This window comes from Cyanistes caeruleus, chromosome 5, assembly GCF_971803275.1.
Source record: "Cyanistes caeruleus chromosome 5, bCyaCae1.hap1.1, whole genome shotgun sequence".
Taxonomy (NCBI): Eukaryota; Metazoa; Chordata; class Aves; order Passeriformes; family Paridae; genus Cyanistes; species Cyanistes caeruleus.
Window position 1 is genome coordinate 14,827,810 of NC_141705.1, and position 72,089 is coordinate 14,899,898.

At 39.8% G+C, this 72,089-nt stretch overlaps 1 long non-coding RNA gene across 8 annotated transcripts; it reads right to left on the reverse strand.

The window, feature by feature from the left end:
• Positions 1 to 7,245: 7,245 nt before the first annotated feature.
• LOC111928401 (uncharacterized) lies at positions 7,246 to 57,330 on the reverse strand. Of its 8 annotated transcripts, XR_015287096.1 has the most exons (8): positions 57,119 to 57,313; positions 56,814 to 56,954; positions 56,110 to 56,151; positions 44,481 to 44,601; positions 38,016 to 38,885; positions 37,224 to 37,323; positions 32,886 to 33,140; positions 7,246 to 10,236 (listed from the first exon to the last, which is right to left on the reverse strand). It is a non-coding gene; the product is annotated as an uncharacterized LOC111928401 (long non-coding RNA). The 8 variants fall into 8 exon arrangements; XR_015287095.1 differs by lacking the exon at positions 38,016 to 38,885 and having other exon boundaries at positions 57,119 to 57,311; XR_015287093.1 differs by lacking the exon at positions 57,119 to 57,313 and having other exon boundaries at positions 56,814 to 57,094.
• Between the last annotated feature and the right edge of the window lie 14,759 nt (positions 57,331 to 72,089).

Below are 72,089 nucleotides of genomic sequence, written 5' to 3' on the forward strand. Positions count from 1 at the left end.
ATCACACCTGAGGAGCACAGCTCTATGGAAAAGGCCAACATGTGACAGCAGCAGCCACCGAGGCTACACTGAGGTAAGTGCAATGTCTTCATGTGCTGCAGACACAAGAGGCAGAGGAAACAAAGCACTTGGCACAGGAGGAAATTCAGCAGCAAAAGCAGAAACGTCTCGCAGACATGATCCCATCAGCAGACCATGCTGTTAACTCAGTGTATTTTTTTTTTCCTAAGAGTCTCAGGAAGCTTAGAAAAAGTGGCAAAAACTGTCTGAGGCCACCCAGAATTGAAGCCATACAACTCCTCTCTAAGAAATTTTCATGCCAGGCAACTGCTGTGATGGGTATTATTAAGTCACCTTTCAACTTCAGCGCATGTTGGTAAGCTGCCCTCAGCCAAGAAAGTTGTTTGGAGATTACACAGACACTCCACAACAGCAGCAGCAAAGCCACAAGCAGGAGAGACCCTGGATTTCGGCCGGGGCGTGACTGAGGCTGCGGTAAGGCTGAGTCAATTCCCAGGTCCCCTTAAGCAAACAAAGCAAAACAAAATTTTCATAGAGCTGCTACCTCTAGCTCTTTCACTGTTCCTAGGATCCCTTTTTTGTTGTTGTTGATTTTCTTTTAATTGGGAAAGAGCTGGTATTTTTCCTAGTCTCATAAATTTTTAAGTAACCCCTAAGCTTAATAAAGTCTTTTCTTCTGCTCCATGTTCATAACACCTGCATTTAATCAAGCCAAACAGTCCCTTTTTCCAGTTCTTGCATGTTGCTTCTATATGTGTTCAAAAGAACTTGGGGTACCCTACCTTTGACCAATCCCTTTATAACTCCTCTTTGTAGATTCCACCTGTTCAATGATTGTCACCCAAGATAAAAACGTTTCTGGATTTGAATTCTAAAACACAAACTATTAAAGACATACCCATGCCAAGAAGCAGGATGGAACACAGAAGATAAAATACAAAATGTCCTGCAATAATTAAACTTTTACTTTGTTGCAGAAAAGATATGGAATTAAAAAGAAGATAAATATGGCTTCCTTTTAAATCCAAATAGCTAGCTATATTTTTGAAGAGGTTTGAGGTTCTGCTACATTCTGAAAAGTCATTCTTTATATTTCTTATAAACCTTGCTGGTGGATCTACAGAGTTAAGTCAAAACTGTGTGCTCATTTTTGCAGGGTACTTTGTTGTGGGACAACACACACATTTCATCCCAGTGGGGACATATCACACACAAAAACATTCACATGGAAGTTGAGAGAAGAGAGTTCTCAGAGAAAAAACGAGATTTGGTCTTCTCATAAATCACATTAAAAAAGCATTTTATCAAATGATTTTGCAAGCTGAAGCAGATACTGAAGTAGACATGCATAAGATTTAGGGGATAATTGGCCAGGAAGGGAACTCATTCCCTCTTTCTGGTACAATTCTGGTACAATTTTTTTAACAGGAAGGTTAAACACAGCACAGTAAGGCTACAGGTAGGTATCAAATAAAAGATGAGGGACATGATACCTTTCTAGAGAAGGAAGATTAAAAAGAATCAAATAGCAAAAATATAAAACACTGTAAGAATATTTTTTTTATTGCTTTTTAAAATGTTAATAGAATGGGAAAACATGAATTAAAAGTAAATAGTGGCCAGCTTTTCTCTGCTACAACCACTGAATCAAATGGCCTAGATATAACTGGAGTAAAGATTCCAATCCAGGCTGAGAAAGTAAATCACCTGAAGGGTACAGAAGCATTTCAGAAAATTAAGCTGGAAGCAGTTGTGTATCTGTCTGCAGTCTGAATTGGTCTCTGTTCTCCAAACAAGATGTTTCTCAAGCTGTTGTGAGCTGTGGGCAAGCAGCACTATTTCCTTTTGAAAGATTCAGACCATTCTCCACATACATCCAGGCAAGCTATCAAGCTGCCACAAAAACTGCAAATATTTCAGGAGGCACAAAATGAATAAGAGTCAAAACATGAAATTTAGGAGATACATTATGAAAAAATTGGCTACAGCGATCCCTCGGTCCTGCTTCATGCAGTCCAGATCTGACAACTGAGCTAAATTCAGATTTGCCTTGTTTAAAATCAATAGGTCAAATAAGTTAATAAAGTGCACCTCATCATTACTCAGTGTCTCTGGATTTGACTTCTATGCTTTATTTCTGGCACCTAACAAACTCTGCCTGTAGGAACAAGACATTTCTCCCAATCACAATTGAAGCATTTTAGAATTTTTTTTTCTTAGCTGAATGAATTATTGCACAAAACAAAGGATGCATTTCTATGCACTCTCACATATTTCTTAATCACCCATTTCAACACTGGCATCCTTCAATTTAAGCCTAATAATGTCATAAATCATAAAAGAAAGGATTCTTCTAATTGGCAAGACAGTTTTCTCAGATTGTCTATTCTTTTCTTTAATTATTATTTTTTATACACACATAAAACCCATCCAAAATCTTCATTGTAAAGAAAACTATAACACATGAACAAAAGACTTCAATCCTATCCCATTTGTTCCCACATATATTTTCTGATCTGAATTTCATATTGGCTTGAGGAGTATGGTTCCCATTGAATCATGATACACTCTGGTGTGAAATCAAAGCAGGCTTTTAATAGGTAGCATAGCCAGAGGGGACAGAGAAACTTAAAAAACTTAACATCCATTGTTCATTTCAGCTCATCACTTGCATTATTAGCAGCAGCTGTCCTACTACAAACCACATTTTCCTGCCCTTTCGGTATGCAGTGCTGCCTCAAAATAGCTGCAAAATGTTGATGTAGCCTGCTGAGAACTGACTGCTATCTAAGGTTGCTGAGGAATCTTGGCAAGGTCCATTTCATCTTCTGTCTTGCAAAGGAGGTTACAAATTTATCCACCTATTTATTGACAAGGGACTTGAAAATATTATTTTCAAACACCAATAGATCTGCTGTCTCACATCACAGCTCTAAAGTCCCCTTCATTCATATCCCATATAGCTTGATGGCCCCAAAAATGTATTTTCAGAACATGTCTATTCTATTCTATAAACCTCAGCAAGTTTTACTGATCTACCCCTGAAACAATATGATGTGTTTTTCAATCATTGTACAATTTTCACTACAGAAAGTGACATGCAGAAAGAACAAGAGAAGCAAGAAAGGGAACTGAGACCAGTTCTTCTAAGAGACTCCTGAAAAGCTTTCAGCCAAGGAAAAGGAGAAATGCAATTGAGTTAATTTGTGTATGAACATTTGGTAGTCTGATAGTAGAGATTATATTTAAATAATTTTGCTTTATCCATTTTTAACCTAAGTATTTTCATGTCATAAAATAAAAATTTTCATTGTTTCCTTAAGACACTTCTATTTTCATTTCTAAACAAAGAAATATTATGATGTAAGCCACAGATGAATTTTAACTAAGGAAGGGAGTTTTGAAACTACATGAACCCCAAAAATCTTGGCTAATAATAAGCCTATGATAATTGCACACCCAGAGTAGCAAAACCACTGCTGTTGTACTTCCCATCTCTGCCATTACGAAAACTAACTTTTTCTCCCAAATTTCTTTCCCTTTCTTGGCAGAAAAACCTGCTATGCTAACCCTCAAATTAGAAGTAACATTGCAGTGGAAGGAAACTCCCAGATCACCAAGTAAAAATTCCTGCTGTCATAGATAACTCTGATAATCTCATCCATAAAGTGTTCCAGCTCCATTTTATTCCCACTTGAAGGCCTTTCCACAGCCTCAAAGCCCTCATGGTCAGAAACTTTCCTTCATTATCCAGACTGACCTTTTATTTCTAAGTGGTGCCTTTCCACCTAGATGTATTTGCAGACAGTGTTCATATATCAGCTTCCATTGTGTCAGATTAAATAATCCTTGCTCTACCTGTGAAAAATAATATTTTTTGATCAAACCAGGAGGATCATTTTAGAAAAAAGTTCCTTGACCTAAGTTTCTTACAGCTAAGCAAACATTTTTTCTCTATTCATTTTAATATCCTTTCCCAGTTCTAACTTAGTTGAACTTCCAGTACTATTCTTTTTACACCAGTAATGACTACCTTGCAAAAGCCATGTTTATTTGCTCATTAGTTTTTCTCTTCAATATAGGTTCCCCATTTACTTCTAATATTTTTTTTCCTGCTCTGCAAGGACTTATTCTAGCTTAGAAAGAGCTTTCTGACAGTTTGCATTCTTCTGATAGAAAGAATTCCCAGAGCTGTTTGCACTTAGCTCCCAAGTTCCTCAGTCTGGGCTGACTATATTCTTTAGTATGCTGGGTTCCCTCTTGAAATTGTGAATCTTGGATTCAGAGTTACCTTTGCACCACCTTCTTTGTAAATGTCTAATGTCCAATCTAATATAGCAATGACAAAATATCCCAAGATCTTGTGCTGTCTAATTGCATTATCTTCTCACAACTTCACCCCCTTCAAGGGCTAAAAATCACCTGAGCCATCACTTGCTTGATGCCAAGGTTACCTGGTAATATCCCAATGTGAAGGTGAGTCACAAATTTTCCCCACTCTCTTGTATAGCTCTTCTGAGCTGCAGTCTACAGCTATGGATCTCAGGGAGTTGTTAACCTCAAAAAAAACTTCATTTTATTGAACACTGAGCAAGTGTCCCACCACTTAACTTCCCTCATATTGATTCTCCCTGCTCTCTTCACCCTCTGTTCATGCTCTCTGCTTTTAATACACTGTCATCTTGTTCTTTCCTGGAGTTTTTATCCTTAATTATTTCCATTTTCTTTTCCTCTCTTCTTGTGAAACCAGCCTCTATTCTTGTTTTCTTTCCTGCCATGTTATCTTCTCTTCCTGGTTGCTCATCTCTCTTCAGTACAGAAAACTTTTTGTCTGCTCCTTTGGTAGAAGACTCTTCAGTTATCCAAGTTCTGCTTCTGCCTTGGCCTTAAGTGTATGTATTTCTATGTAACACCCCTTCAATGAGCATTTGGCTGTCCAGTACACGACGTACTAGAAGTTCTGACCTGCTTGCAGTTTCTTCTCCATTTTTCTCCTAGCTGTTTTCAAACTCTTTTGAATTACATTTTTATGAATAGTCTTGAATTTTTTTCATCCAGGAACTGTAGTGAATCTTCTCATCCAAGAACATGATGCTGCATCCAGTTGAAATCTAGTCACCAGTGATGTCCCCCAGGGTTCAGTATTGGGCCCAGCCCTATTCAGTATTTCTATTGATGATCTGGATGAGGGGATTGTGTCTATCCTCAGTAAAATCATGAGCAACACCTAGTTGGGTGCAAGTGTCAATCTGCTGGAGGGTAGAAGGGCTCTGCAGAGGAGATCCTGAACAGGCTGAATAAATGGGCCTAGGACAGCAATATGAGGTCTAACAAGACCAATGCAACCCCAGGCAGTGCTACAGCACTTGGCTGGAAATCTGCCCAGGGCAGAAGGACCTGCAGGTGCTGGTTGACAGTGACTGAACATGAGCCAGCTGTGCCCAGGTGGCCAAGAAGGCCAAGAACATCCTAGATTGTATCAATAGTGTGGCCAGAAGGACCAGGGCAGTGATTGTTCCCCTGTACTCGGCACTGGTGAGGCCATATCTCAAATCCTGTGTTCAGTTTTGGGCCCCTCAAGGCAAAAAAAGCACTGAGGTGCTGAAGAGTCTTCAGAAAGGGGAAACAAAGTTGGGAAAGGTCTGGAGCACAAGTCCTGTGAGGAGTGGCTGAGGGAGCTGGGGTTGGGTTCAGGGATGATCATATTGCTCACTATGACTGCCTGCAAGGAGACTGTAGCCAAGTGGGGCTTGTCTCTTCTCCCAGGTAACCAGGGATAGGACCAGAGGATGTGGTCTCGAGCTCTACCAAGCGACACCTAGGATGAACATTAGGAGGAATTTCTTTACTCTAAAGGTGATTAACATTGGATTGGACTGCCCAGGGAGGGGTGGAGTCACGGTTCCTGGAGGTGGCACTTTGTGCCATGGTCTGGCTGGCATGCTGAGTCATGGGTTAGACTTGCTGATTTCAGAGGTCTTTTCCAATCTGACCAATTCTGCAATTCTGGAATTATTTCAGGCATCATTTAATGAAAAACAGTGTTTTCCTTGTGTAACCCCTCATGGACATCGCATGGCAAATGTTTATTCACATAGTCAATATATATAACACAAAGCACATGAATCACTGGATAAGTCCTGCTGCTTGCTGCTCTTTGGGCTCTCTCAGTCACTAGTCACTTCAATTTCCACTACTTTTCTCTCCATTTCAACAGCTGACTATTCATTAGCAACAATGAAAGAGAGGAAACCCAACTCCCTTTGCTAAAAGGCCTTTGACCTTTAACCCCACTCAAATACAAAACTACCTTAAAGCCAGAAATGATAACTAGAATATCTCATTAAGAACAGTGATCAAACCAGTGAACCTACAAATGATGAAGTGCAACCTAATAAAGTGTTTAGTGGTTACTTAGCAATAAAAAATGTCAGTTAACTTACCCCAAAATATAAGAACTTCTTTATCCTCCACCATGGCCAAGCCCCAACCAGAAATCTCTATTTACTGTGCTTCCAGCAGAGGGGTTTTTTATGGTATGGAAAACTGAAGGGCAGTACACAATGTCCAAAACTGTTGGGGTTTTTTATACATTTCTTTACTAAATGAGTAAATACCCACTTGTGTCCAAATTTTGAACTACATCTCAACAGCAAACACAAGAGAAGCTGCAGATTCAGAAATGCAATCATGTGATAAAAACTATTAGGAAGATAATGATGACTGACTTTTATAACAACCATAGTTTGAATAAGGACTCTGTTACCATTACAGAGAGAAAACAGGCGACTTTGGTGACATCTTTGTGCATACAAATGAGAAAAAAAAATAGCTTAAGACCCATTTTGTTTATTTATTATTGCCATCTAAGCCATTATGAGATGCTGTGAGTTTCCACACAGCAGAGTCACACAGTGCAAATGTCATGAATTCCTTTTCCTTCCTAATTCAAAATTAGTAACATTAAAATGCATTAAATTCAAGACATTATAATTTAAATACTTTCATAAAGTCTCTTTGGTAGTCAAGGCCATATTATTATTTCCATCCTATTTTTTAAGTGCTTATAAAACAGCCATAAATACTGCTCATTTTGGAACCCACTATCCAAGTTTTCAAGCCATAACTCATTATATCTTTCCCTGAAAATGTGAATCAGATCAATCTTTAATTTGGGCGAGGTGAGTTTTTGGATTTCAGTGATCAGAAGCAATACACCAGAAAGAGAAAGAAAATGTATTTTAATGAAATTTTAATGTAAAACAGAACTCTAATAAAATAATGCTCTTTGCAGCCTGCAAGAAAACAAAACCAGAAACCAAACCAATTGCTAGTTTCTCAACATATAATATACATTTGTAGGTTTTGCAAACAAATTAAGAGCCAAGCCAGTAAATCAGTGAGCACATCTTTAGCTTGAATAACTGCTAGTGCACTTCCTAGCTTCTCCATCTCCTACAACAACCGGGGAGCTCTGTATCCTCCAAAGCTAGAAGCAGGCAGGCTATGCATGTTCAGAGCAACATTGTTCTGCATTTTGTTGTCCTGAATTCAAAAAAGAAGTCACCAATGCTGCTTTCCAGCAGCTGAGGCTGATCACTTCTTAACTAGGCTTCTCCACATTTTGAACCACTCTGCTGGGTGAAGAAAGAGTGGCATGAAGACTTGTATTTACAAGTTTTTTTAATGTTTGGGGTTTTCCCCCAAAGTTTTTTGGTTGTTGTTGTTTTTTTTTAATTTTCACCAGGCTGTTACGGCAGATCTAGGACTAAAGCTGTGTTGAATAAATTCAAAACCATCTAATAAAGGTTAGGAGAGGAGGATAGGATTGTGGCCAGCTGCAGCACCTTCATCTGCTCATCTCCTTTATTGTGCTGCTCGCAGATCTGCTCAGTCATATGGGAAAAACTATCTTATTGGTACAAGGAAAGAAAAAGTCACTGGACAGATATATCTGCAGCTGGGAAGAGGACATTTATACCATCCAACCCAACTTAGAATCACATTTTGCAGGAAGACAGACTAATTCTTAGAAAATCCTGTTCAGTTCTTACAGAGGACCTCAGGTCAAAAATCAAAGAACTAGTAAAAGATAGAAATTAAAAAAAAAAAAAAAATTAGTCTCACTAAACTTTTGTGTTTATTAATATTCTATCTATAATTTTTATGTATTGCTTTTGGCATTAAGAGGTCTCCAAATGAGTTTTGTCTCCACTGTACTCAGTGCTGTCTGAATGTAATGAAAATAAGGGCCATGGCCAAAGAGCTTGCATTTCAAATCCAGTGATCAAAGTGTACACCAGCAACAATACTGAAATTTTCAAGGCTTATTAACATCAGAAAGAAAAAATTAAAAAACCTTTTAGAGCTGAGCAAGATGATCTTTTGACTCTGAATCTGGATTAGTTTTCAGTTTGGAAGAAGAAATGTATTTTAATAAAGTCAAGAACACTTTCTGCTCTCTACGGAGGCATGCATTGAAGTGATTAAAGAATAGCTCTGTGGGATAGTGAGCTTTCAACTGAATAGGTGAAGAATCTTATTCTGAGATCTTTTGAAATGGAACAGAAGCTTGGATAAACTGATATCTCTCACAAAAATATACCACAGTAAATTAACAGATTCTGACACCAAAAAAAATTCCACAAAACATGACAAATAATAGTTTTACAACAGCTTTCAGGTTTTTTTTATAATCATCATTTGTAAATATGTTCATTTTATAAATATGTCAATATTGAAAGAATATGAAAGAAATATTGAACTGTAGGGCCAGTCAAATTGTTATTGAGGAGATTCTTGTTTATTGCCCTTTTTTCCTGTTTGTGGTTTATTCTTGATAAGTTTTTTTAGATAGTATGTAACTATGTACATTCCATAAACTATTTACTTTGGCTTCAGATTACTTGATGTATTTAATTGTTTACAATTGTTGTTTATATTTCTTGCCCAGATGCATATTTGTTTGTTTTAAACTGAGCTCTGAAGAGTTTTGCTATCACCTTGCAGCTATGATATGTGTTTGCAAGGTTAGAGAAGTGATTATACTGAGAAAACTAATCAGCTTTCAGTAGATTTTTCTTTTTAGAAGAAAGAAACTAAATTCACATGTCTCAAAAAGGTGGAAGAGCTGCTCAGAACACAGAATCCTCTTTCTATAGGGAGATTCCTTCAAATTCCTTCAAATTCCATCTGACTCAAGGACACACGTATGCATAATTTGTTTAGATATTCTCTGCCCCACTCCTCCTTCACTGGGAATAAGTTGCTCTTCTTTACCCATGAAGCCCTTCTACCTCTTTTGCTGGCTTTCCTGCTTGTCAGGCTGGACCATTCTCGAGCTTGGAGGAGGTGATCTTGAAAATCAGCCAGCCCTTAGGGACGGCTCATCTATTCGGGGCCATGTCCCATGGGATTCTTCCAAATAGAATTTGAACAGGACAAATCTGTTCTGAAGTTCAGAGTTGTGATACTGATCTTGGCACTTCTCCCACCTCTCAGGACCCTGAATTCCACAACTCATGGTCACTGAAGCCAAGCCTGCCCACAACCTTCATGTTGGTGTGTATCAGAACTCTCAGTGTGTCCCTTTGTTTGCTCTTTTACCACCCACATCAGGAAATCACCATCCCTGTGCTTCAGAAACCTCTCAGATCACTTGTGTCCTGCTGTGTTGTGTCCAGCAGGTATCAGGGTGGTTGGAGTCCCCCTTGAGGACCAAGGGCCTGCAAATATGAGACTTCTTCCAGCTGCCTGCAGAAGGGTTCATCTGTTCTTCCCGGCCAGGCTGGCAGTAGCAGGCACCCTGCTCTAAAACACACACATTATTACTCCCACTGATCCTAGCTTGCCAGTTCTGAGCTGTCCCACTGTCCATGGAGCCAGGGCAGAGCTCTGTGCATCCCTGCTGCCTTCAGACAGAACTCCTTCCATCCCCGTGGATGGTCCTTCCTGAAGAGCCCCTGTCCATCCACAACAGCACTCCAATGGATGCTCTGGCTCAGCCCAGATCCTATGCTTGTGTGAACACAAACATGCTGTTAAACAACTGAGTCATTCCCAGGGTTAAGGCACCATAAATTTTTGTCTAAGCTTTATGTCCCTTCATGAATTAGGGCAATTCAGACAGCAGGCAGCATTCTTGTTAACAGCTCATTTTCTCTTCTCTCTCAATCTCCTGTCAGGAAACAGCTTACAGGTCTTCCTGATGATCCTCTAGAAGAAATCAAAGGTACACAGAGAATTTTTCAAACAATAAATTCTAAGGGAATGAAAAAAAAAAAAAGACTGAAATGTTGTTGGAGAACACCAAGACAACAAATAGGAAATTTTATTGCTGTACATGCACCCTCATTCATTGTCTTTCCTGATTCTGAGACAGCAGTGGTGGAGTGAAATAAGTGCTTTTTACACACATTTTCAACCATGGCTCAGGTCAGTTCTCTGTGTTTTGGAGGGTAAGTGCTCTTTGGAAACTGTTTAATTCAGTGCTAGCTGAGTCATGGCCATTCACCTGTATGACTCTGTCTGAACATAGCACACTCAAGAAATGTCTCCTGGCTACTTCCTACATCCACATGTGGAATGCAGACTCTGGTGACTTCATATTTCAAATTCTGTACTCAAAAATCTTGAGATATTTGCAAGTGAATGGCCTTTGTTGGGGGGATTAAGTGCACATTTTTGCACAGTTAAGCTGTTAAATACTGCCCCAAGAAAATATGGGAGTAAAGATTCAGCCTATTCAGTATCATACAACAAAGCAAGCCATAAAAATTGACCTGTAAAACACCTATAAGTTCATTTAAAAAGCTGGGTAAATGCAAATAGGCAGCTAACAAAAAAGCACAGGTTTGTGGTTAGTGTTCCCAGTTGCCCCTTTACCACAAGACACAAGTGAACCTCTCTCCACCTGGATGAGAGTAACCTCTTGCCTCATGAAGGGATGGGCTGCACAGCCCCCACTCACTCACCCACAGCAAGGGAACATCTCACTGCTAAGAGCAATGACAGCCACATCCAGCCCAGCAGTCACTACACCTGCTCATGTGTATTTTAGCCAGGATTATAATTGTCTTCATTACTGTACAGAAAACACACTTTCCTGTACCTTTTTCTAATGAAATATATCAAATTCACCCGTGATCATATACCTGGAAGTCAGCAAGGAGTGTTGCAATTATCACAGTGAAGTAGAACATGATTTCTTTGATCCCAGCATCCAGCCATCTGCTACCAGCCAGGACATGGTGCTTCAGAGAGGAGAGAGACACTGCTCTTCCTTTGTCCCCCACTGCCTATTAACTTGCACCCTAAGCCCCAAGCCTGGCAATCCTTCTCTTCACAACAAAGGTTACTGCAGAAATCTTGAACTTTCCTAACTTAGCCTCAGAGCAGTGGCATACATTATTAACTTCAGAATATACGCCAAAATTGCATTCCAACATTGCTCTGGACTCTGAATCTCTGTACCTCTCAGACTGGCAGAACAGGAAACAGAAGAGCAGGATTAATAGGTGAGCAACAGGTAATTCATACACAATGGTGGAATAAAGTCTATTTAGTAACATAAATTGCTTACAGAATGATCCTCTGAAGACAAGTAAAAGCACACAAAATAAATGTTTTATATTGTCTTGTTAATGTCTACAGCTTTGTCCTGACTGACTACAAAGAGGTGCCATTTAAAGTGGATATACCCAATGAGCTCAACTTTGCAGCTCTGCTGGTTCCTTGTACAGTGTGAAATGATCCTGAACTTCAATTTTTTCTTGTTTGATCTTCAAGTTTTAAGCAAGAAAAAGGATCACGAAAGCATTTTCAAGCATTTTTTTGGTCTTTTAATTCAGTCACACTTTCTGCTCCCTATGGTTTAAATTATTCATTACAAATTGCACAGATTCAGATGTCAGCAAGTCATTGGCTAAATCACAAATTCAAAAAGGGCTCTGCAGCCATTCTCATAACAAATCAGAAATATCCTATGCCCAGGCAGGACTGATCATTCCTTTTCAAGTAACATCTGAAGCTGGACTCATCCCAGTCTTTAATGACTTTAAAGCTACTTGATGTGCTAAATGAACAGGTAGTAGATGGTCATGTTTAAAAAAATTGGTTAGATCTGACTAAAGTTGCTCCCATCTGAAATCGGTTAACAAGAATGCGTGGGCCTCTACCCCAGCAGTGCACTGTGACAGAAGGACCCCTTACAAGGGGTGAGGAAGAGTTTGAGTATTGTCTTTGTCGTAAGCACAAGCTCAGCACGTACTACCACAACCTCTGCACACCCTCTGAGGACCAAGCTCCTTAGGACAGCTCCAGCACCAGCAGCTGTCTGCAGGCTGGTACACGGCACCTCTGGAGACAGGTGGTGGTGGGTTGGCATGTGAATTCATGGCCCCTGGACCCTGGGCTCGCTGAGAATTATGGCATGCACTCAAGCACTTCCCCAGCACACGAGAGTACACCGGGCTCACAGGAGAAAACACATTCAGGAAAATTCCTTCTACCCGGAGGAGTTTATCATCTGAAAGACTGGATGGTCATTTCAGAGTGTTTTATTTCCTGGGACAGGTTAGAGGGAGATTGGAGAATGTGAAACAAATAAAGGGTGAAAAATAATTTTCCCATTAGTCAGTTTAAGGGCATTCAATGACATCCATATATTATGGATGCCTAATTCTTGTCCCTAAACATAGTATTTGTATGGGAACATGGCCAGTTAGGCATCTGTATGTTCACCAGTGGTTGAGAGCCACTGACTCATGTGAGCACACTGTGCATTTACACACATGAAAAAAATGTTTACTCAGACAGTACATGCCTGGGTTTAAAAGCCCAGGTCCCAGTTTGCTGCGAACTGGGGGAGGCCTCTGAACAAACAATTGATAAACAAAAACCCTTTTGCTGTCAGATGGGCTGGGGATGCCCAGTGTAACAGTGGGAGGTGCCTCACAGGCAGCTCAGAGAGAACTTCATCCCAGGTAGCCCAGAACTGGTTCCAGAAGGGGCTGCATAAGGCACACAAAGAGAAGCAGAGCACCAAGCTCGCTTTATATATCACCTTTTTCTGTATCCCATAGGTCCATGTTTTCCTCACAGCCTTGTCTAGTTTTGAATAAAACACAAAATGATCTCCAAAATTAGACCAATCGATGCACAGAAAGCACTTGGAGCGCACTGTTTGAGCCTGACCTGTGACTGAACGCTCACCATATATTTAGCTCAACCATTTGCAAGTCTGTGATGTTGAACAAATGCTCTACTTTCCACTAGTTTTGCAAAGTGCTCCTAAATTTAACTCTGAGTCAACACTGTACGACTGCACATTTAAGTTAACCTGCATAGTCAGCTTATAAATTTTTAAGAAGCTTTTCCTTCTCTAACAGTGAATGTAAATGCAAGTTGTTTGAACAAAGACACTAATTTATCAGTTATAACAATGGATGCACCTCTTTGTCTACTTCTGACTGCGTGAAATATGCATTTGTCATTGACATAAATGGAGATTGATGACAAAAATTATGTGTAAAATGAAGAATAAAAATCAGGCCAGGATAGTCTGGTATGGGTTGCCAGATCTCCAGCAATATCAGTGGTGTTAAGTCCATTTTTTTATAGCTGAAGATCTGGCTGTTAGATTCCAACAAGCTACAAAATACTTTTGTGATGTGTGATGCTTATAAACTTTTCACCTAGTACTGACCTTCTTTTGATTTGGGACAATGATAACATATTGTTTATGCTTTCACTCTGTCTGCAAATATGTCTCCTGTGCAGCTAACAAATTTTACTTGTGCTTATTGGTATTGAAGTTATTTATGTGTCTTCACAAGTATGTGCTTGTGTTAGAAAAAAGGGAAGCACCATTGTTGCTTCTAGTCTTGACCTACAATTCAGAGAAAAAGAGCTTCATTTAAGAAACATTTAGGAAAAATAATGCAGACTGAAATAAATTAAATAATAGGTATTCCACAAAGGACCTTCATGCAAGAAAAGGGAAAAACATGGGAAATAAAGAGATAAAGAAGGAGTTTAGAATAGTGATGACACATTTTCACAAAATAATAGTTTACTCAAAGTGAGCTTGCATGTGCTTTGCAGAAGGTCACATTCAGAATCACAGGAAAATGAGCAAATACTGCATTTGTGAGAGCCTTCCCTCAAGTAGCACTGTGTTCTGAGCACCTTTCTGGGATCTCTGATATCAGCCAAGGCCCCTTTGAACCAAATGCTCTATTAACAAAGACCTCTCATGAGCAGTTTTTCAGTGAAAGAATCAGAATGGACACTACTCTCAATACATGACCCATGACTGATGAATGCAAAACCCACCACAACCAGTGTTCTCAACTCCTATGCTTCCTGCGCTTCTTCCAGCACTGATGGCTGCAACAGCTGCAAAAAGTAGACTCTGCCCTCGCTTTCAATCTTGTTTTAGATAAATATTCCTGTCAAATAAATGGAGAATTTCTTCAATCACAATTTTAATCATCAGCTGTCTCAGCCACACATATTCCTACTTAATGTGTAGGATCCTTCAATGAACTCCACTAGTCTATTTTAAATTTATACTCACTGACAGAATTTAATTAAATCCTTTTTTATTATTAATTTTATTATTATTTTAATTTAATTAATTATGTGCACAGTCTAAGATGAGAGACTCATGGACTTCAACACAGATCAAGCACTCTGACATACAAAAAAGCAGAGAGAGAAAGTGTAGATGCATGAATTATTCTCCTTTTCACGTCCAGATTTATGGCTAAGGAAATGAAAAGGGCCCCAGCCATCCTGAAGAGATAGAAAGGACAAGAAGATTCACCTGTTCTAGTTTGGAGATGATCCACTGAAGTCAGTTGGATATCCCATTGAGACAGTTTATTTATTTGTTTATTTATTTTTATTTTATTTTATATTTATTTATTTGTTTATTTATTGTTTATTTATGGGAATAAACACAGATTACACTTTGTCAGCTGCACACACTGAGAAAAAACAACACGTGTCCTTTTCTAAATGAGCACGGGAATAGAAGATTTACTTGTAGAAAAACCACAAAACTATTTTCATCTGCTTTTTAATCCAGAACACAGGGGAAGCCATGAGAATCTAATCTCACAGCTGAAGCAGTACTACCCTGGGTATATCAGCAAGGAGCAAAGGCACCTTCATCATCACTGATGGTCAAGTAATTGAAACGCATTTTTAAATCTCCCAGCCATTTCCCCGTTACTCACTGTGATTTTCACAGGACACCTGTCCCAGAGAACAAGAACCAACCTCCTTCAGATGAAAACAAACCCAAAGATGTGCTCCAGGCACTAACAAGCATTGAGCCTACAGGACCAGGCTGTAACTAGCATGAAGTCCCCAAAACCACACATATCACAGAGGTCAGTGCAGGTTATTTCACTCAGCAGATCCACTCCTAATGGAGCACACTACTTGCTAATGTAGAAAGAGTCATGTTCAACCACTGCACAAAGGGACAATGACAAGTGGGGACAAGGCTGATTATAGTCAGCCAAAATCAACTGTCAAGCCCTAACAAGCTTGTGATGAAGTACAGCTAATGTAATTATCACCTTAGGGTCCACAGAGAAGGGCACTGATAGAGTAGAAGACAAATGGGCTGGTAAGCAAGAGTCAGAGTAAAAAGCAAGGATTCTTAAACTGCAGGCTGAGGTCAAGTCAGCTGTGTAGTGACAGCAAAAAAACTGCAGTTAGTCAAAATGTAAGGTAATGCAGCTCACAGAGTGTAAGAGAGCAGTTACTTGAGCAAGGAACACAAAGCCCATTGTTTATGCTAAATAGCATAAATAGAAACCGGTAGTTCCTTAATTCCTTTGACATAAATAACCATTATGAGACCCATCCTTAAATTCTCTTTTTGGTTTTGCCCCTGATCTCGAATTTCATTTTCATCATGAAGGCTACAAGATTTTTTTCTACAATTCCCAAGACAGGGACGAAGGGTTTTACTGCTGACATTACCAGTGAACCACGCATGAATTCATAACAGCTCCCACATCCAAAGCAGACCACATAAGAAATTACCCTCACACAAACACCTTTTTTTTCCTTAATATCTGATAAAACTTCCTTCATGGATCAGAGATCTTTGGGGAAAAAACAAAATGGACAAGAACTTCTAAGGAAAGAAAGAAGTACAGCTTCTACTGGAGAACTTTTTAGAGGTTTTTGTTGCATTATAAAGAAGGCAAGAAAAGTAACCATAAAGCATTGTAGTTGTAGGTCACCTTTAAAGAGTAAACAACAATTATATACTTCATCATACTGAGTTCTGCATATCACGTTCATGTTCCTCAGTTCATCTGTCTTTCCTACTGAGGGGACTCATCCATCATCTAGTCATACACAAGCCTGTCATACGGGGGTGATAGAAGTTATCTTCAAGGTAGCTCACTGACACTTCTTAATTAAATGTCTTGAAATATTGCATATTATTTTCCTGTACCACCACTGGAGACAATGGTAATTACATGGTGATTCCCAGAAACATTTTATGAATTCTCAATTATTGTGCAACTAGCTGGATTTGACATTAATGCTGCTAGTCTACAATGAATTATATGTAATAAAGTATTGGAAATATTCAGGCACCTTTTCTGAGTTGTCCAAGACTGTCCATTCTCCAAAGTTACATAGGCTGGTTTTGCAAAATATCCAATGACTAGGTATTTGAAAAAATTCTGATGATTTTGACTGGGTGATTTCCAAGGTAACAGCAAGTTGCAAGACATCCTTAAAACATGGCCATCCTAAATTAATAAATATTTGGTCTTATAAACATTCCTAAGATGCATGGACTCAAGGACACAAATTCCTCAAATTTCCATTGTCTTCCTCACCAGGAGGCATATAGCTGTTGCAAATGTTGCTTTATTAGGCAAATGTAGGGCCTGTTTTTCAGCATCCAGAGCCTGCCAAAGGATTCACCCATTTTAGATTTCCAAGTATGACACTGGTTCACATTTCTGCTTGTCCAACCCCTTCATGAATTTTCAGTGAAAACTATAACCTTCTTCCAGGGTTCTGACAGCCAAAAAGCATTTTTTAAAAATATAAATACTCTTGTCCCATTGCATATCTGATCATTTGATGAGCATAGTTAAATATGCTTATTCCAGTTGCCACATCCTGTTTATGTTGGTGCTATTTCCGACCATGCAATTTATTGATATTTACTATGTTTGTTACAAATGGACCTTGAAATTTCTCTGGAATTTTCTTCCTGCTGTGTCTTTCATTGACAAGTGCAGTTCATCCCAGGGTGTGTCACAGACAAGGTGCTTTCTGGAAAGACAAGCAATGAATGAGGGAGTTCAGAAAGAAATTAGCAGACAAAGACAACATAAAACTTACTTTAAAACTTGGAAATAGTTCTGTGCTCCTAAAAATTCTAAATCTCATTTTATCCCCTCATTTTCGCTAATTATAATTGCAGGACATAAATCCACACTAGTGTCCCCCAGGGTCTCCTCCAGATATTTTGCTTCCATGTGCTGTGAGGCTATTTTCTCCTTTCAGTTTCCATCTCTCTTATTCTCTCTAACTTCTGCTATTTGCTTTACCACTTCTCTGCTAAGCTCCAGGTCCCAGCAGACTTTCCCCCTCCAGTTCTTTATTTGCTTTAATATGCTTCTTGCCTGAAAAAAAATGTTATCTGGTTTTCTCCACTTCCACTAATTTTCTTCTTCTCTTCATCCTAAACATCACTATTTCCTGAAGCACATTAAGCCAGTTGAATATTCTGCTGCCACAATACAATCTCAGCTATGCACTTCATTTTTCTTCTGATTCTCTTTTGACCCTGGCAGCTGAGGATATTGAAACACTTCTGCACTGCCCGTGGATGCTCTGCTCTGGTCACTCAGCCATCAGTCGTGAAGTCCACCCACTCCACCAGACCCTGCACACAGCTTTGGGGGCTCCCTCTGATTTTTATCAATATTGCCCATCCCCGGAATTCCTTAAAAGACAACAACCATTTCTTGAGAGTCATCTCCTACAGGTTCCCTCTGCTAAACCAGGCACACTCTGTGTTGCTAATCCCAGTACCTTTGCCACGGTGGCTGTTTTTGCTTTACAGACTGCACCGTGGTTTACTTCACAGAGTAGAGCTAGGGAATACTTATCACCTGCAGAAGTGTTATGATCATTTCCTTCTGACATTTTATGCTATTAAGTGGCATAAACGATGATGAAATGTCATCATTCAAATACAGCAACAAAATGAAACCAACTCCAAACATGATCTGACTACAGAGTGTGTGGAAAACACCCCCACTTTATCAGCAAACAGTAGAAAAGTATTTGATAATTTATGTCACAGCGTTCAAAGATTCTGAAGTCATACATTATTCATGGAAAAAGTAATCTACTTGTGTCTTTAAAAAAGACACATTAAAAAGTACAATGTTAAAAATAGATGGCATTTTATTGGAGATCATAATTATTTAAAAAGTTGGCAACGGGGCTTTTTAGTTCCTAAAATGACCTTTCAAGATGAAATGAGGAAAAGAAAAGCTTCTCTGAGGAAGAAGCTGTGAAAAACTAGTGCATAAAGAAGGCATTTACCTTTAATCTGAATTTTAGTATATTCTCCAACAAGAACAGAGATCAGTAAAATCACATTCAGAAGTACTGCTAAATAGCAGTGTAGGTCTGCTGAATGACAGAATTCATAACCTTGTTGCGACCAAAATTGTCATGATACATCTTTAATCTGGAAACGCAAACTTTGCCTGGGCAGTAAATGAGAAATGCACAAATATATTGGAGATCATAAACATGAGCAGAGAGCAATCCCAGAGTGCCATTTACCTGTCTCAGTGTTGCCACATATATTATCAGTAAACAGATTTACTTTCATTTCCCTTAATCAGTGTTCACTCTTCTGCTTACTTTCCCCCTAAGCAAAGATCATGTGAAAATATTGGTAGCATTACAATTTAAATCAACAGTAAAAGCATAATTAGAAGTGGACAAATGGCCAAAATCACGCAAGAAAGCAGTTAGCAACTCTGCACTACCTTTTGAGTGACCCTTCCCTGCATTTACTTCTTCTTTTTAGAGGTATGTTGTGTGTGGTCAGTCTCTGTGCCTGTGTTGGGACCCCAAGCGTGACCTCCCACCTCATTTACTGGGCAAGACCCAAGGGTGGATGAATGAAACCACCGGCCATGGGATGACCAGGATGGCATGCAGAGGTATGTATGATGACAATGGATTACTTAACCCTTTGCCTTTATCCTTTTCCTGCCTAAGGCAGAGTCAGCTCCTCAGAGGTGCTGCAGAAGAGGTAGAACTCGAAGAGCATTAGAATGCACAGAAAAAGGAAGCAGTGAGTTGCCTTGTTAAGGCCGGCTCCAGGAAAGTATCCTTGTTCAGAGAGGATGTTAAGTGCCTTGTTAAATCCTTTTGAGGCTGGTGGGACTGGAAAAAAATGCTTAAAGTTAAGCATAATGTTAAATGTTTTCTAGACTTAAATTATTACTGCTTCTCTGACTAGTGCCGTGCTCTTGGAGGCCATTTCATCCCTTGGAGGCCGTGCAGAAAGAAGCACAAGGCTCTTGTCTCTGCAAGGAAGGGATAACTCTTTACCCCAGTACACTTCTCTGCTGCATTAAGCGAGTTCCAGAGAAGAAACCAAGTGTTTCACCTTTATTTAAATTTATTCTCCTGTTTATAGTAAACAAATCTGAATCAATGCATTAATGATTATAACTGCTTTCCACTGGAGCAGTTGCCTCCTATTTACGGCTGACTAAATGGGAGCTGGGAACTTTTTAACAGAGCAACTTCAAAAATGAATGAGAAGAGCAGAAGTGCAACAAGCAACCCACTGGCTCCAAAGAGAGCTAGAGCTGAGTTGCAGAAAGATAAATCTGGGGCACAATCAGCATGTTCACAAAATTCAGTCTCCTGCTGGATAACTAAAAGGAACGATATTGTCTATTGAATGTCTAATATCCCTATTAAACACAGTCATCAGGGTAGCAAACTGCAGGCAGTAGAGACAATATGCAGGCGGTAGGCACAGCATGTATGGCTACAAACAGATATTACAACAGCTGAATAATAACTTAACCTCTGCCTTCAAAATATACCACAAATTCTATAGGTCATTATTCACAGGAAACATTCTGCATGAAAAAGTATAAACATGGCTTTAATGCAACAATATTGCACTGTCAGCTCTTGGTAATAGGTTTAATTTTAACTCAGGAAAGCCACAAAAACAAATCAAGCTTTTTGTGTCCCTTTGCATTCTTATGGTTACCAATGAGATTTCCAGCAGCTTAAATTCCAGTGTATGGTGGCTGCACATTGAATCATTAATTACCTACCTTCTGGTAGAAAAAAACCCAATGTATTGAAACCCTAAGCTGTGGTTTCTATCTTTTTAAAGAAATCCCATCTGTTAGTTTCTACTCCAGAACATTTAGAAAGGCTTCCCTGAGGGGAAAAAACCCTAAAACTAAAAATGTCATTGCAGTAGTAGGAGATGGGGTTACCTCCCACTGTTTTAAATTCAGCATTGCACTTCTGGCCCTCAAACCCGTCTTGTGCAGTGGCAGGTCTGAGCTGCAGTACTGAACTTACACAGGTTTGGGGAGCCAGAACTTTATGTTCCTTAGCATAGGTCAATGCAGAGCTAAAAAATGCCTGTAGGGAGTGGTCAGGAAAAAACGGCAGGTGAAACCAAAAGGGCACCCAGGTTCTGTCCAAAAACACGAGGCTTTGAAAATATAAAGTAAACATTATCATTTTAGAACAAAGAAAACTTCTCCTTCTATTTATGTTAGTTGTCTGTGCCAGGAGAGTGCTGAACACTCAAGGGTCTCTGTGCTAAGCACGCGGTAAGCACACAAGTAATTAGTCCCATCTTTGGAAAGTTTGCAGTCTTGGCCCTTTCCTTCTCTGCCTTTTGCACATATTAAGTTATGCCTCCTCATTTAATGGCAAAGAAATGCTGTCAAACTAGATAAAGCAAAATGCCTGCTGTGCTTACCATCCCCTTCAGAACATATTTTCTAATCCACAACAATAAAGTATAATTTATGCATTTTTATCAAACTCTGCATTATTTCAATAGCATCTGCAGAGATCGGATTGCAATATGTTCTGGGAGATATTGTTTTGCCCTGAGTTCATAAAATGTTATATTTTCCAGTTAAATCTCCTGCCACAATTTTATCTGCAGTTATGAGTAATTTTTTATCTGTTTTGCCAGGTCTTGTTTTGAGTAGTAAGAGTTCTCAAAGCCAGATGATTTGCAAAACTTTCTTCAGTGGTCTGTGAATATTGGCTTAAAGCAGGACAGAATCAATGACCATAGCTCATTTATTGGATGTCTTTCTTAAAAGGACATATGTAAAAGAGGCATCAAAAAAAATGGTCTTTTCATAAGCTTTTAATTTATTTAAGTAAACCCTGCTGTGATGGAGGACTGTGCTCAAATGAAAGCTTTTCCAAATTTTCTATAGAGTGTGTTAAAAGGGATTCCTCATTGAAAAATAGACTATCCACTGTTCTCAAGAGGATTTTTTTTCTCTCAAGAGGGAAAAGCAGGCACCTGGAGTAACCACTTGGATCAGTTCAACAGTGAATAGGTGCCTCCTTCATCCCTGTACAAACTGATGCTGTATCTCAGCACTTTCTCACACTTTCAGGCACAGAACAGACTTCCAGGGACCATCCCCAGTTTCTCAGTTCTGCTGCCCCAGGGTTCTCCATGGATGTGGACAAAATGATCCTGTTCCAAGCTCCTGAAGCAGACTCTGTAAAGTGACTGAAGTAAATGGTTGCTGGCAAAGTGGCCAAGTAATTTCAATGAAAGAAAGATGCTGGTAGTCTCTAGTTCTGCTCAGATGAAACCATCTGGGACTGAAAGAATGCTTGCTCTCGGATCAATAATTGAGGGGGTTTTCAGCAAAACCTGTGTAAAAGCCAAAATTGCTTTTGCAATGAAAACCTGCCCAGGGCAAATAACCCACCTCTCATTTCCTATGCAAAATCCATTGTCCTCCAACTGATTTTCCAGGCAATCATCAGAACTGAACAGACTCATCCTTTATTTGGGGCTATTTAGCCTGAGCTGCACAGTGAATCTATAAGGATTTTCCTTCTGATAAGGCAGTCAGGACTCTACCAGAAAACTAACGTAAGAGGCCTGTGGCATGCTAGAGTAACAATAATGTATTAAACTTATCAGTTCACTCCTGTCTCACTTCCCCACTCCCCATCAGTAATCTGACCCTGTAGCAACCATAAACCCTACTTGAGAGGCAAGGTATTGTCACCAGTACAGTGTGCCTAGACTGAATTTGCATTAAGGATTCATCAGGAAGGATTATCTGATAGTTTGCACAAACCACTGAGACAAATTCAGAGAAAAAAGTTGCTTACTAAAGAAGTGGTTAAGATAGCTGTTTTGCTTTATGACTCATACACAAACAAGTATAGGACTTTTTATTGTACTAGAAATTGTAAGAATTATACAGCTAATGTTATTGCCAAGGAAACTATATCAGGAATTTTTGAACAACTAGACTGGAAATTCAAAACCAAAACCCTTTCTTGCCCTTTAAGATATGTTCTACACACTTCTTTCTTTCTTTCTTTCAAATAATAAAAATCCACACATAAATATGTTTATAAGGAGGTAATTCCACCCCTGGGTTCTGAGACCTATAAACCAAGGCAACTTTGCTTTCCTTGGTACAAACATCTTAAGATCAGGTCATATAGCTAGACATAGTTAAACATATATTTGTGGTCAAGTCCATTTAAAATTATTTGAGGATAGCAAAATATATTTGGAATGCGCTATTGGTATCCAAAAATGTAAAATTATAATATCCCAGTGGTATAAACAAAGAGGGAGTAGGAATTTATATTGGGCAGTATACTGCAACGAGGTCTCACAGGCAGAGAGCAGGAATAGGTTAAAAGTGGAATAGGGCGAGGGGTAGAAGATGAGTTTATGAGGTGACAGCCCTATTTTGCCTAAGCTTCTCTGGAGGTGAATAGAGAAAAGAGCTCACTTTCTAAAGGGGCTTCAATATTTCAAAATGTATTTGTGCTCCTAACCAGGTTCTACCTTTCCATAGGCAAGGAGACCAGGCTGGCTCCAGGGTGACATACCAGGAACACCAGCTGCTTCAGTGAGAAGATCCTGCAGAAACACCTTCCAGAACACTGAAATTCAAGGGAGGGGGGAAAAGTGAACAGACACAGGTATAAATGCTCATACACATACTGCCAACTGTAAATGGCCTCCATTGTTCCTGATCCCACTCCTTTATTCCCTCCATAAAAAAATTATGAGACCCAACTATTCATATAGCATTTCCAGAAATTTAATAGACCGTATAGATTAAACTCTGAGGGCCAAGAACTGGTGTCAGATACACCCAATGAAACCCCATCTGAGAACAGAATTTGGCTCAGATTCAGCAGGCAAATGAAAGGGATTTTTCCACTTTCAGAAGAAACCCAAGTATGTAAAGTTTATAGGCGCTAGTAGGAGAATAAATCAATTTAAGTCCATGTCACACCATTCTTTACAGTTTTGTAACAAGGTGTACTTTGTTAGATTTTAATCTGCATACATTTGAGACAGCAAAGCTCTTCAAAATCATCTTTTAATGGCATCGCAATTTATAGACAGTAACTAATTTCAAACTTCATAGCACTTGGCTTTTATGATTATTTCAAATCATTTAAATGCAAATGAATTTCCAGAGAGAGAAAACATCAAATGCCCTTGAGTGGCAACATGTAATAGAACTGCAAGCAGAAATCACAGTAGGAATTTGAAGCAGTCTGATAGGGTTTGACGGGAGGTCTGTATAAAAGTGTTTGCCTAAATCCAATTTACATTTCATTTCACATTATATTCTATTTACCCATTTTGTCATTTTAATATGACTTATTTACTTAATCCTGCTCTGAAATACAATCTACTATCAAGAGCAAATGTGGAATTCTGGTCAGGATAAGACTTACAGCAATTTTGCATTTTAGGACAATAATACTGTTTCTAAAAAAGAGCTAGCTAGCTATTCCCCCACAGTTAATAATGTTATGGCACCACGCAGCCAAAAACATTTGTGCATGCCTTAAATAATTACACTTCTTTCAAGCTAAGCAACTGTTTGCCTACTGACAGAGTAATATTTCCTGGGAAGCATTGCTAAGCTACAGTACATACAAAATATTTGGACACAGAGTGCTGCGAAAGAACTATTCTTAATATGATTGCACTCAGAAAGATAAGAACTGTCCTGGAACTTCCCATTCAGCAGCAGTAACAACAAAGTACAACGGGTGGATTTTTCAACAGCCAGATGGATTTGCAGGAGGCAGCAAGAGCTGGTCTACCTCTAGTTCTTCCTGTGCTTCTGGATAAGCAGTGCAGGAAAGGACCCAGCCACAGCTCCTATCTTGGTATCATCCATCCTCTGCCAGCATCAGCCTTTGGGTTACACAATGCACATGTCCTTTTTATTTTACCTGAGATAAAAAAAAGTCACTCTCCACGACTGCCAAGTGCCCAAATGCATTCTGCCCTGCCCTATCCCAGTGAAAATTCTGCAATACATAGGCTACAGCATGGCATTCAGCACTTGTAGGTGGGCAGAGATGACGAGGCAGTTGCAGGGGGATTTGAACATGGTGTGGGCCAGACTTACACACAGGATCATGTGTCTGTTCTGAGGAAAGGAGAACTCCAGTGAACAGACAGTCCCTAATGTCTCCAAATACCTGTTTTCCAGCCCAGTATTTGAAAAAAAAGGCAAAAATACATCTCAGACTCACTAACTCAAGCAAAGGCTATACCAAAAGACGTCCTAGTCTGCAGGAGAGAATGGGGGAACACAAGTTTGTGATGCTGCTGGTATCTGAATATTTTCTCATTTCCTAGAGATGAACTGTGCTACTAAAGACTACTGTAACAAAGTAAAAAATTTAGATCTCACGTGTTTTGAAAATGTCTTTTTAAAGATAACAGAAGACACAAATGCCTTCAGATAGTCAGGGCTATTCATCATTCCGTGCCACACTTCCAGCACATAGTTTGCAGAAATCCATGAATATTTTCATTTCTTATCAGATATAAATTACTGATACAGTCAGTACAATGTTTGTTGGTGAAAACTCCTATAGCCAAGTAAACTGAGTGATGGATTTGAAGGAAAATAAGAATAAAATATTGTGCTTGGGATAGAGAGATTACAAAAATTGTGCTATTCCAACAGTAGCCAATTTTGCAATCAAGATGTCTTTTCTATTGCAAAGGCAATTTTTATATGTCTCCTGCACATAAATGTCACTCTTTTGTTTATTATGTGTTGCTTTTTCATTTATTTCATTAATTTTGTGTATATTTTCTGCAAAAAGACCTCTATGGAACTACATTTGTCCTCTGTTTTGAGCAATTTGTCTTTTGGAAGGACGATAAAACTGTGTAAAAGCAATAATACAAAGCCTTTTATCAAAAACTTATCAGCACTGTTCAAACAATGAGGCAGTTCATTAGATTTGAATAAGCTAACTCCTGAGTTAGCTTTGGACCTACAGTTTGTCAGGTTAGCTGCTGGTTATTTTAATTTTTCATTTTTTAAACTTCATGGAAAGGGTTACTCAGATAAAGACTGGTACATTGACTAGCAGTGATCAAACAGTAGCAAACCTTTAATAAAGATCTTGAGTCTTTATTACTACTAGGTACAGCTTTACCTTCCACTCTTCCAGCTCCCCACTGGCTCCCAGGTCTTGGTGACTGATCCCCCCTGTTTCATCAGTGTGAGGGCTGCTCAGAAGCTCTGCCTGGGAAATTTCCCTTTGGAAAAAATCAAGATGAGGTCCAGGGAAACAGTCCCTTCCAGAGGCCACCCGCATAAAGATGGATTGCCAGGCAGCAGAAAGTTTTATTCCCAGCTCTCTGGTCTTTCCCCAGTGTTCTCTGCCCACACTTCTTCCTTTCCATGCCTTCCAGCTGCACCCCTGGACATGCAGATTGGAGTAGCACCAAACCAGGGCAGTCAATACCACTTCACCTGGCAGCAGGATCCAGCACATGGAGGGGGAGAACCAAGCACTGCAGACACAGCCATTATTTGCTGAGATCATCAAATCACAGCTTGCTGAGATTTGCAAAGTACAGTTTTCTGTAAGGAGATGTCAGTCCCTTCACTGCGAGGTTATGCTGCACAGAGGCCATAAAGGGCACATCCTCAAAGACACCTCTGGATCCTGACCTCAGTCTCTCTGGCTGTAAATACTTTTAGGTTTCGCTCAGTTCTGCAGTGAGTGGTGAGTGGCTTGTACAGTGGTACCACTCAGCAACTTCAGTGCAGCTGCCCCAGGTGTTTGCTGTGTGCATACAGCCAGGTGAAGTATCTCAGGGAAGACCTAAAATCCACTGCCAGAAGCTTTTATAACAGTGGAAAACAATAAATGAAATATATGAAACTTATGTCAAAACCAAAATCTGTCAGGAAGCAATACAGCTCACCTTGCCTTATTTATACCCAGTACTAAGTTGCCTTTTTAATTTCTTCCCTTTTCTACTACATTTTTTTTTTCATGTGGCAGTAGGATGCTTCTGGTAATACTTGAAAACACCTATTTTAACCGTTATTTCCTTTATTGTGACAGAATTAAGATTTTTCTCCCTGGAAGTGTTGATAATATTTTCTGAATTTAGATATGGCTGTCACATGATAAAAGAAATAATAGAAACTTTCGCTCTGAAATAGAAAGTGCAAAAAATGCCTAGACTTTAGGCAATACACTTCATGCACTTATAGTACACTTCAAAGCTAGGAAGCACTAGTGTTAACATAAGAACAGTTGCTTTGCAGACATGTGATACCATTCTCCAAACCTGCTGAGTGCACTGCTTTCTTCCTATGTTTGTTAAACACCCCTTTCCCCAGATGGCTTGGTATCAGTAGGTCATTTTACCCACAGCATAACCACTTTGAACAAGTCCTATATTTTTAAAACAAATACTTTGGTGGGTTTTATAGTGCAGGAAAGAAGGAAGAAAACAAAACAACAATGCAATTGAACTACAGTCTTAAAAAGCAGCATGGCTGAGAGACAGATCTCTAGTTTTACAACTGGAAAAACAGAAGGAGTGGGGGATATGTGGCTGTTCTGTTTCTATCCACAGATTAAATATGATGTGGTAAGAACAAAGATTGAAGGAAGATATATCATATCAGGGCCAGAACTGAGCAAGTGTCCTACCTCACCACAGTGTGAAAATAAGGGACAGACTTCCATACAGGACATATACACATCCCATATGTACACTACATTATTTGCAAAATATTCATTAGCATTTCAAGCCGACATGAAAAATTATTAGGTTGCAAAAAATATCAGTTAGCTGCTCCTCATTGTAAAGATTTCTGCAAAAAGACTACTGAGATTATGGGAAAGTCACAAAACAGTTATTTATCTAGGAAAAAGGATATTTTAAAAATAAAAAATACATACAAAATCAAGCTCCATGTATATGCATGAGTTACTACACACACACAAAACTAGGTATTCAGGATAAAAATTAATATTCAGTGTCTGGCAAAATATTCAACATTTTCCTCCAGCATAATCATCTTTTTAAACATGGTAGGACCTTTTTGCAGGTCAATAACAGTTTTCAGGCAAGCTGTAATTTAAATCAGCTCCATTCTGCATCTAATGTGGATGTTTCACTGAAAAATAATTAAAACTAACCCCACTACTTGTGTCTCTTTGTCTGACAGGTACAGACCACTATTGTGCGTGCACATTGCCAATCTCAGGAAAGGAAACCTGGCAGAAAGGACAAGGAGGTGACAAAGTAATTGCACTCAGGGGGTGATTTGAAGAGTTGTAATAAGGAGGTGCTCCCTGCTCACGCTACCTTCATCTCACCTGAACTCCTATTTGGTGACTCACTTTCATAGCCTACATCACCCTTTAGGCAAATAATGGAAATAGATCGCTCTCCTGGCAAGCACAGACAGTATATCAGAGCTATCGACTATATCTCTGCCTTTTCAGCACCAAGATGGTTCAGTTTGTTCATCAAAAGGGTCTCAGCTTGTTTAATCTCCTTTATCAGCCCTGCTTCCACCTCAAAGCTTACAAAGGCTCCTGCTCCTTAAATTGCTGCCTTCATCTGAGCCGATGCAGTGCATATTTCCCTTTTCTACAGAATGTTTCAATGCCAAAAAGAAGGAATATGAGAGAGAGAGAAATAATCTTGGCACTCATTCAGGTTGCTGTGAGGAAAAAGAAGGGAAAAAACCCCAGGCTGCCAATGGGGATTTCCTCTGTAATAAGCCAGATGGCATCATAGGATGCTTGGGGAGACTGTTTCTGTCTAATTCTCTTCAGTAGCAGAAACTGCCAACGCCTGGCCTTTGTGGTAAAACCAGTGACTAGCTATTTTATATTCTTTCTCTTTGCTGTGCATGCTGTCCCCACCTGTCACTAATGCCTTTGTAATGCAGTCGGTGCCTGATTCAAGCTCCTTCCCTTCCTTTCTCTCCCTCACTTCTGCACTACAAATAATATTTCTTTTCCACCTATGCCAGCAACATGGATGCAACATTTGCTTTATATCCCAGTGACACCAAGATAATTTCTTTCTTCAAGTACAAAATGTTTCACATAAGATGGGGAAAACCAGCTGTGAAATTTCTAAAGGTTGCCATCCTGGCAAAAGACCAAAGCAGGGGCTGACGCAGGGAAATGGGGATCTGGTGTTCTGTAAAACACAGGCGTTTAGAAGCTCAAATGTCAAGAGGGACAAACTACTTGAAATGCTGGCTGGGGTTACAAGTATTTTTTAAATATTATATTTGTAAATTATAATCTTATAATCTTTCTATTTATAAATTTTATTTATATACATACATATCTATTGATCTGTTTCTGGGTTTTTGTCATATCTGCAAAGCTTTGGTGTTTCAGTTGTATTCTGAACTGTGGGTTCAATCTCTCTACATAGCAGATGGATAGTAGAGACTGTGTATTCCAAAAAGATGGAACACCTCATAGAATGGGTTTGCTAGGGTATTTTTGGTTCCTCAGAGTCAGATCCATAAGCTGTCTGCCTGCCTTAAGGGCTTGTATATCCACTGCAAGGACTAAATTGTTTTTCCTCTCCAGAAGCAGTCCTATCATGTATTCAGCATGGAGCAGTTAGGTATTTTAAACTCACTCTTTGCTGAGAGCAAAGTAGCATTTTCCCACAACTTTCTGAAGCTACTTCTTTTCTTTTGACATGATTCTTTGTCCCCAAGTAGTCACCATGTGCAGATATCACTGCAGCAAAGAAATACATCCCCAAGTATCATTTCATATAGATAATATAGAGCATAATAAAGCTGCTAATGGCTGCTGTCGCAAAGGCACTTGCAAAACTTTGCATGCTGTGCTGGTAAGGAAGGCTCAGAGCTAACGCAGATGTCGGCTGAGATACAGACAGTGCTGGTTGGCAAAAACAGGACTGCAAGAGTCATAAAAATAGCAACATTTATAATCTGATAACAACATGTTCATTGATATACTGTCAACTGGGATAATCTAAAAACAATCAGAAGTTATTTTCTTTATCTAGGTATAAAATAGCAGCAAACAGGCTTGCAGGATTTTTCCAAGATGAAGTATTTAATTTCTTCTTGGAAGTAAAGCCATGCAGATAGCTGTCTCATTGAGCAGCCGATGAATGTTTCAAGATATAAACATTGGTGTTTTTCTCCAATTAAACAAAGATGTACAATTTTCACATTTTTGGATTAACTTTTTGGATGAATAACAATAGTCTATATCACAGTGGGTTTACTCCTTAAATGTATGGAGAAAAATCTGAGGACTGTCAACTGAAAAATGATAAACAACCTCTCATTCCTCTCCCCAGCAGTTCTTCCCATGACCCTGACAGCAGAACAGAAACCAAACCCTGAAATCAAACCCTGAACCATGGCAGGCCTGGTCCCAGCACATCCTAGGAAGATTGGAGAAAAGGTCTGGCAGAAAAGGTCCCCTGGCAGCACCCAGGGAAGGAAGGCTTGGCCGTGGGGTGGCTCGAGGGTACCCTGTGCAGTGAAGCAGAATGATGGGCTACCCACCAACCAGCAGGTTTTCCCCTGATGGGAAGAGCTGGAACACCCCCACCAGTTCCCTGTGTGGCCCCCCTGCCAGCACTGCTTTTCCCTGCTCCAATCCTGCTGCATTACTTGCTGGTGGAGGCGCAGCTGCGCACACCCCGCCAATGCCTGGGCTGGCCCTCCGCCCACAGTATAGCAGATTACAGTTCCCAGAACTGCTCTCCAGGGCCAGGATGAGCAGGAAATCAGGATTTCTTGACTCTGGTCTAATGTTGGAAGAGAAACCAACCAGGCAGAACCGATGGGGCCTAAAGATAGCATAACATCAGCTCTAGCCTAGTGCCTTCCGCTGCTACAAACTGAAGCCAAGGCATAACCCAAAATCCAAGCCAGTAAGTTTGAATTGGGCAATAACAACAAAGCCAATTTTTCACCTCCCAGCTGTGTGTCGAGCGCTGTTTTATGTTTATGACCCCAGCACAATTCAGTACAGATTGCCCATGCCCGTGGTCAGCATTCCCCGTGTGTCCCAAGGACCAGGCTGGTGCTGCCAGCAGCCTGTGCCTGCCTCTGCTGGGGCTTTCTTGAGCCCCAGGTGATCCCATGCGTGTCTTGGGAGCACACCCAAAGGCAAGGAAAAGAAATCCTTCCACCCAACAATTCTTAAAACCAGTATAGAAGACACCAGACTGACCTTAACTCTGAGTGACTTTATTTCCAGTCTGATGAGCTTTATCCTAAAAAACAACCCTGAATTTGCCTTAACTCAGGTTTACTTGGGTTAGGAGTTACAGATGACAGCTGGGCAGACTTCAGCAAAATGATGTGTTTGTTCATTCTCACAGAGTTTTGGTTAATTAGGCAATGAAAGATGTAGTTTAGAATCAGGATAATAGGAATAGCTGTACCACAGTAAATTAGTGGGGTACTTCTGGGACATTAATGGAATCAGATGCCAATATCTGTGTTGGTTTAGGAAGGCTCTATGTTTTGTCTCCAAAAAGATCCTTTGCCAATAGCATTAAAGTTCATGCTGTCCGTTCCATAAGAGAGCATCTATTTTATATATATATATATATATATATATATATATATATTACTACTAATATCTCTATACTATTGAACAGCTGTGAATTCTTACATACTCCAGACATTTGTGCGTCCTCCTCTATAAAAATAAATGTTGATTTGGGAGGCAGTGACCATTAAATGAAGAAGCAAACTCTCTGATGTGAGAAATTTCTGTTTTGATTATATGATTATAAAAGTAAGCTTTAGGGAAATTTGGAAGCATATTGTCCCTGAGGAAAGAGAAAAATGTTGTGAAACACAAGATTTTTGAAAATTACATATAAATGTATAAATGGCAAAGTCCACCCCTTGACTGTACTTTTGAACTGGCCTTGGCAGTGGAGACCTTCCATGGAAGAATATTCAGTAGAGCTCTGATCTTGATAGCGACTGTCAAATACCTGGGAAATGCAAAGTGCCTCTTGGAATTCCTAGTGCAGTGGGAGGAAGGAGCTCAGGCTGAAGCCACATCATCACAATTTTTAAACTGCAGTCTTGCTGCTCTGACAATGCACATAATTTTAATGTGTGAACACAGTACCATGAGACCTCTTATCAATATGTTCACTATGCAAGTGGAAGCTTAGAAAACTTCAAAGCAAGTTGTAAATTTCCATAAAAGAGTTGCCAGCCCATAGTCAGATGGCCAGGAATTCCCAGTTGCACCAAAAAAAAAAGATGATATTAATTTGTCCTTGTTTGAACCAAGTACTCCTACAGAAATCAGCAGTACCCACATGTACAAATATCAGTCCTTTGCCTGAAAAAGCTACTTTTCTGCCAGTCTACAGATTTTAGGAATTTCTTTATTTCTCTTTCAAAGAGTGAAAATGAAAAGAGAACATAAAACACAAACTAAAAGGACTCCATTCCATTTATATTGAAGTTGTTTTTATTTGGCAAGCCAAAACCTGCCTTTGGCCTTTATTTGGCTTTTTCAAAGTCATGGTCTACTTCTTCCTTTCCTAAAATTCAAAGCCAATACCTATTGGTGAGATAACATACTCTTACTCAGTTGCTTCTAACACAGCTCTGCAAAATATACTCTGTAATTTTTCCAAATCTGGAAACTGAACATTTGTTTAATGACTTCTTCCCACCAGGAAGAGTCCAAATCAAAACCTTCCTCCCACCTCAATTTTGTGTTTTTCCTATTCCATGACTGCCTTACAAGTGCAGGCAGCTGCAAGCCTGAGAACATAGACATTTAGTGTAACTGTATTTTTTAAACTGGAAAGGCTTACACCATAGGAGAGCTAATTAAAGTTACTTTGTAGTGAAAAAGAATGTCACAGAAACATCCAATTTAACTGAGAAGATAGAGAAACACAAAGACAAAGCCTAAGTCTTTTTCTAAACTTCCTTTAAAGAGAAACTTACCAATAGGTTTCAGAAGTTTTCTGCAGTTTTGTCTAGTTCCCTTTTGACCCCCACCCCCTGCCCTGAATTATCAAAAGAAAGGCCAGACAGCCTTGCTTTTCCAGCTTTGCTCATCTTAGTTGATTTATGTAGTTGCCATCTGGGTTTTTTTGGGGGTTTGGGGTTTTTTTTATTTTGTTTGGTTTGTTTTGTTTTTTGGGTTTTTTTTTTGTTTTTGTTTTTTGTTTTTTTTCTGGATGGAAATGTATTTCAGAAAGCTTTTACCTTGACAGGAGGACAGCTAGGAATGAAGGATCCACCTCCATTCCCAGCAGGCTGCTGCTGATCATGCCCTGGTGGAAGTGTCTGTCCTTCTCACAGCTGCCCACCCTGGTGGGCTGAGCAGGAGCACCACGCCAGGCAGGGCTGGAGAAGGGATGTGGGAATGGGAGCACTGTGCAGCGCCACTCGCACACAGGATGGAAATCCTGGCCTGGCACAGCACCGTGCAGATCAAATTGCTGCTCCTTCTGCCTTAACCTGGGGATGGATGAAGGTAACACAATGTCAGACAGCTGCTACAGCAGACCCTGCAGTTCCTATAAGCTCCATGTAGTGATTTAATTTTTACAGTTGTTTGCTTGAAGGCTCCATTTTTAATAATTCTGAGAGAAGGAGAAAAGCAGTGGAGCTTCTAGTATTTTGTCCTGCCTCTTTTCTGTACTGGCACAACGAGGAAGAAGGCATTTCCACAAAGTCCTATACTCATGTATAAAAATAAAATTTACATTTATCATATTTGAAAGCAGCCAAGGAAAACAGACCTCATGGTATGAAGCCTAAGAAAGCTCAGGAGAGAGAAATTAAAACAATTAGTAGTAATTACCACCAAAATTACGGTACTGAATAGGACAGTGCCTAATAATGAGAGGTCACAATTACTAAGGCGCCCTTATGTGTGCTCATTTGTCTTCTCGGTGTTGTAGTCATTTGTGTTGTCCTTCTGCACAGCAGGATGCCCACTGCCACACTCCTTTCCCTTTTATGAGAAGTTCACAATAAACATGTTGAGGGTTCAACATGTTCAGAGCAGCAGTTTGTGCCTTGGGAGGACTTGGAATAATACGGGCTTTACTTTTAGTCTCTTTGTAAAGAAACTTTTGAGCATTTGAGCATCTGAGATTTATTGTCTTTCACTTTGTATGTTACAAAGGAATGCAGCTAAAAGGTGAGCAAAACTGCATGAATTTATATTTTCACCCAAATAAATGGAACCAGAATCAAATTTTCTGCTCTTCTTCAGGCACATAAGCTTCATGCACAATAGGGAGGTTTATGATGGAGCTAATTCATAGAATGGTTTGGGCTGGAAGGGACTTTAAAAACCAAGCTGGATCTAGTTCCCACACCTCACCATGGGCATGGACATCTTCCACTAGACCAGGTTGCTCTAAGCCCTATCCAACCTGGCCTTGAACACTTCCAGGGATGAAACATCTACCCTCTCTCTGAGGAACCTGTTCCAGTGCCTCATGCCCTTAATTGTTAAAAATTTCTTCCTTCTATCTAATCTCAATCTGATCTCTGCTAATCACCCCTTATCCTATCACTGCTCTTGCAAAAAGTCCCTCTCTGACTTTTTTGTGGACTTCCTTATTAAAGTCACTGATGGAGCCAATAAAGCTAGGACAGAAATCAGAAATAAACCCTTTTAGTGACATCACAGTATAACACTGCACAATAGTAATAGCCACAGAAGAATTTTTATCAAAATAGTCATCCTGATAATATAATACACTCATTTCAGGGACTTAAAACTTGAAACCCAGGACTTCCTAGAGAGGTCACCTACACCATGTGCCTACTCTGATAGATTTTTACAGATTCATAGTAATCCTGTAATTTGTAATGTTGGTCCAACAACAAATCATCACAAAGGCATTTTGTTACTTAAAGCTTCTTAATCAAAAGAAGGCATTTTGGGTCAACCCTTGTCTGCTTAATCAAAATGTTTTCTTTCAGAGCAAATACAAAAGCAAACTTCAAAAAGTAACATTAAAATGATAAATTACATCATTCTATTCCATAAAATTCCTAACACATTTTAGCATCTCTATTTAAGCCATTTTTCACAGACAGTTCTCATTCAAATCAATACTGTCTTGAAGGACATTTTGATTTCAACATCACAGCATTTTCTAAAGGACAAGTATTAAAAAAAATGTTGCCATAGCTAAAAGTGGACATAGCATTAAAAAAAACACCACACTTAGCATAATGCATTATGGTGTTTATAATCTAGAGATAACAACAAAATTTTTAAAAAAATCTAAAAGTCCAAGAAAAGTTCCTTGGAATTGTTATCTAATATGGCATAGACAAAAATATACTTTTTTCCTTTCCTCTTATAGATCCATAAGTGCCAGTTCAATCACCTCCTACTGGTGGCTGCAGCCTTCATCAGAGGGCTGGCAAAGCAGGCTGAAAGAGCACTCTAATTTACTTCAGGAAAAATCAATTAAGATAGCTTAAGTGACTTTAACTGGGAAATTGCTGGGGACAGTAATCACCACTGCAGACAGTGATGAGTACACGAGAATGGTAACTTCTTCTATCAACATATTCATACCAAAGTGGGAATCTTTCCATTTGTTCAACATCTGAGCCAAAGCCCTCTCAATTCAACAGAATTTTTGGAATTAAAAAAGTTAATTAACAGTTAACCCACATTCAATATTTGGCTAGGAAAAAAAACACTTCTCAAAGTATTCTTTTGTCATGTTTTTACACAGACAGACATACATACATGCATATATATATATACATATATATACATATATATATACATACATACATAGTTGCCTAGGCACCCTTGTGATACAGTAAACTAGGTTGAAGTAGAATGTCTTGATAAAGTCAACATTGCGTGTCTGAATCAGTACTACAGAAAACAACAAATGTCACTCTGTTGCTTCTGCCACTTCAGCACCACTTCAAAGGTCACTAATTCCTTGAGAAGCTGCCATAAATAGCCTGCATCTTATACAGAAATGTTCTGCCAAAATATTAACTCAGAGTTGCCGTATATTTTCACCTTCAGTCATCAATACTTTTGACAATCCTTTGCTAGAACATGATTTCCATCTTAACACCTTATTAATTCCATGGCTACATCTTTTCCCATACTCCTACAGTAATTGCAGGGCTCCCACTCAAGTTTCACTGACACCAAGAAGTGGAAAACATTGTTCCCAGATGGAAAATGCTCTTTGTAGTAATGTAATCCTGTTGATAGAGTGTGCTTCTGCCTACTTCTCTGCAAAGGTTAAACTACACCAGCAAAGCCCTTTTTTTAAAGTGTTTAAAATGAGTCCACACTAGTGCTATCAACAGTATTGAAATGGTGGAGGGGAAAAGATTTACACACAAAGCCAGTAGTTCAATAGGAACAGAGGTTTCCCCTGTGAAACATAGCCTTGGTTAAGCAGCAGCTTTGACTCTGCTTCCCTTGCACAGGCAGCCTTGATGAGAAACACAAGAAGTGTTTCCTGTGGGCATTACTACAAACAGGACACCTTAACATCATTTGCTGCATGGAACAGCACATGAGGAAATGGATAATCTCAGGAGAGACAAGACTGGTGCTTTTGCACATATAGCAGCTGAACCACATATCTAAACAGAAAGTGCACATGCATGTGTGTACATGCAGGAACCAGAGAGAGATAGAGCAGTGGGGAGAAGATATCATCTCCTGAAGCATTACTGCAGTCAGACAGTGGATACTGCAGATCTTGCAGTGCTGGAATCCATCTAAACATCCCGCAGCTGCCAAAACCTCCCTCATCTGCTGCCTGGTGGAAGTGCTCCACAAGCAGAAGGGCTGCCTTCTGCACATGGCGGCTTCCTGACCTCCGTGGGTAAAGATGACTTTACCACAGCCAGCACAAACTTCCAAAGGTTATGGAGGATGTTTTCAAAAAACCCAGAATCCTAACAAACACTGGAAAACATTACTGGGCAGGGCAGTAAGCACTGAGCTGGAATAAGTGTTTCACACTAAGTGAAATAAGGCTTTGCTTCAGGAAAAATAGTGTGAATAAAAAAGTCAGAAGAAAGCAGCCATTCAGAAACTGTATTATTAGTTTTAGACATATCTTCAGAATATAATGAAACAAGTACATGGGTTCCATATCCTGCCCCTCAGTAGAGCAAATGTAAACCTTGTTGCTTCAGAAATACAAAAGCTTAGAAAAAAATTAGGACTCACTGGATGAATCAGGTATATAAGATCGAATAATTACACTCAAAAAAAAAGCATTGAAGATTCTTCTTTGAAGCATTTCATCCAGTCTTTTCATGCTTGCAAAAATTCCTAGCACTAGAAATAATCTAGGGAATAAAACTCAAGACTTAAACCTTAAAAAGTATGCTACCTAAGGAATGAATACTGTAATTATCTAAAACCTGTTATGCTGCTTAATAATGTGGGGCCTGCATGGGATCAATAGGACTAACTCAGCAAGCAGACAGCAAAATCTGTACCTTAATTTCTTTTCTCACTTAAATTAAAAGGCTCACTTTCTGTAGGATTTTTAAGGTCCTTGTAATCTTCAGACTTACCCTTGAATTTTTCATTTTCTTCTGCTACTGAGCAAAGCCTTGTTTTCAAATTGGCAGCTTTGTACTGTTGCCTCAATGAATGATTGCAGCAACTTGAAGCCTGCAATGAAAACAGCAGCAGTTTAAGCACAAAGCAAAATACAAGGTAGCAAGTAAATATTTAATGTAATTTCCACTGTCATACAGTCCCTCCCCTACTAAATGTCCTTTTCCACACCCTTGGTCCCACAATTAATGATGTATTTTCTTCTTGTTCCCCCTTCTTCAAGGAGTGCTGCTAAGGTTCAAAGTGCAACTATATCACAGTGGAAATATTTGCACTCATTTCTCAAAATGATCAAGCTCATATTAAACATATCTTCACATGCACTTATCTATTCAGCATCTATTTCTATTGTTTTCTGTTCTATTTCCCCTGTTGAAGCTGGTTAAGCTACTGGAAAAATTAGTTTAACAAGTGGAAAAGGTTGAAAGCATTTCTTTAGAGCTCATCCCTCTATTGAGCTTTAGCATCTGAGTTTTGCTGACTCAGTTTTGCTGAATGAGTGGCTAACTTGAAACTTTTCAGCCAGTGATTAGTCACAGGTAATACTTTTATACAGTTGAGTCAGTTCTCACTCACCAAAAGATTCAGAAAGTTCTGAACATTGACATCTTCTGTTCAGATTAGTCCCAATATCCCTGAGCTAGGCAGCTAAGCCCTCTGTGCAATATGGTAAGCATTTTGGACCAGAACCTAGAGCTCTACTGTAGATGTCAGCCAGAAGAAAACAAAAAAGTCTTAAATCTCACCTCAAGGTGTTTCTGAGAACACACAGACCTTTTACTAATTTAGTGATTTCTGTGTTTCCTTGTGGATAGTCAAGGGTGGGAATGAACCAGAAGAAAACTGGCCGCAACTGATGACCCTTGCTAGCTGGGGAGGGGATATAGAAGATTTCTGCTCCAACTTCCTAACTCAAAAATTTTCAGTGTTGCATCTCCATTGCTTGGAGAAGGAAGCAAGCCCATGTCTCCCTTTAACCAAGAAAATGCAAGTCTTACTGGGCAAGAGAATCCCATTGAAGCTTGTTTCTTTCTGGTTCAGTAACTGTTGAATTACTCCTTGAGCCAAGGAGATAGTGCTGGTGCTGCAAAGCTGTACACAGATCTAGTACTGTTGGAGCTGGAGTCCAAGGAGGAGACCATCAAGACCCTGCAGACATTGCTGACATTTCCCCAGCTCACATGAGTGCTTCTGAGAACTCAGCACAAGGCCCTGAAAATTGCCTCAGAGATCATTAGGGAGCCAGCAAAGTGCCTGGTACATGGATTGATGTTTTCTGAGAACTGCTGCAAAGGAAGCAGGTGGTTGCATCTGCCAGCTGCAGTTTTTCCAGATTCTGCTTTGAAGCGAGGATGAATGTTGTTCCAATAATCGAGTATGCAGGCTGCAGAGATGTATGACTGGGATGTGTCCTAACTGGAAATGATGGGCTGCACTGCTTGTGCAGATAGTAGGTCCAATGTCAGCTGGGTTCATCTCTTGCAGGCTCCTCTGAAGTGCAATGCAGTTAATATCGCAAATAAACTGGGATTCTGGTCGCACAGCAAGAGGAATGTGTCCAACTGGCAGAGAGAATAAATACTTCTCCAAACAGGCAGTAATCAGTTAACATTACTCTAAAACAAACATTGAGAAAGCACAGCACTTAAGCAATTAAAGGTCCAAATTTGCAAAATTAATTAGTGTTTCCCACAGCATAGCACTCTACTTATGAACAGCTCTATTGTAAATGTATGATGCTCTAATATGAAAAGAGAGCATTCTTATGTTAATTATCTAATTAACTAATCTGGGCACAATTAGCAGCTGAAACAGCACAGCATTACACTCTCTTCCTTCTTCTCTTCCGGATTCAAGATTGCCTTTAAATACGTACTTTGGAGTGGCAGGGGACCCTGGTGACAGGGCTTGCTACCATGTTGAGCAGACCTCGGTGCCAGCAGAAGTTCCAGTGAGCAGGCACTGAAACAGGACAGGCAGTAATATCTCCGGCACATAATTTAGGAGGGGTAAAGTCATCTATTTAATCTCACCCCTATAGCTAGCCAGCCCTCCAGGGACGCCATCCTTGTCCCTTCACAGAAAGTCAGCATGAAATGCTCAAGAATACATTTGTCTGTTTCTCTGTCTGTTTGGAAACCCCACACCACTTCACCAGACCCCCCTGAGAGCAGTATTTTCCAAAGGATGGATCAGTGGCTATTTCAGAGCTCTGAAAATAGAGAGTCTCTTTCATTTCTACTTTGCTGCCAGAGTAGCTATTGACTTCACTAAAGTTTACTGTGGCATGAAGACAATTAGTGAACTGCGTGTAGATCTCTGGCAAAAACTTACCAGGGAGAAGAACATTTGCTGAAAGAGTCTAAATCAGCGTCAGAGGATGGCTTAGACAATGTCTCAAAGTCCTAAATCAGATTACATCACAATGATCAGGGGCAGAAATGAAAGAATACTCATTTTAGTATTTTCAAATGTCTACATTTCTACACCTGCATCACATGGCCTTTTTATGCAAGAATTTGTGTTCGTGTTCAGTAATTAAAAAGGGCGGAAAAGGAAACATAAGCTGAGACTAACAAGTTCTATACAGAGTTGTACAAAATGTTGATCAATTTAAAATAGTTTCTTTCTTTTGGGTCGTTTTCCTTTTAGAGTTCTGTTTGTCTGCTTGTTTTGGATTTTCCACTACGAAAATTTGGGTAGATCTGCTATAATGCTCTGCCTCTCCCATTCATTCAGTGCTCTCTGACAAGGAAAGGAGTAGCAGTCACACACCTTTGCCTATGCAGGGCAAGGCTGGTTTCAAGACAGTGCTGATCTACTATTCATTATGTAATTACAAAATAATTTATGTTGGGAAGAACTGGAGTAGTTAATCTAAACCAATATCAGCAAGATCTGCTGCACTGAATCTGCTTGCTCTGGACTTGTCCTCTTGGGTTCTGAGAGTCTCCAAGGATGGAGACTCCAGCACTTCTCCAGCCAATCTGCTCCACCTTTTCCTGCTCTTCCAGTGAAAAAGATTCTTAATTGCTAACTGGAATTTTCTGTCTTCTGAGCTGTCTGTTGCCTTTTGCCTTTTCATTGTGAATCTCTCATAAGAATCTAGATTCATCTTCCCTACAGCTTCCCAAAAGGTGGCTGCTGGCAACCAGGAGACCTCACTTCAGCTCTTCCTCCTCCAGGCTAAAACAAACCAGCTGTCTTAGCTTCTCCTTCTACATCAGTTGCTCCAGCCCCCCACCACTCTAGTGGTCCCTCCCTTGGGCTCACTCTGCGTGGGTGATACCTTTCTTGTGCTGAGAAAGACAGAGCTGGACTCAGTGCCATGTGATGGGAATGGTCAGTCCTGCTGGCTGCTGACTGCACTTCTGCCTGAGCAGCTTCTCAGAGATGTGCTGGGTTTGGAAGATTGCAGCACTTTGCTGGACAGGTTCTGAGAAACCTGAGCTAATACTGAGGTGGGCCTGACCTTCACAAAGCTGGGGTGTGGTAGACCAATGCCAGATGTCCTTACTGCATCAGTTGTTATGCAGGTCTGTGCAGCTCCTCAGTCACAGCTGCAGCCACAGCCACCCACCTCCAGTCCCTGCACACAAGAGCCCAAAAAGTAGATCTAAATGGACCAGCAAAGACCTTGTCCAATGTCTGAGCACTCCAGACTGATCTCTGCCTCATCCTAGTACAGCTCACAGCATATCCCAAGTGAAAAAATCCCACAGGGAGAAAGAATAAATCATCTCAGCAGCAGCAGTGCACTGATGAAACTCCTAGCACAAGCAGCCAAAAGCTGCCTTACCTGCCCTCAGGTCTGAGAGGAGGCACTCACATTTGCCCATACTCTGATAGAAATGACCACAGCCTGAGACTATGAGCAGCCCATGTGCAGTGCAGGGGGAGGGGAAAATGGCTAAATGAGAAAAGAAAATAAAAGAGAGAGATGATTCCCAGACACAATCACTAGGTCATGTATCCTCTGGCATGTGTTGTGTAAGTCAGCTCTTATTTAAAACTCTCTCTGCTTTTAATGTTAAATTGTTCATAGAGGGTAATCCTGTGAATGATGTGCTTCTGGCACAACAGCTAAGCTAGGAAAGGACTGACCACATTATATTTTCTTGTGGAAAGAAAGGGGACTGATTCTTACAAGACCTTAAAATATCATGCTGGGCACCTATTAATAGCTTTTGTCAAAGTGAATCATCATCATCTCTTAAACAATGACTCATGAATTAGCTACACAAATAATTACATCTACTGACCTCTGTAAGCAGAAATAAGAAAAATTAAAAAAAAAACCCAAAACAACCCAACAGCAAACAAAAAAAAACTACACCAGCCATATAAAGTTCCATCATATCAATAATTAACCATAATTGACTAATAGGATGACAAAATGAGCTGCCTGCCTTTGCTGTGGGATAAATCTGGATATTTAATATATGTTACCAAATGTCACCACATTTCAATGTGTTTTATTTGAGCCTTGCATGATTTGTATAAATCTGTAAGAACCCTTCTGAAACTCTCCAGCTGCCTCAGAAGGTACCATGAGATGCTCTGGATACCTTTGCTATACTATTTCTGAAGAATGGATTTGGGGTAGTAGAGCCTTTTCTTACAAGCTGCAATGAGCTAGACACCTGCCAGTTCTCCAGTCAAATCAAAGTCAAAACCTCAGATCCCAACTCTTTCACAACACACCAGGGCTCCAATGTTCATGTTGGCCTCAAAACACCATGAGAATTATTGTCCTACCTACTCATAAGAAATTACTGTGCCAAGAATCCCATGGAACGCTTTATAATATATAGACATATATATAAAGCATTCATTTCAGGAAAATTCTCTTCTCTTTTGAGAAACAAACATTTACAAGTGCTTTAGGGGCACAGCTCCCAAATTTCAGTCACATCTACAATAATTTGCCAGACCAAATTTTCAAGCTAGAGGCACGAGAATGCAGCTGCATGACCTAGCATGGATTTTACCACTGTGCAGAGCCTTTGAGCTCCACTAAGGACACCACAGAGTCCAGTAAGGCATCTGTCTACTGACAGGAAGCCTGTTTTTTGTCTGGAAACAGCCATTTCAAAATTTCTTCTTTATCCACGCAATTATGGAAAATATGTAGAAAAACAGCACTCTGTGACTTACATTACAAATTGTTATTAAGCAACAATCTTTGAATTTTGTTATATGAGTACTAACTTTTATCATCAATCCAGAGGAAAAGTATTTGTTGTATACACATAAGAGACACTCATGGATATCCCACTATCTGGAAAAAAAAAGATACCACATGGTGTTAATCAAATATAAAATTTTCTGGTTTATTTCTTGAGTACAAGTCTTGATTACATTTTTCTGGGAAGGATCTTCATGAAATAAGTTGTGAAAGTACTGAAGTTGATCGTCTTTTGGGACCTCAAAGCAAGTGTTTCCAAATTCCATAGGTTAATGCATCCATAGGATTTGTTACAAATATTACTAGTTTGTGCCAGAAAGTTTATAATAAGATGCTGGCTGGCTACCAAACCACTAACTCTCTAGGACTGGCTTAGGGACAATTCAGTGTGCTATTTAATGAAAGAGAGTACATGGCCTATGAAAGCCTGTAAGACTCCCTTCACAACGTGGTTTACTCACTCAGTGATCTTGCTTGGCAGCTCCCTGCTCAGCGTGGAACCCCACCCAGGCCAGCTATGCTGAACCCAGACTGTCATCTGAGCCACCGACTCTCCTTTTCACCTCAGATGGTCTCAGATTGCCTTCAGACTCTCCATTTAGAAATAAAGGCAAATGGCACGCACAGACATCACCCTTTATATAGGATGGAGTGCTGATGCCCTGCTCTCATTCAGCAAGCAATTATAAAGGCTGCATTTAGTGGTAAAGCTGAACTTTTAGTAATGCTCACTGATACTTCATTTTAGGGTTTGGGTTTTTCTCTTTTTTCTGAAAGGAAGATCAATACCATACTTTCCCTTTCCATACTGTCTTTCATCCCAAAATACTTCCCAGTTTAAACATATGTTTCCAGAATTCTTTTTCAATATATTCCTGAGCCATGGGAATAACAGAAGCACTGTGGTGTAATGTGCAAAGCATCACTGCTTTTAAATTGAGGTGGGGAAGCAGTGGATATTGCCTTTACCTGGAACTACAGGGGTAATTAAAATAACTGGAACATCAGGTTAATTAAAAATCCTCTGTGACCTACGAAGATTGTTACTGGGTCCAAATGATCAGATTCCTCTTTTAAGATTGTCCACATAAAAAAAGTTGAGTTTTTTGGATAAAAAGATAGCGGTACTTTTCACATTAAAAAAAAAAAAAAAAAAGAAAAAAAAAGTGTGCAGATCCAAATGATGTGCTTCTGGACTCAAAGGAGATATCTGTGCATGATGATTCTTCATGTAAGCTAAGGATTTTATTTCTGTAGAATTCTGTTTCCTTGAACTATTGGCCCAGCTACACATCCCCCAAGTGTTCTTCTTTGATTTAAGATTACAGCTGAGTTAGTTTGAGGATTATTTTACAGCACAGGGCAAAAACTGTGTCAAGGACCCAAAGATCGCATAAGAGGCTGCTACTGATTAGTTATCATATAACTACCATAAGGAGGCTGTGCATTTTGCCTTTTCCTCCTGTACTGTCTCATCTGGCATTCCAGAGGTTTCATGGAACATTCAAAACTATTCTCTTAATTTTTCTTTGACATCTGGCACAGTGCTTATGCCAAGGACTCTGCTGAACTGAAACACATTTAAGCCTAATGAAGATTTTCTACAAATCTCAAGATCTGAGACATAAGTCAAGCATGTTGTGGACTGAAATGAGCAAAATAACTACCAAGACCTCAACATTCCTATCATTCAGCATGGTAACCTTCAGCAGCCAGAGGGGAGAAAATACAGCAGTCCACATTCAGAGTTGTCACCTGCCTCTTTTGTCTCCCCTGTTAAGTCAAATTCACTGTTATTCTTGTAGTTTAGATACTACTGAAATAACAATGACTTTAAAATACACGTTCCCCAGAGATATTAATCACTAAATCTTTTTTGTTTCTATTTTACTAACGTTTGTACAACAGATGAAGTCATCCATGGATTTGTGTTCTGCATTACTGGTGCTTATGCCATATGTTGATATTGATATTTTGGAACCAAAATGAGGCAATAAGAAAGACAGAATATATTGCAGCTCACCTTAAAGTAGAATCTCTCAGTCCCTAACGATGCAGGGTAATACCTCTTAGGGAAGGAGAGAAACCTTGTGAATGCTGCTTGTTCATCTCCATCACTGAATGCTTCCTCCATTCTGACAGTCCTGGGAGGAGAGCAGTGTTTAGTTTATGTCATAAATAAATATGGAAGAGGAATACAGGGATTAGATAGAGTACATGGGAAAGGGTTGAAAGGCAATATCTGCTTGCACGGTGGTGATTATCTGTTTGGATTGATTTGATTAGTGCTCTTCCTTACTCCTGGGAAATGCAGAGCTGAAACATTGCAACCAGCTGAATTTGTGCAATCACGCCAGAACTGCAGGAAAGTTTGTTCTTTCTCTTCAAGGAGTTGCCCAGGCCCATCAGCTCAGGCAAGGCCACTTTAGGTATGAGTGTGAGAAGCTGGGTTGTGAGGGAGAGAAGATTTCTGTGGTTAGAACTGGCAAGAGATCAGGGTAACCATGCCTGGGAGAGACACAGGTCCTAAATACAGACATCATAAGCGAGCTCTGCTAAAGGGCTGCTGTAAACTCCCAGGAAAAAGGAATCTGCAGGATTCAGTAAACACAGCCAGCTTTGGTTTTATCCTGACAGTTTGCTGTCAGGATAGCTGGAGAGACAGCAAAACATACTGTGCTGGGCTCTTTAAATCATTTGTTTGGTTTAAAGCAGTAGAGATTCATACCCTATTCAAATATTCCTTCCTCATTGCCTTCTTAAAATCCAGCATTTTCCCTAATGGAGAGGAATAGTTTGAAAACACCTTCTGGTGTGGATCCAGCAGTCTTGTGCTTTCTCTAGCTATTTTGATAATGAGGAAACAGCAACAGGGGCAGGCCTGTGACAGCTACTGCCTCAAGTGGCGTGGTGCACACAGGTTAAAAAAGGCTGTTCCAATGACATTTTTCTTCCCACTTTTTCAGTCCTGATATCTGGTAAATCCACACCTGAGATAGATAGAAAAATTAGTGCTATAGAAACAATTCTCTGTACCACAGTGTTACAAAAATCAGTGGAATATCTGTTTTTCTTCATAATTCTTTTTCTCTTCATTTCCAATCCAAAATAAATAAAATTTTAAAGACACCCTGGAAATTAATGAAGTCTTTCTTATTCAATTCAACCTGGAAATAGTTAAATAGTTATTTATGCAATTCATCATGGCTCTGCAGGCTACCGTCACCCAAAGAACACTTTCCCTTATAGGAGAGGGGAAGTTTATATAGCTGCACTCTTGGATTACATCGATTCAGTCCTGAGGCAATACAGATGCCAATTATATGATACACATAGCATACATCTTTAAATTCTCTGTAAAACAACCTCTGAGAAATAATTGTTATTACCTTTCTAGTCAGGCACTGAAAATAAAGACAGCCAAGTTCCTTACCTGTTGATACAAAACTAAACTTTAGGTGTATCTGGTAACAGCTTCATTCTTTCTGTGTATTAGTTATGGTACAGAAATCATGGATTGGTCTGTAAAACGAGTTTAATTCCTTTACTAAGAACCTGTCAGCCTACACGCCTCCATATCATATCACTTGAAGTGTTAAAGTAACTTTTCATCTCCCTCTTCTTTTTCTCTTTACTTTATAACATCTTTTGACCCTCTGGGTTTTCACTAAATTCTTTGTAATCAGTAAGTGTCAGTTACTCTTATGCAAAGAGCTAAACAAATAAAAATTATAGTTTCATTGTAAAGGAACAGGATTTTTTTTTTTAAGTCCAAATAATTCTTATAAAGGCATAAAAAATTTTGTTCTTCAGATCAAAAATTTTGATTTCAGATCAAAAATCTTCTATTGATCAGATCTTCTGATCGATAGAAAACTAACCAAGACAATTTCAGTTGGTTGAAGTTTCTTTATATAATATGACTAAAGAGGTTTATCAAGCTCTGCTACCCAACTCAAGTTGACTTACCCAGTTTTAAAAAGTACCATTTTGCCTCACCTACTAATTGTGTAGACAAAACTATGACATATCCCAGTAAACCACCTTCACATTAATGACATCCTTGCCACTGTGATTGCCACCAAACTGTACCTCTCTACCTCTTCCCAAGGTAGCATCTTAGCCTCTCCTGCCAGAGGCTGCCCAGAGACTAACCAGTATTTCAGCTTTTCCACTTGATTTAGGCCACAACAAACTTTAATTAAATAATATTCTCATAGACCTGTCTCTAAACCTTTAAATCTTCCTATAATAAACATGATTGATAGCCTACAAACCTTTCTAACCTCCTGTTAGAAAAAGAAAATTAATAGAGCATTAAACCTATGTGAATGAAATTAGCAGACACCTAAGGATAAAAAAATTATGTACAGCCATATTCTCAATGCTCTCCAGTTGAAAAGGTCCACTTTGAACCTTGGAAAAATATTACTCTGAAGACCTTACTTGTCATCCTAACCTATGAGCTATACTAATGACTACCTGTAAGACAATGCTATTCTAGTGAAAATTTCTCAAACTTCCCTTCCTTGCAGCATCCCAACTTTGTTAAAGTAATCTCAGATGCAAGCCTCTACAAACCATGGAACCTGACCATGTCTGAGGAATAAATGCAGGACCTGACACCAGCAGGGATCCCACAAACACACAGCCTAGGAGGTGTGTGACCATGGAACCTTCTTTCCTCATTGAAACCACCCTTGTGAAACCAAGTCATCGCTGTTTTCCCAAAACAAATTCAAAACTAAAACAGCACAGGACAGTAACATTCAGGTACCAGCAGGAGACCATTTTTCACTCCCCAGAATATTACACCATTGGCCTCTTAATTCTGTTACTTGAGGGACACATCAACCTTCAACATGAGCCTGGAAATAAAAATCACTAGTTCTACTGACTACTAGAAAACCATGGATTCACTAGGACTAGAAGGTTTATACCACATTATAACTTTTTCCACTGCCTACCACACACTTGGTTTTGCTTTTTACCATGGACAACACTGACTGGCTATTCCAGCCCTCAACATTTCATATTAGTGATTGCTGGAACAACCTCACCTGAAAGCTACACTGACTACAAGGAGATGGACTGAGGTTTGATTTCAGCACACTTTTATGCACATGACTACCTAAAATAGAGGCAAAAGAGATTTTCACATTAGGAAAGCTTCCTGTACTATGGCTCTGAACAAAAGAATGGGCATCTCATAAAGGAAAAGATTGATAATTTTAAGCAAAGAAATTACTTCATTCAAAGCTTCATGATATTAATATTCTAGGGATTTTTATTGTGTTCAAGGTAACAGAACTAGTATAATCTTTGAAAATAAAGTAGTTTTTTTTTTCAAAGGAATACCTGACTCCATAGTGTCCTTTACCAGCAGATAATATATTGCCAAGTGTTTATGCAAAAAAGGAAGGTAACAGTAATAAAGCTGGATAAAAGGGATCACCAACATTAGTAGGCTTTCTAAAAAAAGTCCCTCCTAATGTTACACACAGGATATCTGATCTGAGAACTACTGTGGGATAAAACTCAAAGGTTAGTCCATGTTAGGCAACAGAAGAAATAACACGGAGTGACAAACACCAACATAAAAGGATGCTTTTTGGGCCCTATTCCAAAGCACTCTATTAAAAACTACATAAGCTAATTCACACTTTGAAATCTAATCATTCCCTCTGTTCTATTTCAGCCAGGATATCTGTAAGATGTCTACCCACTGTTAAACTGGTAGCCTTCTCTGAGCAAAATTGATCATTGTCATGACTACTACTTTTCCTTTATCATTCAGGGAACAAGTAATTCTTAGCTGTATTATGGTAGGTTTTCTGATTTGAATTCTATTTTCTGGTTGTCTTTGCTTTTCGTCTGCTGTCATGTCTTTTCCTGGGGATATATTTTGCCACTTGGGAAATTCTGAGAAGATAAAACACTGCACGATTCAAAATTCTTAACAGTCCAGAGCATGTGTGTTTGCATTTGTGGAGGTTCTGTATTTATTCTCTGTCTCCCTGGAAAACCTCCTAGCTTTTTATTTCTAGCTCATCTGTGGCACTTCATTTGTAACATGCTACAGGCTTCCAAAGACAGACACAACACAAAAAGGGAGAGGGAAAATGCTGAGTTCATCACCATAAATTATTGATGTTTCTTCTACTTAACTTACTCATCAGGATTCATTGTTAATGAGGTGTGGATTTTAGTTTTAAATTTGCCATGAAACCAGATGATTTTTAAGGTTGCTTCCAACCCAAACCATTCTGTGATTCTGTGTAGCACTGCAGGCATTCAATTTGAAGCACTGCATTAAAGAGGATTTCTCCCAGTGTGTGTTTCTGGTTCCATTTTCTGCAGCAGGTCTCTGCAACTGTGACTTGGCAGGCACTGGTGGTATTTATCCAAAGCACAGAGTGCAATAGGAAACAGAAAGACAAGAGGAAGATTTTTATTATGTAACTGATAAAATGCAGAAACAGATGCTGTGTGATTGCTCTGGAATTAGTTGATTTATTTAAAGGGTTAATTGACTCATTGTATTCCTATGTGGTAAACTGGAATTCAGATGAATTGCAATGATCCAGTGTCTGGGAGCACCAGGAAATCTGCCAACATATACTACTGTTTTCATCTTCCAGTTTGCAACTAGTTTAAATTGGGGTCAGATGCTGCTGCTGTTGCTGCTCCTGAGGCTAGACTTGCAGTGCCTTTAGCAGAAACAGAAGCTGGCTTGTGGGCTGGGGTCACTACTGGGATATTCTCAGCTCAACAGCCCCTGTGAAAAATGGGAGGGAGGTGGGAGTGAGCTGGTTTGGGTTTACCCCAGAGGAAGTTTCCACCAAAGCATGCTAAAAAAATAAAATGGAATGAAAAATTGATTCGCTTTAGGGTTTTTCCAGAGGGCTTCAGAAGTGGAACCATCTGAACTGAAACCAGTGGGAGCTTTATCCACAGCTGTGAGAGGCTCAGGCACAAACCAGTGCAGGATCTTTTTGAAAACACCATTTGGCCCATTGTGTGAGGACTGGACTGAATGCCACTTCCATGGATCCACGTGTCACCTACATAACTCCTGATACAGATATCAGCCCCAGACTGCTGGGCAGGAAAAACAGCCCAAAAAATGAGAGGCTGAAGTTCAAAATCCTGGCCCAACACCCACCACCCCGGACCTTGGGAAACCTGCATTTTCTGTGTCACACTTCCTTATCTGTGACTTAATACTTGCAGGTCACTGCCTTAAAGATCTATTGCAGAGAGAAATACATGATAGCTTATACAATGGGCACAAGATCAAATGAGTAGCTAAGACAGACAGCTATGAACATTCTGGGATTTTTTTCATCTTAAGTGAGGCAAACTAGAAATTAAAGTGGCCAGCTCTGATACACAGCAAAAAGGAGTAGGGAAAAGACAAAAAAAAACCAAAAAACCAGCCACTTAGAGAGCTGTTCCTAAAAATATAAAATGTATTTTAATTATGAAGGGGAATTAATTTTAGAATGACTGAGGAAAATCTCATGGGGCATTCAGCCAACTCATCCATCTCCTATCACCAGAGAATTTCAGCTTTCCAAACAGCCCTGTAACATACCACTTCTTGGGATCTTCTCTGAATACTGAGCTTATTATCTTTTGACTCCTTCATTATCTGTCACTGACATAAAATGCAGCATGTACTCCTAAGGAAATTAAACGCCGAAAAAAAAGCATATTAGGCTATCTAATCACCCTTCCCCTCCCCTTTCCAGGGTTTCTCCCTGCTGTATCATCTTTGCCCTTCAGCCACACACAAAACCTTGTCAGCTTTGCCACTGCTCTTTCCCTCTCTGTTCCTCCATTTCCTGCCACTTTGTTCCTTAAATTAAAAATATGTAGCAATATCTGAATTCAGCTGTCTGGGACAGTGTCAGGTAAGTGATGACATGATGCTATTTAGACAATGTATGGTCACTATTAGCCAAAAGGGCTGAGTGCTCTTCATCTTGGTCTCCAGAAGCATGATTAAAAATCATAGTCCAAGCTAACTCAAATATCCCACACATGGCTCCTTGGTGCTCTGTCCCAATGCCCAGGCTCTGTGTCTACAGCAGTGGATTTTTTGGAGAGTGAGATGTACCCCAGGTTTTGCCACGGGCCTGGAAGATGCCCTTGAACAACCCTGTCTTGTCATGTACCTTGTCTTGTATAAGGAGATGCCCTTCATCAGCAGCCACTGCATGAAGTCCTAGGCATTGGTAGCAGTGGTGACACCCACAGCACAACATTTTCTAGTCTGGCCCAGTAACTTCATAGCTGTTAAATGCTCTTATTCACCTCCGTTTCCTCTTGTTTTCTGCAGTGCCTATATTTGCATTGCTCATTTCAGTTCAGACATCTCCCTGTGTTGTAAACCATCTCAAACTCAACTGCTGCCTTCACCTGCACACCACCTCCTGCTTTTCACCACCTTCTCCATGAGCTGCTCCTACAGCCAGATTAATGGGCAGAAAGTTTGCTTGTTTTTGCAAATGCATCTTTGCTTGTTTTGTAATACATCTGGAAGTTCACCTCTTCCAGTGGCACAGTCCCACACCACTCTCCTGTGGGTGCCTCCCTTCACCATATTTCACTGTCCCTAGGGACTCCTGCACACTGCCTGGATATTGCAGAGTGCCCTGTGCTGAATGTCACAGTGCTCTCTAATGGAAATTGAGTTGAAAACTGTAGATTGTGAGATTTCCCCAACAGCAGCCTGGGAGACTTCTGATTATTTTTCATTCAAATTATTTTTAAAAATATAAATATTTTTAAAAAGTACAGCAGCTGCAGATATCAATAGTAACAAGAAAAATGAAAGAAGTCAAAACCATTAGCATAGTTTCTAACTGAAAGCAAAGTGTCATTTTAAAATGTGGAGAGAATAGGGATTTTTGTTTACTGGTAAAGCAGATTGGATTTTAGAACAGAAATAAAAACATTTAAAAAAGACAAAATCTAACAAATAAAAACTAAGTAATTATGAAAAAGTGCACTGAGAAATACACCTTTAAATGCCTTCCAAAAATTGTGCCATTGAGCTTCCAAACGTTGAGATAAACTAGACACTAGACCCACTCCAGCTGTGGGGTAGCTACTGACTCCTGCCAGTTGAGAATCTGGAGCAGAATATCTCAGCTTTCTGATGAAATTATAATCAGAATAGAAAAAGACATATTACTCAGCCCTCCTCAATAACACAAGAAATCTTTCACATGGGTCATAGGAAACTGTGTCTAAAAATGTGAAAATGTGTGAATGGTGGGTGGGAACCTGTGCTTTTCTCCTTTCCCAGCACAAGGGTTCTGAGGTGCCTCACAGCCCCCAAAGCAGAGCAGCACATTTTGTTTATCCTCTGTAGAGCAAACCCGCTGCCAGTGGCTGGCTCAAGGCAGGACAAGATCCATTAGCAAAGCCACCGAAAATCAGCCTTGGGCTCTCACATCACACTGATGTGTGTAAGCCAAAAACCATATGGGATGTTAAAGGATAGTTTCTATGGATATCATCTTGATCAAATGCATATTTTTGTTTATATATTAATTAGTATCTATCAGATATTTAAGAACTGCATATTTAGGGCACAGTTGTGCAGTGATTGATTAGGTTAAAAAAAATTTGCTATGGTAGGGATGGCCTTAAGCTCTGTTTGCAGGGATTCTATTCCAAGTAGAGTAACACAACTTTGATCATGCATGGCCAATCCTAAATCCCTCTACTTTTAAATACTTTTAAATTATTTTGTGTTTCACCTCCATAGTTGTTGTCCAGTCTGCTAAGATCTGTTGATCCTCTTTTGAGAGTATTTTAATTTATTAATGTGAAGAGGCCTTGTAAATTCTCACTTAGTGATTATTAATTTCTCTCTACTCTAGACATTCTGTGTAGGGTGTCTCTTTTGAAGATTTTTTTAATCTCTGTTCATCTCATAGTATTAAACTGTTGTCTTCACCATGCACCCGAATCTTGCTATAAGGATCTTGATATAAGGGAGCCCAGAGTTTATGCTTGAAGTGGTATTCATGGAACTGGCAAGCTTAAACAAAGTTCCCTGGATAGAGAATACACACCACAAAAAGAACATTGAGCAGTAGGATATTGGCTGATTATCCAAAATGTATAAATATTGATGTAGCATGTTGAGCAATATGAAGGAAAACTCTGATCAGAAGTTGCAGAAAGCTGCTTTAGAGTCGAAATCTTACTTAGGTAATGAACATTCTGCCATCATACACTCCTGCTCTCACTCCCATTCAGTTATCCCTGGCTGTCAAACAAAATAAATGGCACATCTCTTGTGAAATCACACCTACATTAATATTTTTTCACTATTTTTACATTAAGTTTTTTTCACTATTTTTAAATTGTCTTATATGTGTATATTAAAGCTCTTTAATTAGACATGCAAAAAACATGGCAACAGATGAAACTGTTGGAGGGTTTCTGAGATTCCAGCTGTTTATGTCATTGTCATTTTCATTTCCTCAACCCCCTTTTTGCAATTTAATTTTTGGATTAACTATCTGAGGTTCTCTGTTACCAAAGCATTCATCCTTAACACTACTCCCCAAGAGAAATAAACCTAAGGTGATATTGCAGCCTCTATGCCATGCTTGCAGCCCTGCAATTATGGCTACTTCCAAAATGTAAAGTATATTTAGAAGTTTTTTAGAAAACAGAAAAAGTTCTGTAAAAACATCTTCCATATTCATTTTTTTTCATCAGATATGCGCATAAAGAGCCTCCTAAGTTCTCAAATTTGCAAATGATGATTAAAAATGCACTGCATCCACATTGTCCCAGATGATGGGTGAGAAGGAAAGTAGGAAACCAAAAATTAAAAATCACTAGCCAATAACATTTCTATTTTAAACAACAAAGTATTAAAAAAATAATTCTCAAAAAGAACTTCCAAGAAAAAAAATGAAAACATAAATCCAGTCATACCCCATTCTCTTCAAGCCAGATTTTCCCCTCTGTTCACTCCCATCTTTTACCACTCCGTGTCCACCTTAAATCACGTGCCAACAGTGGAGATTTGCTTTGTCCTGCTTGTTCTACAGACAAAATGATGAATATAAAAATACACAGCAATAACAACACAATGGTCACATGTGTTCTGAAATGCCATCTCTTTGACTCAGACAGAGGGGACCAGAATTGTCAGACTATCATGGAAAGCAAAGCCCTGAGTAGGAAAACAGAAGGGCCAGTGTAGCTTAAAGCTATCAAACAATATGTTATGGGTTGGCTTTGAGCTTTTCAGACTTGTTTGCAAGCCAGAGATAACCACACAGTTTTGCATCACTAAATCAGACCTTTCAAAGCCAAAATAACTTGTAAAGTACTTAAAGGCCACACATTTGTTTGATGAATTCTCATGAAGGAGAAAAAAGGTTAAATCCATACAGCTTGCTTTGCTGTTTTTTTGCTTTTTTGATGATAGAACTAAAGAGTCCTGTTGCATTTAATGATTGAATGAATACATAAGTCAACATAATATTATATTCCAATGAAATACTATATGCAGATGAAAACAAAGTGCCAATGTCAAGTTCATCTCTGGCCTGTCTCTGCTCTGCTTCCTAAGTCATTACCTAGTATTTATTTACAAGACTGGAGAAAAAAAAATATCTTTGAAAAATAAAGGCTTTGTGCTCAGATTTCAGGCATGAAATGGTGTCCCACTATGTCATTTTGGATTTGCCATTTAAAAGCTTACAGTGTGTTTGCTTGAACAGTCCCTTTTTTCAAGAAGAGGAATTTACTTCTCTGGAACTCGACAGTCTCAAAAGAGCTGCTCAGATGTTTTTATTAATTAACTAATATTTGTGCAATGCTTAAAGTATCAGGCGTTGTATAAATGTTAAGCTATGGAATTTGGTCCTACAAATAAATGGCAATTATAAACAACGAAAAATACATATTTATATATTTGCTAGGAATTTACATGAGTATGATATATCTGATAGCTTAGCAGAGAGCTCCTAATCTATCCAAAGCCATATAAAGTTTAGGGATGTGGCTAACAGCCTATTTAAATAACATAGCAAAAGTGATATTTTCCCCAGTGTTTCCATGTTAGCCTTTAAGGCTCCAATTAAAAGCAATTTAAAAACAGAACCTTCACATCTCATTTTTACATGCAGTTGCCATCTATGTCTCACACAAGAAAAATAAAAATTTGCCCCATAATCACATTAAATGTGAAATTAAGAAAAAATAGACAGTACACCTCAAGTTTGGCTTAAAACCTACAGTCTTGCAAGCTTCCAGCTCATCTGTTGACATTACAAAAGATAGAAGTACCAAAGAAGCAGAAGAAAATGCTGAGTGCCTTGTTACTTTTCCTGGCTTTTTCTTTCACATATGAATGTCAGACTGTTAATGAAAAGACTCTTAATGAATCAACACTCTCACAACAGTGTCACTAATGAACTACTGGTAACTGGAAAAGGAGACTAAAAATACTGTGTCTCCCTTTTAGTGCAGAGTTATCTTATCAATATGCTGTAGCCAGAACTGTTAGGCTGAAAAATGCATTTACTTAAGAAAATAACATCGTGAAGCAGAACCAGGGTAACAACAACACTTCTGTTGCCAGAACACACTTGTAGTTGGTGGGTGGCTTGTATAACTGGAGCGCTTAATTAAGTGTATTTTTCCAATAAATACATTGGACATTAATTTTTACTGATGGTTAAATATCTTCTAAGTAGCTACCCTGTCTCTTAGGCAACCAGGCTAGAATTTAATAACTTGCAGGACAAAAGAGCAACAGGCCAATAGGGTCTGGTAAGGATGTCAGCATTTCCATTATAAACTCCATTTTAGCACTGGGAAGGGTACTCTAATTTGAACATTAAAACATGCTGGGGATAGCTTTTGTCCTGGAGTGATTTTATGGTTTCTGTTTTTCTAATAAGAGCCATTTGCATCCATTTGGAAGAATTTTAAATGTATGGAGCTTGCAGGGGGGGAGGAAAAAAGCTTAAATAGAGAATAATAATAAAAAATAAAGAAGAAAGCACTAAAACAGAATGGATTTCAGGGTTTAAATGTAGTATTGAGCCTGCATGTTTGACTCAGAGAGGCTGATGCCAGCAACAGTGAATCTGAACAAGGAAAGGCCCAAGGTCATGTGGGACCTTCAGGACACAGGTCTGTGCTGTAAGACCTGGAAGTGCTGATTTACAGGGATGCCATTGTTGGGAAACCAGAGGCACAACATGCTGCTTGTGAAGGTGGGCTAAGGTGGCCCTTTGGAAGCAGAGAATTAAATCAAATTCCTGGTCAGTCTGTAAATCCTAAGGATACAGTCCTCTCTTCTGTGGAGTTTGTCTGTTAAGGCACTGTTGTAGGCACTTTCTAATTCCAGCTCAACATAAATTTAAAATAGCCTTCACTTCCTTTGCTAAATATATTTTCAGAAGTTTTATGTGTTTTCTGGATCTGCTATGAATCACCCATTCCATATAAGAGCATTTCAGGTATAGATGAAAATGGTTCTCATATATTTGGTAGTTTGATATATATTTAAAGCTTGTAAAGTTGTTAGTAACAAAAGCTGTTTTATAACTTAACTACATTATTACTATGAACTCAGCCAATAATATGTGTTTTAAAGCTACCTGGGTACAAGTTTACAGCAGCAGTTCAGTCACCATCCACATCTGTAAAAAATAAAACAATAAAAAATAAATAATGCATGTAGGAGAGGCTGTCAGAATTCATTCGGCCAGTTCCATTTTATACACATTTCATTTCCTAGATTTTAAATACTGAAATATTGATTTATATTGTCGAGGCATCCTAAATGTACATAGAAAATAGGCTTCAGAGACCTTAGAGACTTTCAAATGCCCTCAAACAGTACAGATAATATGATTTCCATATAGACATTCTTATTTTCAGGTTTTTTCCTTTTATTTATTCTTACCCGTTCTTCTAAATTTTCTACACAGCCTTTTTGAAGCTGTCTCAGGTACCCTGTACTCCTTCAGGGTCACAGCCAAAATGAGAAGGCCAGGTAGTTACTTGTCACCCAATATCCCAAGAGAGCATGGAAAAGAACTATCCACAGAAAAAAACCCTGAAGTGCTCTCCTGCAAGAGGCTGTGCTTACAGACCTTGTGGTGAAAAATAAGTGCACTGACACATAGAGAAGGTTCAGTCCTTTGTCCATCACTAAAGGAAGCCAGCCACAACATACGAGGAACTGAAAACCAGGATTTTCTTATTCACATTTTCCTACTGTTTCTCAAAAGGGCAGGAAAACAATTGGAGATGTATCAAGTGGTAAATTCTTGCAGTCACCAGCAAATCTATCTGTTACCTTCTCTACAAGTTTGTTGCTTCTCCAGGGCACTGGCTGCCTTCAGCAGCAGTTACACACTCACGGTGCAGATACAGACCCAGTGATAGCTGCAGAGTGCACGTGGGGGCTCAGAAGGCATTATGTCTTTATTTCCATATGCTGCTGGAAAACAGAGTCATGTTATTCTGATTTCAGAGGAGAGGAGTGAAGGCAGTGGGACTGAGGACTTGAATCAGACACTGGTGACAGCAGCCAGAGGCCTGGCCAGTGTTCAGCAGGACCGTGCCTGGGGAGGGCCCTCCTCTGCCCTCAGCCAAACCTGCCTTGCAGACTGAAAAGCAGAGAGAGACACTGGGGAGTAACATCCACCTGGTTACATCTTTAATTTTGCCAGCTCCATCTAGAGCCACAGAGAGCAAAGCTCCCTGAAGCTCTGGTGCCAAGCAGAGGTTGTGGTGAAGCCTTCACAGCCATCCAAACCTTGCCGTGCAGCGATGAAGCGCCCTGCTTCTCCCCAAAGCAGGCCTTGGTACCTGCGTATGCCAGCTGGAGGAACAGCTAGACACTTCCCTGCCTATTTGCTTACTAATGAGGACTCTCATATTGTTTGGCCACATTTTTTGCAGAGCTTCTGCCTCCTCTATTTTACTGTCAGAGACGTGATGGCCAATTACATCCTTCAACAGTGAATGGGAGCACTGTTCACCGTGTCTGCGCTCCCTATCAGCACTTAGATATAAAATCTTATATAATGTGTAAAGGAGAAGAGAGTAAGTCCCATCAAAAATGACATGCTGGGTTTTCAGGAGGATCCAACATCTCGAAATGAAACTTGAACAGCTGCTGGATGATATAACCTGAATAAAAGTAATTAAAAGAAAATGAGTTCTGCCCTCCTGTATCCTCCTGACTCATGCCTCATTTTCTACTTCAGGATTTAGGAAAGCAAATGTCTATTTCTGTGTCCATCACCAGAGCGACATCACAGCAAGTTAATTAGAGCACATGACAGAGAGGTGCTATTTTTGCCTTCAAATAAAGATCTTTCTGTTGCATATGAACATTTTTCTTTCTGAAATAGGGAGAGAAACTTCATAGCTACTAGCTCTCTCCCAAAGGTGTATAAAAATTATGCTTTTTCTACAGCTTACAAGCTTCACGATTAGAATTGTCAGCTGTGGTATATTAAAGAGGATACAGTCAGACTTGACTGATCAAGCTTAATTTAGCCTTATGTTTGGGTTTCTGAAACATGGTAAACAATTTTTTAGCATGCACATGCTTATATAAAAACCAATTTTTCCTTATTTGAATAAAAATGAAATCTACAAACTCATGACCTGTGTATTAACTATTTTTATATTCCATATTGCATTGCTTCAAGGACAGGGGCCTAAACACTAGCATTTACTTATATGCCTTGATAAAGAATATCCCAGATATTTACCACAGATAAACTCTGCTGAAGCTAGAAGCCACATTTCCCCCTGAGTGTGGTGTCTGTGTTGTCATGTGGAAACAGCTATTTGTATTATGTTGAGACTTCTCCTGACTGCAGGATCCAGAGTGCCCCTCTGAAATGTTTGTTTCCCAGACAGTGTGCCTACATCTGGATGCCCAAATTTATATTCAACAGTCTGAAACCTGTGAGTGAAACCATTATTCAAAAGCACACACCACTGATCATCATTCTTCACTATCCAAGCTCCTTTTCCCTTTCTTCCTCTTTCCTTGTCTTCCAATCCATCTCCTCAGAAAGGAGGGCCAGCTGCACCCAAAGAAACAGACCTCCCCCATAGCTTAATGAGATGTCTTGGTCCATTAGAAGATTCACAGCAAACAAATATCACCAGTAACTTATAAAAGGAACGGTGCATAAGCAGCTTGACAATTTTTTAATGGAGATAATGGCCCACACTACCCAAACAGTTAGCATTCAGAAGGGCTCAGCTCTAGTTTTTGTCTTGATGCGTTACCTGCAGCCTGGCAGAGAGCCTCAGATGAGGCTTTGGATTATGGCTTCTGTCTGTCTTGACATCTTAGGGACCCTAGACCAGGTCATGCTTAAAAGCAGGGGCCCACATTTCTCTGGCTGGTGATCCCAAAACCTCCAAAAAGCCACTTCCAACTGGGAGACCACATTAAAGAACAAGAGGGTGAGAGATACAGTATATGGAGAAATGTTGTTAAAGTACATGAACAGATGAGGAGAGAAAACAGAGTCATCGTGATGGTTTTATGGACTTTCTGAATATATTCCTAAGTGTCACACAGTTTTAACATTTCTCTGACAGGTTAATATGTGCAACTTGCCTCCAGGGGCTATGATTAAATAGCAACAAGGCTGAAGGGAAAAGCATTGCCAATAAAAGGTGAGAATTTTTTTATAAGCACTCTTTCTCTATGGGAACACTTTATTTAAATAAAAGGGGGAAGAATTGCAACATGTGCATGATTAAAATAAGACTCACAACAGGCAAACTTTAATTATTATTTTAACAATGTGACATACATCCCCAGTAATTTTCTTTCCAAAAGTAACATAGTTTAAAAAAAAAGATTCCAGCACTTGTGCATTTGATCTCCCTGGGGCTACCACCCCGTCCAGGGAAGTTGTCCTACATCACATACAGGGATAGTCCAGACCAACAAGGCATGGCCATGGTCAGGAGAAAAGGAGTTCAGGGAGAAAGGAATGCTGGACTGTCCCAGTGAAAAGCACATAGGTGGTATCTGAGCTCTCCTAATGGCAGAAGGATTATTTGCTCTGCTACCCTCAAGATGGGCAGTGCCAGGGCTGTTCCTGAGGCAACTGAGCAATGGAAGGAGAGAGACAGGAAATGAACAATGCCAGAATTGTACAGATCATAGTGATGGCAGGAATGCTATGAGCAAGGACCAGGACTGAAAGACAGGAATACCAATAGCTCACAGTGCAGAGGGTGCAGGGCAGAATCGTGGCCACAATCACGCAGGGACCACTGGGTGTGGCAGCACAGAAGCCATCCAAAAAACCTGCTCCTTTAGTAACCCATCATAATTGCTGCTGAACACGTCCAGCTATTCTGAAACATTAGTGTCCTGAACAAACTGCTTTCATCAGCTGAGGAGGCATATTTTCCAGGTTCTCCCAGCCAAACCAGCTCCTCTTTATTTCACTCTTTGATGTAAGGGCAGCGTGTTTTTAAGAGACATTTCTCAAACAGGGAAGAGCAGTCATTTGGCACATGAAAGAGAACAATGCTGTGAGAATAAGGGACAGCAGAGTACAACATGTAGCAAGAGCAGAAGGAACACAAAGGCAGCAAAAATAGAAGGCACCTTGGAGTAGAGAAAAAAAAAACAGCAGAACCCATAGACAAGGACCCCAGTATAGGACCAGGAGACACACCCAGGGCAGCAGAGGAAGTAATAGAGAAGGACAAGAGCATCAGCCACAGCCATCAGGGTGGTTACACTGGCTGGCAAAAAAGCATAGCACTGCCAAAAAGAAAGCTGCTGAGTGGTCATTGGGCAGGGGAGGGAAAGGTGGGTTCACAGGAGAGGGCACTGCCCCCTGCAATGCACAGGGCAGCCCTTGTCCTTCACAGGGACCGGGTGGTGGGGGAAAAGTCTGAGCTGAACTGCAGCCAGGAGTGTATTTTTAATGTTGAATTTAGATGGGAAAGTAATGAAAAGCAGGAGGAAAACATTTTAGTGGCATTAATTAATTGGTTTCTATATTATATTTAAAGTTCTTGGATTTTTTTTCAAAGACAATTAACTAAGCTTTATGTTTTTAGTAAATAAAATTCTCCATTTTGAAGCAGACCCTTTAAAGCTGAGTGGAAGAGGAAATCAGACACCTAATTCTGACCCCTACTCTGAAAATCACCAATTTTTTCCACAGCAAGATTAAATGCGCCGTTGTTGTTCTGCCAGCCCTTAACGCAAATTAATGACTTAAATTACCTTTCATCTCACCTTATAAATTCTACCTTGAAGCAGCAGAAAGCCCAAGGGCTCTTGCATAACCAGATGAAGACAAGTTCACTGCCTCAAATCCTTCCCTTCTTGCTCTACTTTACATCAATTCTTTATAAGAAGAGGTCTCCAGGGCTAACAAAGGAGCTGGCCATGCAGCAGAAGGTGCCGTGGGACTTTCAGAGGTAAAAGCCCGTCTTGTGGTGACTCAGTGCACTCCATTAGTCCTAGGAAACGCAGGGCACATCGAATGCAGCAGATGTGCCCTCACTTGCCAGGCTTCAGACAAATGCAATCAAATCTATTTTAATCATCTATGAAATGCAAATGTGTTCCACTTGTGCACCCGCAAGATCCATTGTCTTCCTCACTGGAGCATGCGATAATGCCAATTAAACGCCGTTGCTAACTTAATAGGTGTTCTGATTGCCTATGGGAAATTATCTTTACTTTTTTATTAGTAGTATTAGTAGTAGTATTATTTCACATTGCAAAGATTTTAAAATGTTTTAATAATTGTGTTGGGGTTTGTTTGTGCTCTCCCTTCCATCGTCTCCGTGGCCAGCACCTATCCAGACTGAGCAGTGAGACCTGTGTTTGCACTCGGAGAAAGAGCGCTGTGTAATTCCAAGTATTAAAAATACCCTTCTCAACTTCTTCTAAATGGCCCTACACAGAAGTGACAGTTGCATTAATCTGCTGGCAATTTTGCTCACACACACAGGCTCCCATACATGCACACAGCCCCTTTGTTATTCTGCTAGAAATGGCCAGGCAGCTGTAAAGATGTTTATTCTCAGACCCACAATGAAAAATGTTTGCAGTCTGTATGTAGCCTACAAAGTCAAGAATGATAAGCATTTAAATCAGACTGGCCATGCCAAGCCAATATTTCGATATCAGAGGAATTGATTCTTGATCTAGTGCCAGCACTGTGTACTCAATGTACTGCAGAAAAATCCTCGCCCAGCCTTCCTGCCAGCACACTGTTAGGGATGACAAGCATGCAGTTATCTGATAGAGCAGATATTTGTTCCAAAAGACGATTTTCATTTCAAAGACAAAACATGAAAAGAGCTTACTTGTGGGGAAACCAAATACTGTATTCTCCTCCTGATAAATCAAGCTTTAGAGAAATAATGCCAAAGAGAGCAGGATTCTGAAAAGAACTTCTGTAGCTCTTTTCATGCTTTTTCAGCTACTCAGCTGGCTTAACTCTGCCAACTAATAATCTTGTGTTTTCCTAAGATATGTTGAGAAAGAGTTTACTGGCAAATAATTATTTAGTGATAAGGATGCATGTATGTTTGCTTTTAAATAGTTCCTACAAAGCTAATTAGGGGATTTATCATAGAACACAGGGTTCTATATGGTTTATACCTTAAGCTGCTAATTATGGGATTTTCAATAACATCTCTTTCTTTCCTTTGCAGAGAACTAAGACAGTATTACTAGACAATAAAAGCCCTGTTTCAGTGAAAAAGGTGAAATTTCTTCATGTCACAGTCTTGTCAGCTCTCCTCATGGCTGAATTTACATAAAAGTAACCAAGTATGAGTAATAACAGACAGGAGAGGGAAACATCTTCATACCCTCTGAGACCAGGGACTAACACAATAGTCCTTTTATATTCTGCAAAGACATCTTTGCTATTTGGCCACAGACCTCCAGATACACTGTCTAATTACAGTTAGCAAGCAGCACGCCCTTGACACAACACAGAATAAATATAACCTGCTCTTTCAAGTGTGTCACTGTGCTCAACACTTATTTTATGTCTTCACACTACTACCCAGACCTTATACAAAGAAACTTAACCATGCCTGTACCCACAAAAATTAAATAGTAACACACTAAATGCTGCTTTATTTTAGCAGGACATCAAGAGGGATTGACACCAAATTGCTACCATCCAGCTACATTAACTGAGGGTCTACCTCACTCACAGCTCCTCCTTGGGGCATAATTACCTGCATGCTTTATTTTGCTACCAGTCTTTTTACAAAAGTGAAGATCTGGAGTGTCCATCCAGTTTCAAAGAAAAGCTGAAGGTAGACTGTAGAGAAAATTAATCATAAGCATATCAGGACCTAACTGGGATGCAGCCCAATTAAATTCAATACACACATCCACTGTGGAGACCATTAATAAGCTGCTAACAATTTCTGTATGTCCCTGCTGGGCTTTATACAAAATTTTGCCCCTATAATGAACTCTGCAGGCTTTACAGGTGGGATTTTCAGAAGTGTTCAGCACTGATCCAGATCCACGCTCCTTGAAGTCAGCAGGAATTTTAACCATCGGTGTTAGGGGGGAGGAAGGAAAAGGTCAGCCTTGACTGTTTTTCAAAATCCCACCCCACCAGTCTCCTCAAGCCCCACGCAACTCTGAGGGGAGAGGAGCTCCTCTGTATTTATAGCACAGAGTAAGGAGTCTTTGTATACAATGAACATCAGATCATGTGCTGCAGAAGCATAGAATATTTTTGCATTACCTGTCAAAAGCAACAACCTTCAAAACAATATATAAACCTACACAAATAAACAAATCATTCCTGCCCAGGGAGGGAAACCATTTGCACTCACTTGTATAGTCTAGAGACCCAATACAGCTATTGATCTGGTCCCTTAAACACAAGAACTGTCAAAAACCAGAGCTGTACACAAGACTAAGATGCTGGAAAAAAAATAAAATCAAACTTAATAGAAAAAGGCCCTGAAATTTTTTAAACTGCTTGCGAGGATCAAGTTCTCTGATAGACTCTGGGAATCCAGAGGAAGTAATATCAGTTCCTCTAGTAGGTTGTTGATTCAGGCTTCAAATTAATTATAAATTCATAATTAATTATGAAGTGCTACCCCTTGCTCTTCTTTCCTGTGGCCTGAGGAAGAGACAGATTCTCAAAATCTCAGAGCCAATTTCCATTTTATTTTTAGCCAGTCAATCTCACAAAAGGTCTTACCTACAACTTGGAGACTTGCTCTTTTATATTCCATTCATGTATAGGCTAATCAGCTGGTGCAGTGATCTGTGACACTTAAATAGGAAAGATGCATATAAAAAGCAAAGGCAGAGCAGAAGAGACCTAAATACTCTACTAGGGCCATGGCAAGGGCAAAGCAAAAAGGGTGTCCACACTCAGCAGCCCCTACTGTTGTTGTGCCCTAAGAAATGGGAGCACTCCATGCCCATGGATGAAGGAGGATGTGGCAGGAGCCTATGGGGTGGAAAGCCACAGATTGCCAGGGTGTCCTGCAGAGATGGGTGCTCACAACCTTGTTCCTCCCAGCAGCATCCACCTTCAGCTGGGAAGTGAAGGACTTTTTTGCTCCATGGTGAAAATCTGATGCACTAAGAGCCAAAGCTTCAGATTTCCTCATAGATGCTCAGAACCATAGAATGCTTTTGGGTTGGAAGGGACTTTAAAAATCATGGGCAGGAACACCTTCACTAGACCACTTTGTTCAGAGCCTCATCTAGCCTGGCCTTGATGGGTCTTTTGTCCCTGCACCTATGCCAGCCCACTAGGAATAGCAAAGCTTTAGTTTCTTTCTGCTGAGTTTCTAGCTCTCTGAGCGTAAGAGCATTCCATATTATTGTTGGGTTTTTATGTTTATTTATTTTCTAGCCTTTCCACTAGCATACATCTCACTAAGAAGTAGTATCTGTGAGAAAAAGGGGTAGTATATGCAGTTCAGAAGATTGATATAATCTTTTGTTTTGGTCATTTTTGAAGGATGGAATGGTTATAGCACAGTTTTTGCTTACAATTACATAATCAACATACAGTATCTAAATAACCTTAAAAACTTCCAGTGTCTGGTAAACATTGATCTCTAATCCATTAAGTTTATTCACTTCAGGACTGAGCAGCTTGAGATGAAATACTGTCCTATGAATCAGCAGCCTTTTTGTAGATGACAGGAACAAAAATTATCCAACCATGTGGTATTTCCAGTTCACCTGGCATAAATTAGTAGTAATTCTGAAGAAGGATAAAGTGGTTTGGATAAGTAACACCCTGGATGGGTGCTGAGAATTAAGAAATGGGCATTTGCTAGATCTGCCTCCACTTTCTTGTGTAATCTCAAGAAAATCACTTATCTTGTTTTAATTGCCAAGTTTAAAGGGAATATATGGAGCTTCTCACACTTGCCTGGTCTTCAGAGTAGAAATTGTCTTTAAACATATGTATGTATAGAACTAAATACAACATGGTCCTGGTCCCAGTTTGAGCTAATAGCTGTTACCATAAGAAAAATCTGTAAATAAATCATGAAGTGTAAGAAGCCCATGTGGTGTGGACCCAATGGCACGTGACCAGAAGATGGCAATATTCAAACCAGAGGACTGAGGCAAGCGTCCTCATGGGTCATACACATCGCCATTCCCCCAGGTTACCCCCACCTCCTTCTGTCAGTGATATGAAACCTCCACCACCGGCTGAAATCACCTTCTGAGCCAGGAGTAGGAGTAGGTAATTTAGTTTCCATGGTAATGCAGTTCTGGACCATTCTTAAACAGAAGCTGCCAAGTATGACAAATGGTAGGTGCTGATTTTTTTATGTGAACAGCTATTCACTATGAATTGAAATGAGATTGCCAAATTCACTTTCCTTGGGACTGAAGCTAGGGTCAAAAGCTATTGTTACATTCAAGCCATAGTCCAAAACTAGCACTTTAGCCACCCATCTTTAGCTGCAATATAGAAATTTTTAAGTCATAGAATAAAAATGAATGACTCAATATCAGAGTTGTCAAATAGATGAGACAGATTTACATCGAGCAATTCTAAAATGCTCTGTAGCCATGAATTAAAGGAAACATATGACAAATGACTTATTCATTCTCTCATGGGGAAGAAATTCTGTTTTAAGCATTGCTAAATGTTGTGCAGTTGCTATTATATATATGTATATATGCAATCCACATTAAGATAAACACATGAAATTTTAAGGGTTTGAGTTCAACTACTTTTCTTCCATGAGCCACCATTGTATAATACACCACAGTAGGTTTTGCACTCTGCTAATCTCCCCAAACAGTACATAATTGGCCTTGGAAAATGCTGTAATACTGTAATTAGTAAAATGACAAATAAAGAGGAAAAAGCCTTTTCATTTTAGTCTTGTTTTCCCTCAGAATTAAGCAGTAGGAAGACAGGTTGCCAGATCAACTGTTATTTAACACCATCTCTGCCATAAAAACAGCCCAAAAAGCAACTCAGTTTTGCCCAGGCTGGGGAAATGGGGGAGGATGGTCCTGCCAGTCACCCCCAAACTGCAGGTGGATTAGGGGTTCTGCTGAACTGCCTGCTGGGGCTGGATGGGCTCCCCAAAACTGCCCCAGCAACCCCAGCTGCCAGATGGCATCGAAGAGCCATGAGGATTTACATACTGCTCCATCAAAAGCTATCTGTGGCCTGTTTGTGAGCCAGCAGGCTCTGCATGGCAAACCTAGAAAGGTTCTTCATATTTGTGATTCTTCCCGATCGTAACATTGCTTTGAAAAATATGAATAAGGGAACAAAGCACTGTAAGCATTGGGGGAAGAAAAAAATGAGACATTCCCAGCTCATTCAATGTTGAAAAGAGAAGAAACACAGCTGAGAAACATTGTGACAAAACAATATTTTCTGCCTTTATAGCACCTTTACAAACCCTGGTACTCAAACCCTTTTGTAAACATTCACTAAGTTGTGCATTAAAAGAGTAGTTCTACCTGACATAACCTATCCTCTGTTTCTTCTCTGTAAAATGCCTGGAATAGATGGTGCTCTCCCACTGTTGGTGTTTTAGGCATTTACACAGACACAGTTGATAGCACCTGGAATTGAGACATGGGCAGGTGAATGGCTTTGTTTGGGGTGACACTGGGAATGGCTCTCAGAGGCAGGGAGAGAAAATTTGGGCACAAAACAGGCACAGTGGCTCTTCTGACCCACCCCAGAGCAGACATGGACTCAGTACACCCGTGTGAGCCTGCCAACTCACCCCAGCAGTGCCAGACCCTGCACCACGATCCCCGCAGCCTGCTGCCCATGCCCTGCCAGTTCCTGCCCTGGGGTGCACTGGAGACACTTCAGTGCTCTTTTATGAGTCCCAGAATCCATGGCAGATGTCACAGGACACCTGAATCCCACTGCAGTGGTGTGATGCACTTGTTGTGAGCTGCAAGGAGTAGTGATTCCACCAAAGCCGACTGTCAGTCTCCGCCGAGCAGTCTAGCAGATGGCTAGAGCTGAAAGGGAAGTTGCTTCGTCCTTGCAGTGCTAAGGAAATAGCTGGTGGCATTGGGTCTCAACCCAACAACTTCCTTAGGGATCATCCTCACCTGGGCTGGCCAAAATTTAAAATTCATAGTATTATTTCAGAGCAGGTTGTTACTGTTATTTAGCAACTAACCTCTGCAAAGAATAGCAAGTTTTTGGCTGGCTGGCTGAGTACCAGACACTCACAAATTTTGCATCTAGGAGGCAAGAAAAGGTGTGGATTACACCACTGCCACGGAGCTTAACTAATACACATTAATTAATTAAACAGATATTAAGAGACAGAACTTCCTAAATTGTACTGGAGCCACTGCTTGTTTTCACGGCTTCTGCAAGGAATGCCAGAACCTGTTGTCACTGGCACACCAGGTTGGTATTAGACAAACCTTCTTCAGATAACTCACATTAATGCAAAATGTTGAACAATCTTTAATTTTGCTCTTTTCAGAAGTATTTTCATCCTAATGTTATGGTTAAAAATGGGATGTCTGTGCCCCTGCATGGCACAGACACTTGGGAAATGCCAAACTGGTAACTGGAGAAAGCACTTACAGCCCATCATGTAATTCCTTCCTTGTGCACAAAGACGGAATATTTGTGGCCTGCTGACACATAGCACTTCAGAAAGTCAAGAAAATTTGTAGGACAGTGAGTAGATGCTAGAAATCTTTGTCAAGGAACCTTATTGTCTATCACAAGTTTCTCCTCTATGAAATGTTCTTACAATTTCATCCACTGCCTCTCCCCTGCCTCATCTAGGTAGTTCTGCAAGCAAAAGGGAGCAGTAGGAAGCTGCATACTGCTTTTCTTAGTGGTCTTTTTCATTTAACTTAGCCACTGGGCATTATAATGCAGCCTGCCTGGGACAATGCATTAATAGTCTCATTCTACCAGTGTGACAGAACAACAAAGAGCCCAGTATGTGCTGAAATATGCACTCCCCTTGCTAAGCCTGTAATCCCAGCTTTGATAATTTTTTTTTGTTTAAGCTATCAGCACAAACCTAGAGAGAATGAATCGGAAATTGCACACTTAATTTTGTCTTCTGCTTGACTTCCATCTTTGATCAGAGACTGAAGAGAATGGGTTGAGGGAACTCATGGCTTCCTCCACAGATTATGTTAAAGAACAGTTTATCATACAGCATAACCTCCATTTTCTTGGTCATAACAACAGAATCTCTCCTGTCTTTCCTGTCATTATCTCAAGAACGACATCAAAAGTGCAGATATATTTCCCAAATTTGGGCTGCTGCTGCCATTCTTCTCTAGAGCTGCTGTGTCACCTGTTGTCACCTTTCCTCCAGCTGCAAAAAGTCTCTGAGTTATGGCTCCAAAACGGGTGATCCAGATGTGAGACTCAGCGCAGACAGGTTTCAGCACCCTTGCTCACAGCCCCACCACCAGGGATCTCTTCTGCCACCATCCTCCAGCTTAGGAGTCAGTGTGCACATTCAGCTTGGCATGCATCTTCTGCAGCTGAGAGCATCCACCGAGCTCTCCCATTGCTTTGATAGAGCTTCAAGGAGTTGCCAGAGCAGCCATTCTCCATTCTTTGCTGTTTAGAAGCTCTTTGCTATCTTTTTAATGAACTTCTCATGCTGATCACACAGTCCCCACCTTCTCTGACTCTGCAGGATGCCAGAAGATGGACAGAGGGTCATAGTCCTGGAGCTGGTTAATCAGTGCCTTTGTGAGACCCTCTGGCCACCTCACAACACCCTGGTCGAGTGAGTTGAGCCCAAGGTGAACCAATTACTGCAAAAATGAGAGAGATCATATGGAAAGAAGGGTTAGAGGCTGAACAGTGCACAGCTTTACTGCAGAGGGAAATAAGAAAGGTAGGAAAACACAGACCCAGAGGACTGAGAGGCTGTAAAATCTGATCACTCTTCTGCTTCAAGGACATTCACATGCGAGGCAAGGACCTGGAACCAACACCAATCTGGGAAAGCAAGCTTACCTTCAAAGTGTGTATGAGCTTATCTCCCTGCTAAGGTCAACAGAAAATTCACATTGATCTCATGAGGGCTTGGATTTTCAATTAATGCAAGGATACTGGACTTGATGTGCAGTTATGAAGCATTTGTAATTATTAATTTATCTCTTCTCTGACTCCAGTTGACATCTGAAGGCAGATAATGTATCATAGCTTAAGACTGGATGTATATTTGTACTTTAAAACACCATTCTCAGTGATAAAAGCTCATGAACTGACATACCATACTCTTCTGGGACAGTTTAAGAAGCAGCATGAAAATTATCTTATTGGGGACATAAAAATGAACTGTGAGTCTGCATGCTTGAATCTAGTTACTGTACCATTATACCTATTGTTAACTTAAAGCCTTTTTCTGGGGTTAATACATAACTGTAACACACTTTCCAGACACAAAATGCTAGGAGCTGTTTTTTTTCAATCTTTTTAAATTTTTATTTTGCAGACAAGATTTAAATAGTCTGCAACTGCTGTTTCTAGGACCCTAAGATTTTGCAAAACTTCCTGTGTCTCAACAAGTTGCTTTTTACAGCACTATTGAGTATTCAGAAATCAGCTGTTTGTCTCTTCCTCCCATACTTTTTAAAATCCTTACTTAAGTATTAAACTCCTGTGAACATTTGTGCTTATGCACTCAGAGTTACACAAGTCACTGGGTGCTACGATGAAGGACCAACTCTTCCACCACAGAAAGCTCCACACAGCTACAAATGAAGAACAGTTTTATTCCCCTTTGTAACGTATCACCTGATGCCAAATACAAAAACAATGGAGGTACGGAAGTTCCCTGGAAATCAGTGTGACCCCAGAATCAGGATTATTGGAAAATTACTGGAATGCAATATTTTCAAAGCTGAACCACGAATATTGTCAAAGGCCAGAGATACCTGAGGAAGCAGCTAAGCACAAAGATATTCGAGGGTACCAGCCATGGAGGCTGGAGGTAGCCAAAAAGGGAGGTACAGGTTCAGGACAGGAGAAGTCAGAGGGAAAGGCAAGTGCTGAACATAGGCCAACCAATAAGCCATGCTCCAGTACATTTGGCATTGCTGATCAGCTGAGGAAAGGAGAGAAGGAGATCAGTGTCACTCTATTTGGACAGCAAGAAGAATGACACAAACTCTCTTGTGTCTTGAACAGGAGAGAAAAGTTTATTATTCTTGATCTTCTTTTATAGACATGTTCAAGAAAGTCTGAGAAGCAAAACTCTCATTAGTCATTAAAGCAACACATCTACCATCATTGGTTAAGTGTAACATCACCCCTTGACTGTTTTCCTAAAAAAACACCTGCAAAGATTGTTGTTCTTTACCAAAGATTATTTAGATTCCTTCTCATGCTTTCTCAAGCCAGAATGAGAAGCCTGTGACTTAGTTTCACACAGGCTCTGTTCCCTTCTTTTTGCATTTAGCATCTACAGATCAGGAAACTCCAGGAGGCTGGAGGTGATACCCAGATACAAGTCTGTCAGCTGTGCCACAGGGTGAACATAGGGGTTTGGCAGCAGTGTTTTGATCTCTTCAAGGAAAAATGCTGAGAAATTGGGAAGGGCAGGTAAAAAATAGTCTGCAGTCAAGTAGGAGCAGATCTTGGAGTAGAGCAGTGGTATCTTGGTCACAAGAAAGAGAAGAGGAACCACTCTCTGAGACCAGTTGGTGAAAGCCCCAAGTTTAGTTGCCCAAGCGTACAGCGAAGGAAGAGGAGGTGTTGGAGCATGAAAATCTGAAAAGGAGATGGTCATTTATTCAATTTCTAACCTGCTTCTTTTCTGCAGCATTCCTCACACAAGTATTAACCACTAGAGAAATATAAACCATTACCTCTTTTTTTTTATAATTGGGACCTTTGCACACAGGAAGACAAAACAATTTCCCTAAAGTTACCCAGCAGCCAGAGCTGATGAGTAAACTCAAGGATCACAAATCCCTGTCCAGTACAGGTTTTGAACCTTATTCTCCATTTTCAATTAGTTTAACAAAAGGAAAAAAACTGTACAAGTTGCTTTCAATTGTACTAAAATCATCCATACAATCATCTTTAACTGATGAAGTATTTCCTACCCTCTGTTTATGCTGTTTATTTGCTAGTGACCATTTATGGTGTGAGAAGTCAATCTTACAGCATTTTTTTTTTTGATACCCTGATTTGGTACCAATTTTCTTGAAAAGCTAGTAGCTTTTTCAAATGAATGTTTCATTTTCAAATGAATGTCCGTTCCCCAAATACATCAGAATGAAATTGGTATTCTGCACTGGTGCTTTCAACCAGTCATCAGAAAGCACATTTAGTTGTGAGCTAAACACTCAAAATCCAACAATTATTTGCAATGCCTATTTTGCCATATTTAGACTATTGGGCTGAAAGATGAAGACAAAAGAAGAGGATGTTCATGTGCTGTAATGGAAATGGAAAGCAGATGGCAATCACTAAAATACACAGAGGTTTTTCTCATATTGTGCTGGAGTATGTAGGCTCTTGAGCAATGGCCTTACTCTGTAAAAATCCACTTTAAAAGGATGTATCTTGACTAATGCATTGCCTATGCTGTGCAAGAAAGCAGTTATTGAGGAAAGAAATAAAAGAAAACATCAGGACATCAGACAGTAAAACGAAAGGGCAAATTTGAGAGTCCATTCTGCCATCTAAATACTTTACCTCATGCCATGTGAATGTCCTCCATGACATCCCAGCCACCTCTCCAAAAAGGCATAGCTCCTCTCATAGGTTCTGTGCTTTCTGTGAGTACAGTGCCTTACATGACATCTGAGCTTTAAAGGCCTGATTCAAAGTCCATTGATTTCATCTTAGTGTCCTGATTCAAGGCTGGAATAAACATATTCAAACACTTCTTTTTTGCTTCACCTTGAATTTCATGCATGCTCTGCCCACCAGCCAGCCTAAAAATCACAAACTGCTGTCTGTAACATAAATATTTTGTCCACAGAACAAACGCTATCAGTCTTCATTGTCTCCACAGAAAAAGTTTTTGATTTTTCCATTTCTTCTACAAACAAAATGAACATATAATTTATGTTTGTGAGCAAAGTGATTTTATGGTATTT